This window comes from Herpailurus yagouaroundi, unplaced genomic scaffold, assembly GCF_014898765.1.
Source record: "Herpailurus yagouaroundi ecotype Mexico unplaced genomic scaffold, PumYag 191, whole genome shotgun sequence".
Classification (NCBI taxonomy): Eukaryota; Metazoa; Chordata; class Mammalia; order Carnivora; family Felidae; genus Herpailurus; species Herpailurus yagouaroundi.
This window is the reverse complement of record NW_024412422.1, coordinates 18,315,954-18,387,500: the sequence shown is the minus strand read 5'-3', so window position 1 is coordinate 18,387,500 and position 71,547 is coordinate 18,315,954.

The following is a 71,547-nucleotide window of genomic DNA, read 5'->3' as shown; positions in this document are numbered from 1 at the left end:
CAGAAGCCAGCAGCTGGCCCGTGTGCTATCGTTTGCTGATCCACAGAATCCGGAGAACTTCCATCCTAAGGCAGAAGTGCTAACACCCCCCCTCTTTGAGTCGGAGAACAGACGTTTCCTACTTCTCCTTCCGAGGTAACCCACACTAGGAAATTTAGAATCTACAAAGAAGTATCTTCCAGTGCACTCCATCATTCTCTTTTCATTCATATATTCATGTGATCAAAGCAGGGTTTGCACCTCCCAGGTTGACCAGTCAGGATGTTCTAAGGTCATGAGGGCAAGTGTGCCCAGTCTGTGGTCAGAGCTCAAAGCCCAAGGTGTTTCCTGGTTTATTGATAAGCCCGAGCGCTCAAAATGGCGCACGGCACATAGGACGGATAGATGTTGGGTACTTGAATCATTTTGCACCTCGAGCCCTTGGACAGACACTTTCAGACGGACGGACGGGCCAAGGTCCAAGCACCCCTGAGCATGGCAGACTTTGTGACTCTGACTTTCCACCCTGGCGGTCTGTGTTGGAATGTTCAAGAGGCATGGGGAGAGGTGGAGGCTTGGCCACGGAGTCAACCCTTTGCCCTTTGTGCCCGGACAGCCACGTGCAGAGCCGGGACCCCCACGGCAGCCGCAGAGGCACCCGGGCGGTGAGCCAGCTTGTCACTTCCTGATGTGCACGGACTTGGGGAGCAGGTCCTCCTTGGGGGTTCTGAGCCTCTCTCGGCTTGCAAGGAGAGCCGGCCCCCCACGGCTTCTCTTCCGGAGCCAGGTTACGGCCCACGAGGCCCTTGCGGGGCGTACGTGAAGGCCCCAGCACAGCCTACTCGGTCTGACCACAGCTCTGGTGTGCTCCTTCGAGAGGACCCAGGAAATCTGTCACTTCTCAGCCTCAGCTCTTGATGTGACGCTACCTCCGAGGAGGCGAAGGGAGAGGGGTTCCTCGGCTTCGGGCCCCTCTGGATTGACCTGGGTGCACAGCAGCCCCACCCCCACTCCGGAGCCCCGCCTCCTCCCGCTCCCCTGAGTGAGACCTTCTCCAGCCAGAGTCCCATTTCCAGGCATTCAGTCCTCAGGGGTCACGGGAACCCTCTGCTTTGCCCGGTGGAGACAGTCGGGGACCGTGGGCTCCGTGACAGCCAGGCCTGGGCTTTGTAGTACGTGTGACACGGGGCTGTGGGCTGCTCAACCTGGAGGCCCGGCCACCCCTCGCTCCCTGGGTGCCAAAGCCCACAGGACGCACGGCCGTGTCATGCCGGCTCTGGCCATCACCCGGCCTGGTGACGCTCTAGATGATGGCACAGGGACGAAGGGCGGAGGCGGGGGGGAGGGGGGACCAAGGGTTGCAACAGCATCGGGCAGGATCCTGTGACCCTTCTCTCTGTTTGGGGTCACAAGGAGGATGCACGACCGGTTCCAGGGCTCAGAAATGGAAGAAAGAGCCTCTTCCCAAGTTCACAGGAAGCTCTGAGTGACCTCAGCCCCGTATGGTTTCTTCATCATTCATCCATTCACAAATATTTACTGACAGCCGACCATGCGCGAGGCCCGTCCGCGACACTGGACGTGGAGAAGCCACCCAAACTGACAAAGCCTCTGCTTCGGGGGGCTCATGTCCTGGGCGGGAAGACACTGTAACCAGAAGACAAATCCCTACGTCATCTCGGGTAGCGAAGGGCTGTGACGAGCGTGCGGAGGGACCAGTCAGGGGACGCGTCCCCGCAGAGGTGGCTCTGAAGGGAAGGCAGCGGGCAGAACAGAGGCGTGCTCTCGCAAAGAGCCGGGGGCATCAGAACAGCAGGTCCCAAGGCCCCGGGGTGCAAAAGGCCTGGCTTGTTCGAGGAGGAGCCGTGGAGCAGGGCGTCTGGAGAGCGAGCCCAGAGCGCGGAGGAGAGGGAGGACCGGGTGGCGGGTCCGCGCACAGGAGCTCTGGCTGGGTCCCAGCGGCAAAGGGAAGCCATCGGAGAATCGCAAGCAGGACGCGAGAACACCGCGTGAGCTCGGGAGAGAGCGCCCCGCTGTTGCACCGGGGGCTGCCAGGCGGCGCGAGCGCGCGCGGGGTTCAGGTGCGCGCGCGCCCTGCCCGAGCCTGTTCCCCTTCCTCTGGGACTCGTAGCCCTCCTGCCCCCCAGCTGCTCCACCGTCTCCTCTCTCCCCGCTTCCCTCCCTCAGCCAAGAACCGAAGGACAGCCCGCCCGCTAGTCCACCCACAGGGGCCTGGCGGTGACTCCCGCCCACGCGACCCAGTGGGGCTCCCGCCCGCGTTGCTGTGGTTTCTTTCCTCGCTCCTCAAGGTGGTGGGTTTGTGAGTTGGGGCGCAGGGGCTCGTCCTCAGCGTGTCGGTCGTCTGAGCCGCCTTCTAAGGGTGGGGGGGTGCTACGGATGCCCCTGAGCAGGTGCCCTGCCTGGGCCTCCCCCGTTCCACCCGATCCCCACCAGCGGGGCCACGTGGCTTCCCTGCGGCGGGCAGAGAACATCACAGCAAACTCCAGCCGACCGTCTTCTGACTTTCGAGACCACAGGTGACAGGGACGCCCAGAGAACAGCGGGAGAAGCAATTCTTTTGTTTCTGTGTGCACACTGAAGCTTTTTTTAAATCATGATATCATACATACAAATAGCCATTTCCGGCTTAATCATTATTGTCGTTGATGGTTTCAGTTTTCGAAAACTGATTTCAGTTTTTGAAGACCTCTGCCAGGAAATATTACTCTTTAAAAAAGGCCGGGGGGAGGGCACCTGGGGGGCTCAGTGGGCTGAGAGTCCGACTTCGGCTCAGGTCATGATCTCGCGGTCTGTGAGTTCGAGCCCCGCCTCAGGCTCTGTGCTGACGGCTTGGAGCCTGGCGCCTGCTTCCGATTCTGTGTCTCCCTCTCTCTCTGCCTCTCCCCTGCTTGCTCTCTCTCTGTCTCTCTCTCTCTCTGAAAAATAAGTAAACATTAAAAAAAAATTTAAGTTTTTTTCTTGTGACGCAGACTTCTAAGATTTATTCTAACAACTTCCGAATACGCGATACCGTATTGTTAGCCATAGAAACGATGCTCTACCTTACGTCGCCATCACTTATGTATCTTCTGTCTGGGAGTTTATACTTTTGACCCCTCACCCGACTGACAAGTGATTCGTGAACCACCAGGCTCTCCTTCCCGCTGAGGCAGTGAGCTTTGTGGTAACCTGCCCCTTTTCCGTGGGGTGGCCTGGAACTACGACTCAGCAGGCCGCGGGTTAGTTTTCACTGCAGACGTGCTACGTCCCAGACCACGCACCCCTTGGCTGGGCTTGTGGCCCGGAAGGCACTGCCGTGTGCCGTCTGCATAAACAGTGCTCGCCCGGGGCCCGAACGTCCGTACCCGCGGCTCTATCATTTCGGAAAGTGTATTCGAGGACCAGTGAAGCCAGCAGGCTCCCTAATTCCTTCCCGTCTTATTGCAGGGCTGAACCAACCATAAAACAGACTGACAGATAGAGGGAAAACAAAATCCTATATTTTACAGGCTAACGACACGATTTCATTTCATGTCAACGTCGCAGGCTGATGGATTGTCCTGACATTTCTGCACTTAGACGTCCCCCCCGGTCCCAGAGACAATGATAAGTGGCCACGGCCCTGCCCATTTCGTCTCCCTAAATTACTCCCTCTCCATTTTGCTCCCCGATGGCTTCTTTAACGTGGGCTGTATTTTCAGGTCTCCGGCGGCACAATGGCACCCAGAGGCCGAGCCGCTGGAAATCCATCCTAAACGGTCTGGAGGAGCCGGGGTGCAGGCCTGACTTCCCGTCGGACGAGTTCGGGCTCCCGGCCAGGGGCCACTATGCCAGCAGCCGCCCCAAGCACTTACGTGAGGCACTGGGCTGAGCGCGGAGAGTTGGAGGGTGTGCGGCCTCGAAGGCGGGAGAACTTTCTCATCTTCTCGTCCGGATGCCATGGTTTGTGTGATGGAGGACAGATCGTCTTCTCAAATCAGTCTCCAGATTCAGTGCAATCCGCGCAGAATTTCCAACTGGAGGGCACGGACAGACTGACTGTAGAAGTCCTCAGAGCGGCACCTGCGGGCTCAGTCTGTCGAGCGTCCGACTTCGGCTCAGGTCATGCTCTCACAGCTCGTGAGTTCAAGCCCCACGTCGGGCTCTGTGCCGGGGCTCTGTGCCGACGGCTCAGAGCCTGGAGCCTGTTTAGGATTCTCGGTCTCCCTCTCTCTCTGCCCCTCACCCGCTCACACTCTGTCAAAAATAAATAAACATTAAAGAGAAAGAAAAAGTAGGGGTGACTGGGTGGCTCAGTTAAGCGTCCGACTTCGGCTCAGGTCATGATCTCGCGGGTCTGTGAGCTCAAGCCCCGCATCAGACTCTGTGCTGACACCTCGGAGCCTGGATCCTGCTTCGGATTCTGTGTCTCCCTCTCTCTCTCCGCCCCTCCCCAGCTCACACTCTGTCTCTGTTTCTCTCTCAAAAATAAACATTAAGAAACCAAAATTAAAAAACGGTCCACATAAAATTTATGTCCACAGGTACCTTTAGAACAAACGGGTGTGGAGACGGGCTTCAAAGGGGAAGGAGAACAGAGAGGTGCAAGTTGCTCCACAGCAGGATGCAAATCCCCTCTGGCCCTCCGCTGACCCTCCCTGCTCCGGAAGCAGGTCCTGACCGTGCAGGGGGGAGGCGCTGGGGGGAGGGAGGGTGCGGATCCAAACAGCAACGAGTGGGAAGACTGTCACCTGTTTCTCCTGACCTTTGTAAGGGTGGCGGCTGGACAACCTACAGCTGCGTGGGCCCCGCATCTGACTTCCGTGGGCCGAGGCTGGTCCACATCGCGGGGCCCGCACACAGGCGGAGGCCGGTGGCCAGTGGCGGCCGGACCCACACCCTGCGTGCACGGGGGGCTGGGTGTGTGGTGGGGGGCTCGTGCTGCCGCGCCTCTGAGCTTTGCTCTGGTCGGTCGTCCGTGGAAGGTTCTGGTCGTCCGCGCCCCGCAGAAAGGCGTGTTGATGGGCGGCGCCCTCCTCCAGAGCCCAGAGCCTGGAACTCTGGACTCAGTGAAGCCGGCTGGCTTCTTGGCACAGACGAGGGGACGGTCACACCGTGTCCCGCCTCGTCGCCCCCCCGCCCCCGCCCGCGGGGTTGTCACTTACTGCTTACGTTTTTATAGTCTGTGACATGTGTTGGCACGACTGGAGAGCGAGCGATTCCTCGGAAGGTCGGGAGGGGCGAGTGAAGGGATAGGCTTGACGAACTCAGGAAACCTCCCCGCGGAAGTACCCGCGAGGGACACCGGGTGGCAGCATCGCACCGCGTCCCCGCCTGCAATACCCGCGAGGGACACCGGGTGGCAGCATCGCACCGCGTCCCCGCCTCCCGGTGAGGGAGGGTTGGGGGCGGGGGAGTCACAGCCCCAGCAGGTGCCCCACTCACACGTGCGGCTCGGCCTCCTTCCCCCCTGCCCCCAGCTCCTCCACTTTGCCTGACCTGGATCCTCTCCTCTCCTCTCCCTGCTCTCCTCCTCTCTCTCCGCCCCTGCGGCTCCCAAGCCCGGCCCAACGCTGTTCATCTCAGGGTCTGAAGAGCCAGACACAAGGACACTTGATCAATCTAGAACATTCAGGGCTAGAACCCCTGCCAATGGAGACGGGTGCACCTGTCGCGGGCTTCTTAGGCTCCAATCACACCCCAGCTTTGTGCCCCCCACCCTTGGTCCAGACTGCAGAAAATGTCGGTTCCCTCAGTTTATTGACTTTCACGTGGTCCGCCCCACATCCCCTTCTAAGGGGCCCGCCCCGCCGTGAGGCACACAGTGACCTCGATGTGTCCACCTCGCTGGGCTCGGGTGCCCAGCCGTTTGGCCAAACGCTAGCCTAGACATCACGGTGTTCTGTGAATGTGGTGAATATTTACTATCGGTTGACTTGAAATAGAGGAGGTCTCCCCTCCCTGGTGTGGGTGGGCTTCACCTAATCAGTGGAGGGACTTACAAAAGCAAAACCTGAGGTTTCCCAGGGAAGAAAGGATCCTGACTCAAGCCTGTGACACAGAAGTCCTGCCTGAGTTTCCAGCCCTACAGATTCGGGACCTGTAACCACAGAAGCCAATTCCTTCGTCCCTCTCTGTCTCTGTCTACATATATATTTTTGTATCTGATACATAATATATGCATTATATCCTGTGGATCCTACGTACTACATACACGTATCCTGTTTATGACATAGACACACATGTATATATTGTATATATTGTATCCCACTGGCTGTGCCGTTTCCCTGGAGAACCCTGACTGATGCAGGCATACTGTCGTGCTCCCCCGAGGAGCCCTGAGGCTTAAGGACACTGAGATGGGAACCCTTGCCCTACAAGGGGAGTCCCGCCCTTGTAGTTCTGAGACACGATATATCGCTTTAAACCTGCCGGCACGAGATCTTTGCAGAACTTAGGGATTTTTTTTTTTCCCCTCTAATATACGTGGTGCCTGGGCTGTTCGAGGCTAATGGGAAGGCCATCTGTGCGTGCGGTGGGAGAGAGAGGCCGCCTGGGCCGGTGGTAGACGCAGCCGGGCTTACGTGGCATCTCCTGGGAGACCGTGCTGCCTGGCAGGTGCGGTGGACGGCGGGCCCCTGAGAGCAGGTGGAGAGGTAACCGTGGTGCCTGGACGCCCCCGGATCTTTCCGCAAGAAAATCATGACCCCAAAGGAGGCTGGGCTCTCGGGGAAGGGGGACGAGACACCGCGGGCGTCTGCTACGTCCCCGCATCACCCAGGGGTCTCACACTTGCATTCCTGCATCAGCTTGCCTTACGCCGGAAGGTTCAGAACCCAGCGTGCCCTGGAGTGTGGGCGTGAGAGGTGGGCAGGGGTAGAGGGAGGGGGAGGGGGCCTCTGTGCTTCCGAATTGTGTGAACGCTTCGCCAGCGTTTCTCCGGTAATGAAATTTGCACCGATTCTGAACAGGTTGGGAGAAACCTCTTCCACGTCTTGGGTCAGGGCTTTGTTGATATGTTTTAAATCCTGCAAAAACAAATCATCTCACAGAAATGAGCAGGAGAATCAAATCAGGGGTGCCGTGCACTCAAGGAACGGTCCCGAAGGGTCTTGCCCTGGCTGCGGGGGGGGGGGTTGTCTCGCCTCCCCGCTGGGTCCTCTGCATCCCTGCCGTCCTTCCTCATCGGCCCCTTCCCGTGACCCCGACCCCGGAGCAGAGGGCTGACCGACCCTGGGGTCCGGGGCTCCGGCCGCCTCTCCCTCACCGGACACGGTGATTGGCTGGGGTCTTAAGCTCTGGGGGGGAGGAGGGCGAACGCTGGGTTGCAGCCCGTTTCTGCAAAGCCCTATTTATCTCCACAGATGCAGGAAGTTAAATTTTGATGATGTGCTTAGCTGGGAAGGAGAGTGTAGGAGATGATCTCCATCCCACAAAAAGGGGGAAAATGAAGCATTATTACCTCAAGAAAGGCATCTGATTGGGCCGTCCTCAGAAATCAAGTGCTGCTATTAAGTCCCCTGGAGCCCAACGTGCGGGAGCTGGGAAGGTGGGTGGGCTGTCAGCCCGTGGCTTTCTGCCAAGGGGTGTCGCCGGCTCCCTCCTGCCCTGGGGACGGACGGCAGGGTCCGCGGCTGCGTGGGTGGGGGCTGGCTGAGCGGACCGCAGAGGGGACCTCGGAGAGGACCCGTGGCCCTTCAGAGCGGCGCCCGGGACCCCGCCTCGGCGCCGAGTGCACGGTCAGCGTGCTCACTGCTCCCCTGCGGGTGCCTCTCGGCTCTCTGCGTCCTGCCTTGTGCCATCCGTGGCCCCTCCAGCTTCGAAGGCAGAAACCCAATCCGGCCAGGAGGCAGGAGGCGGGGATGGGCACGCTTCACCGCCCCGAGTCTCCGGGCTCCCTGTCCCTCTGTTGGCTCCAGTCCAGGCCACCCTGCTTCGAGGCCGCCCCTGTGGCCAGGAGGACGGACGTGCCCAGGGGGCAGGCCTGGGTCCCATCCTCACTGCCAGACCCTTCTCGTCCCACTCAGGCCGTGAAGCTGGGCATTGCTTCGGGCAGGGAGGCCGGGATGCTGTATTCTCGTAGGTAGAACGGATCATCAGGACGACATTCGTCATCCCAGCTGGAACACGCCTGACACTGGGTCGGCGGTATTGATGGGGGCCACCCAAACGGGCACGCCCACAGTGACTGCACCTAATTCACGAGATCGCTGCCAGGGTTGAGATAATGGTCCCTACAGAGGCTTTAGCACATTGCATGGGATCAAGAAGGCGTCCCGAGAGATTCGAAGGCAGCGTCTCCTGGAGCTCTGCCTTTCCGAGCCCGGCAAGGCTGGGGTGCGGGTCCCAGGGAGGCCAGGTCACGCAGGACGGTCCCCTGGTCCAGGTCAGGTGGCTCCCTGGATTCTTACTGGCTGGGGGTGGTTTCGGTCGGAAGGCATCTCTAGACACGGTGCCCCAGGGTGGCGACTTGCTTTCCAGCTCTCTACTGTCTCCAAACACAGGCCCCTGGCCTGGCCGTGGGTGTCAGCCCGGGATTTTCGCGGAGAAGCTTCCCTCTGCTGCGCTCTTACTTCTCTCCCTGCATTTGGATGTGAGACGCTGAGCGGCCCCAGGAGGCCTCACCCGGTCTGGATGGTGCTGCCTCTGACCCGTCAGCAGCAACGAAGGAGAGGGGTTTGGTCTATGAGAGGCTGGGGCTCACCGCCCCCCCACCCCTATTGCTACCTCTGTAATCTCGTGATTTGCAAAGACAGACACGCAGCGGGCGGAGGTTACTGTTTGCGGGAACTGCGCCCCCCCCCCCCCCGCCCCGGCACCGAGGGGGCAAGGGCGCCCGGAAGAGAGCTGGGTCTCAGAGAAACTGGAATCTGGGACTTGTACCCCGTAGGGCAGATTTCGCTTTTGGTTGCTTTTCCTTGTCTCCGCTCTGTGAGCTGTGTGTCAGCTTTATTAGTCACTCTCTGCACTCCCGAGTTCTCCACGCGAGTACCAACTGCTTCTGTGACTAAGAGCCTGACACTTGAGCTGACACAGATCAACTGGAGTTTCTTCCCCCTGCGCGGAGACACCTGTGGGAGTGGTTTGTTAGCATAGCCAGGCCCAGGGGCCCAGGCGTGTTCGTGTGAGAACACGTCGGCTCCCGTGGAAGTCAAGCTCCAGGGCAGGGAGGCGGCAGGAAGCTTCCAGAAGGGGGCTTACTTTCCCAAAGGGGTCCCCGTTCTTAGACCAAGGGGATTGCTAGGTACACGGAAATATACCCGCACGGCCCCTTCTGTAGGTGGAGGTTCGCAGGAGACTCATTACTCGCTGTTCGCTTTTCCTGTCTCCAGGCAGGGGGACTTGACTTCCCTCTGTGGATCCCACCTCTTCCGGTCTCTCTCTCAGTTCAGGTGCGTCGGGGAGAGGGGTCCCCATCCCCTGGTCCAGGGGTGGTCATGTGACAATCAGAGCATCACATCCCCTAAGGGTAGCGATCAGCGAGGGATAAGCAGCTTACCTGCTTTGGCTCAACTACAGCCAAAGGCGCCCGATGAGATTATTTTGTTTTGATTTGGGGTTTTTCCTGGTACTGTTGAAAAATAAATGTATTCACACTCCTTAGCACACCACACACAGCCCCTCCCCTGCCCCGACTTGCCCCAGATGGTTTTGGCTTTGGGCAGCTGCCCGCCATCTTGCCGCCACATGGAGTCTCAGGGTGGATCCCGTGTGGGGACAGGAGGACCGTAAGATGTGCAAAGACGGAGTCCTGGCGGCCTCGCGGGAGCCCCTGGATCAGGTGGTTCCTGATGCCCACATTTCCACTGAGCTTTCAATCAATTAACCTCTAAAGAAGTTTGAGCTGCTTTTAGTCATTGTAACTACAATAATTATAACAATGGCTCAGTTTTTTAAAAAGAGATTTATAATTCAGCTTGCATGCTGAGCACCTGCTGTGGGCCTGGCTCTGAGCATGTGGCATCCTCTCGAACCCACACATTAATTGTGCGTTGTTCTATTTTACCTTTCAGGACATGAGGGAACGGGGCTCAGACAAGCCGGGTCCCTACATGTCCTCAGTCTCCAATATCTTCCCCATCCAAACAGCTCTCCCATGAATATCTCCTACTTCCGGTCCTTATATATACGTCCTAATTTTTCTTCATTCTGAGATATCTTTCAGGAAATGTCTCCTTTTTGTTACAGGCTGGACCGGGCATTGGAGAGGGCAGGTGGTGAGGATCTGACTTCCTCCCATCATGGGGCTGAATATGTCCCTTTGTGCCTCGAGCGTGGTTTCAGCTATTTACTTACTTTTTATTTTTTGTTAACGTTTATTTATTTTTGAGAGAGAGGAGGAGACACAGAATCGGAAGCAGGCTCCAGGCTCCGAGCCGTCAGCACAGAGCCCGACGCGGGGCTCGAACTCACAGACCGTGAGATTGTGACCTGAGCCGAAGTCCGACGCTCTACCGACCGAGCCACCGGGCGCCCCAGGTTTCAGCTATTTATTGAAGCAGCATTCAAGGGCGTGTGTGGGCCATGCCCATCGGTCCACCTCAAGGTCCCATCCGAGAGATGCTCCCTTGACGAGCCCGCAGTTGTTACAGACACGATTCTGCTCTCGTAGCGTGTCTGGATGCAGCCGGGAGAGAAGCAGGAGAGTCCAGGCAGAGCCTAGCGGGAGAGGCTGGCACGGAAGCCTGGAGACGTGCCGTTCCGACTCTCGGCCCCAACAGTGGCCATCCCAGAGGGCTGGGGACAGGGCTGAGACCAAATGAGCACACGCGGGGCCCCTACCCCACCCACACCTCACTCCTCTCCTTGCTCACATGTCGTCTCATTTTCGGATCAGATTTTCCAGAGCGAACGTCCTAGAACCCAGCCACCAGGCAAGTCCTCTTACTATGCGGTCCTAAGGCCGCCTGAGGGCCCCCTGCCCCACTCAGCGTCCCCGGTGGCTCTCATTTGGGCCATCTCTTCATCCCCTGGAGTTTAACTTAACAATAGTTTTGTTTTTGTTTTTGTTTTTTTTTTAAGTTGGAAAGAACAGGCCAACCTCTTTAACAAAAGGAACAAAGTTTCAGGTCACTAGAAAAAAAAAAAAAAAAGCCCACCATTTCTTCTGACTCAGCACAGCCGCGTTCATCGTTTTATGGCAGTTAATTCAAGCACAGTGGTACGAACCTTGACACAACAGGGAGGTACGCTGTGTTTTACAGACAACGGCACTCTTGCGTTCCAATATTTTAGATGCAGAGGGGCAAATGCCTGTTGATAACTGTGGAGCCGGTCCAGGGGAAAGACGGATGCCGGTTCATCTAGGGTCCTTTGGAAGAAGACGTTGTGTTGGGGCTGGGTTTCCAGCCAGGACGCCAGTTCTGCAAGACTGGGTGCGGCTTCGGTGAATCGAGCCGAGCACAAAACGGGGTGAGGTCCGGAGAACCGTCACTGGAGGGTCCGATGTGGGAATCTCGCTGAGATCCCGCAGGGCTGGGACACAGAACGCTGGGACCTCAGTCTTCTGGGAAGCGGGTGGCAGAGCGTGGCCGGCTAGGGATCCTCCCTGTACGTTTCTCTACTGGTCGATTAATAGGAAAAACCACAGAATTAACGTAAGAGCCGAGAGAAGGTTTAGAATGACGAGCTTCAGCCGTTCTCAGCTCAATCATGCTTAGAGTCACTGAGGAACAGCTTTGAAATCTGAAACACGAGGTCTCTGTCCCTGCCGATTCCAATCCGGTACTTTTAGGGTGACATCCTGGAATCTGGATGATCGAAAAATCTCTCTGGGTCATTTGGATGCATATTCTCAAACAGGAATCTTTGATTAGGACAATTTTTTTTTTCATTTTGCAAGTTAAGCAGAGACCAAGTGACTTGACCCATATTTCTCTGTGTGTTTGCTGTGGAGTCATCAAACGCCCATGCACGACTTCACGATCTCCACATCCCTATCTGGGCAAGGCCATATGATCAATATCTAAAGAGACATGGGCAGAAGTGATGTAACCCATTCCAAGAATGGCCCTTATAAACATTTTGGGCTGCCTGGGTGGCTCAGTCACTTAAGCATCTGACTTCAGCTCTGGTCATAATCTCACGGTTTGTGAGTTCAAGCCCCACATCGGGCTCTGTGCTGACAGCTCGGAGCCTGAAGCCTGCTTCAGATTCTGTGTCTCCCTCTCTCTCTGCTCCTCCTCTCAAGCTCTCTCTCTCTCTCTCTCAAAAATAAATAAAACATGAAAAAAATTTTTAAAAACATTCAGGAAGTGGTTCGAACCCTTCGTGTCACTGGGTTGCAAACGCGGAAGTTCTGTGTCCCATAGGGAAGCAACTTGGCTTCTGGAGTCGTCACATGGGCACAGCTGCCCCAGGGAACACGTCTGTGCTGTGAGCAAAATTAACCGTGATCATGTCAAATAAGCGATGTTTTTGGCTTGTCTATTGTGATGGCTAGTGTCAGTTCCGTTGAGATTAGGACTAAAATGAGGTCCGTATTAAAGACATCAGCATATAGGGGGTCAATTTCTGAGTATCTGCGGGAGATTAGAGAAAGTCATTCACTCGTTTGTTCAATGTGCACATGGAGAAGGGGGCAAAATACACCACCCTAGAATATGTCTCTTTTGCATACTGATTATTTTAAGGTGGTTTTTACTTTTTTTTTTTTTTTTTTTTAAGAAACAGCAGACGCAGGGAAAGCTCTGAACAGTGAAGTTACCCTTCTATGGGAGACATTCACATTCATGAAGGAAACCTGCGTTCGTAAAGGCATCTCCGTGTTGGTACCATGAAGTGGGGGAGGACTCTCAGTCTCTAGAAACTGTTACCAGTGGAGAAGTCCACACAGCAAGCTCGCTCTGTTTACTGAGTCTTTTCCTGGTCACCACCCATAACCCACTGCCCACCCCAACATCTTTGCCCCTCGATGACGGTGGCGTGGAAGGTGATGGCTTCAGCCATTTCGGGGAGCTGTTCAGTTTTCCTGGTCTCTCCCATGTGTATAGGAGGTATTCACGTTATAAAACTTTTGTTTGCCTTTCTCCTGTTAATCTGTCTTGTATCGATTTAGTTATTAGACCTACTGAAAAACCCAGAACAGGGGGAACGCTTTTCTGCCTCGACAGCTGCGTGAATTATGAACTAGTAGGAGCGAGGTTCGTACAAGGTGAGAAAAACATGGTCTGGCCAAATGCATGGACGGTTTGCTTAGAACAAACAAGAGACCATTGCTGGTTACAAAGAATGATAAAGAGTATGCCCCGTGATTGCGTATCTTCCTACAAAGAGCTCCCTAGTTAGCATGTACACTCGGGGGGTGGGGTGGGCATGGGGTTACATTTGGGGTTAGCTTTATCAGTGAGTCCAACCTGGGCTGTTGTAATTAGGGAACCCAAAATACAGGAACTACGTGGAAATAAAAGTGCGGGCAGCATCATGGTGTTGGAGACCCGGGCGCCTCTGTCCTCTGCTGTCTCACGTGATGAAGGATGGCTCATCTTTGTTGGAGTCCCAGCACTTGTCATCAAGAATTGGCCTTGACTGTGACTCCAGCTCTGTGGTAGCTCCCTGGTTAGCGGTTGCCACTGGGTGTGTTTCACGGCATCCAACATCCAACACTTGCAACCAAGAGACGAGTTAACTCAGCTGGTGTGCATTGTTAATTACCAACAGTTTGGCTAAAGCCGTGAAGTCTAGACTTTCGCTCTAGCATCTGGATTGCGCGGTGGCCCCGGGATGAGATTGTTTTCCATTTGCAGAGCCAGCAGTCACATGGATCAGTCAAAGGTTTTAAGGCATAAACATCCCCCCAGGAAGAATAATTTATTTTTTTCCAACGTAGATCAGCCTTATGAGAAGACCTATGGACCCACAGGAAAGCCATGACGATTCCCATCGTACGTGCATGGACGTGAGCACCTGCTTGTAGTCCCGAAGAGCTTATATGTCCAACGATGAATCACCAGTGTGGACTAGCTTATTGAGGTTTTAGGTCTTTTTTTTTTCCCTCATCGATTTGTAGAAGATATTTATATAGGAGAAATTTAGCCTTATTTGTGTATTTATTAAATATCGAATATTCCCCATTTTGTCATTTGCCTTTTGGTGCTGTTTATATAAATAGTTAAATTCATCTGTCAACCCTAGAAAGGGCATTTCTACTTGAGAATATGCAGTTTTCATTTATTTGCCATATGGACACCCAGTTATTCTAACACCATTATTGAATAATATATATTTTACAATATTGTTGCTGATTTGACTTACAGGAAAAAATATTTTTGCCTCTTTGAGGCAGAGGACAGAAACCTTGAATCTTGAATGGTAGTCAGTTAAAACTGTGTATTTTAAGTATTTGGGGAGACGGAGTTGGAAACTTCTAAAATCTTAAGTACTATTTGTGTTTATAGGCTAAACCCATTCTAAGGACAAACGGGAAGATTAGGAGAGGTCAAAGTCAAACATTTTCGAGCATGGGGTAGCAAACCCATATACCCATAGGAGCATACCAGGCAATATAAGTAGACTGTCATCTAAGCCGACAGTCCCTAGGCAATGAAGGATGGTGAGCACTGTGGTGAGCTCCAAAGAGCGTGTCTTCCAAAGGAGGCAGTGATTCCTCAGTTGGAACCAATTGTTGCCAATGGAAGAGCCCAAGGTAGCCCAATCTTCCAATTTTCAAAAGAAGCTAAGGCTTTTAGGAGGAAGTCCCCCAGCTTGAAAATGGTGAAGGTGTTTTTAAAACCACAGGGTGACCAGGTTGGGGTGGAACAAATAAAATATGTTTGTGAGCTGGAACTTGTCTTTGGGTACCTGTTTGTGGGTGATTAGGACCTCAAAATCAACTGCTTATGGGGGAGGTGGTACTTAGGGGGAAAATAGGACTTGAGTGTTTTCTCTCTTCTCTGTCGATGATCATGGCGACAGTGACGATGATGGCGGTGATGATGGTGATGATGGAGATGTTGATGAGCATCAGCAACTCACCTTCTGGCAGGGCTGCACTGACCGTTGCCAAGTGCTCCAGACACCTCCCCTCCCCCTCCACACACACCCCTAGGTCACACAGGTCAATGAAGATCCCACAGAGCCATCTACTCCATTGCAAATTTTCAAACACTTTCATCTCCTCCACCTCCAAGATTAGGAAATGGAGACACAGTGGAGTTCTCCAATGGTTCTGGAGCCCACTTCTCCAGAATCCCTTTTTGTGATACCACACTACCCTCTCCTCCTCCTGGGACCCATTCTCCAAAACCATTTTCTGAGTGTCTGTGTGGGTATACTGGAAATCCTCAACCCGAATCCCAGGAGCAGACTCCCGCCTGTAAGGAGGTCTTTTCCAGGCTCATTGGCAGGTGGAACCTAAAGTGTGTCTGACCTGACCTGAAAAGGAGCCAAGGGCTCACCAAGATGGTGAGGATTCAAACTCCAAACTGGACCCATCCCACATGCAAGAAGAGCCTTCCTGGAAGCCACACGTGGGTTTTCTCTATTGCTTTTTGAAAAAGTAGAAAACATACATTTCTATGGGCACTTGCACATCTTTCAGCAAGCACTTTTCATTTCATTGTTTCTGATCAGAAGCAAAATGTAAAGGTCCAACACAGACTCTGACAATCTAAATGCCAGCAGTGACAAATGGCTCTTTGGTTCTCTGGTGTTCCCAGTGCATCTGTCAAATGCCACTACGCTTTTATAATGGCTGGGAATATTCATCTTTGGGGGGATAGTGCAATCATTCCAGCCTCTGAATTATGAAAAGTGACAATTTTTCTCCCGTGAAGTGTCATCTTGTGGTGTGACACACACAGGCACATGGTTGACCAGTTCTATAAAATAAGAAGAAATCACCCAAAAAGGTTGCATTGGTATCTTCCAGGCTGCCTTCCTCTGAGGACTTTCTGTTCCTCCCAGTGAAGTTAACTAAAGAGGCCAGTCTGGGTGCGATACCAGCTAAGAGGATGGGGGGAAGCTTGTACCCCACTTGGGGACCACACTTGGAAAGCCTGAGATTCCCACCCACGAACCAGGATGAAGACCCAAGTCTTTCGAGTTACTGACTTTTTTTTTTTTTTTTTTTTAAATTTTTTTTTCAACGTTTATTTATTTTTGGGACAGAGAGAGACAGAGCATGAACGGGGAAGGGGCAGAGAGAGAGGGAGACACAGAATCGGAAACAGGCTCCAGGCTCTGAGCCATCAGCCCAGAGCCCGACGCGGGGCTCGAACTCACAGACCGCGAGATCGTGACCTGGCTGAAGTCAGACGCTTAACCGACTGCGCCACCCAGGCGCCCCGAGTTACTGACTTTTCTACTCTGTGATTCTGATGACCTCGTCTGGCTTTGCATTACTGATGAAAATTAATAATTTACTTTTTTTTTTCCCCTGAAGACTCGGAGAGCATGAATCAAATTGGAATTCAAAATGGAAATTTGTGTACCATAATTAATATTTAAAAAGACAATAATAGGGACGCCTGGGAGGCTCAGTCAGTTGAGTGTCCGACTTCAGCTCATGTCATGATCTCACAGTTCGTGAGTTCAAGCCCCACATTGGGCTCACTGCCATCAGCACAGAGCCCGCTTTGGATCCCCTGTCCCCTTCTCTCTGTCCCTCTCCTGTTTGTGCTCTCTCTCAAAAATAAATTTAAAAAACATTTTTAAAAAGACGATAATATAATTCTTTTTTTGCCTCAATATTCTCTCTCCTCCTTTGCAGAAGATCTTCCATACCAACACCACCAATGGCAGGCATACCCAGGTAGCTTTCTTGAGAACGTGAAATCTGAGTAGAATGAAGCACGCCACATCCAGGGGAAAATCCAGTGAGCCCTGTCCGTCCTGCTGTGTTCTCTCGGCTGTTAGAAGCTGCTACTTTACTCTGAATCCTAGAGCAAGCGACACTGGAATAGACTGTGGCTGACTCATAAGGAACATATAACACGAAGGAGGAATAGGTATTTGTTCATTGGGTTTAGTGTTAGTCGTTAGTGCAGCACAACTTAGCTTACGCTGACTAATACCAGATAGATACAGACAGCCGATACAGATAAAGCTCTCGCTTTCCAGCCATACTTTCCAACAACAACAAAAATAACCAGACATGCTGTAGAGTGACTCAAATTTGAGAAACTCACATACCTTCACCTCTGATGGTTTTCTTTCTCTTCAGCTCGTGGGACCCGTAGGTAGTCTGGGGCGGGGGGCGGGGAGTACAAGAGGGGAGATGAACTCTCCAGTGTGAGCTGCAATCCTTTTGTCCAGCAAGCAACCCGACTTCAGTCTGAAACTCAAAACAGATCATGTAAATATGTCTATTTACCCTTCTCAAAATTAGTGTGTATGTTTTCTAGGATCAAATATTATTTTTGTGTTATCAGACAAAAATAAATGCTAGCAGGTAGCTAAGGAAACATATTTGTTTGAATGTCCATCCTGGATTCTTGGTCTTAGCATTAATAAACAGCTCAAGTTCGGATCATTTCAGTCTTTTCGCTGGAAGCTATGAGGTCTCTGTTTGTAATTCAGTCTGGCGGATGGAAATTGACATAGTTTACATTGTCACAACTCTTGAGCCTCCCAGACGCACACGTCTTCATCCCGATCCCCAGCTGCCCAGGCTTCAGAGGGAGCTCCCTCAACTCCTCCTCCTCCAGAAAATGCAAGTCTACCTGCAGATTTTTCTCTCACATCTTCACTTTCCACCCAAAAACCACCCTGACCAGATGAGGAAGAACCACCACTATCGCTGTATCTAGAATATCACTTTTGTCATTTAAAAAAAAAAAAACACTCCAAAATTTAAACTTTTAAAGAAAAAAGAACCTTAAGAAGTGTCTCTATTATTCATTCTGTTGTAAAAACCTCACCTCACCTAGGGTGATGGATGACTTATTCTCACCCTCTGAAAAGGTGAAAGTCCCAGGAAAAACAAGAAAAAAGAATCAAAATATGATCCTGCAACACAAACATCTACCAGCTACGTCGCCTACCCTTAATACAACACAGCCCAGCTGGGTGATAGCTAGAAATACATTTTTTGGCCTCCCTAAAATATCTTGAAGTTAGTGGTGTCCTAGAACAGGAATCAGTAATCTGTGAACAGACCAGATCTGGTCCCCTCTCGATTTTTGTAAATAAAGGTTTATTGGAAGCCGGCCATGTGCATTGGTTTATCCAATGCCTATGGCTGCTCTTATGTTACGGTGGCCAAACTGAGTAGTTGTGGCAGAGACCGTATGGCTTACAGAGCCTCAACATTTCCTTTCTGACCTTTACAGAGAAAGTTGGCTGACTTCTGCATCACAAGCAACTTTGCTTGCTGGGTTTTCTACTTGAGACAGAGGACAGCCACTAAGTGTCACAGACCAGGACATCCCGCACAGCTGTGCCCCAGAATTCAGCCAGCCACCATTAGGTCGCGGTTTGCTCCTTGTCATCTCAAATATCAAAACTTCTCCATCATCTGTGCGACAAATAGGCTGGAGGGGTGAGGCGAGGGTCAGCCATTTATTGGCTTATTAGGCTCTTCCGGGAGAAAGCTTTCGGTACTTTCTGTTCTCTCGGGAGCTTTATGATTTCTGTAGAGCCTTTTATCATCATTCAGATGACCTTCACTGTGGCACCTAAGAGGCCCCTCCTAATACTCTTTTCTCGAAAGGATGGTTAAAGCAAAGATATTGTGGTTGCAAGACGACTACTGCATCAGCAAGTTTGTCTTTAGTAGAAAAATGGGAAAGGGGGTGGGGTAGGCGGGAGGAGGTGAGCCCAGTGTGGTTAGGACATTGTAACTGTTGGCTAAAACTGTCCTCTGACCCATCATGGCTGCCCATATCCTCCCCTTCACCGGTATTGTTGCCCACACCCTCCCCTTCACCCAACATTGTCCCCATACCTTCCCTTTCACCCAACATTGTCCCCCATACACTCCCCCTCACCCAACATTGTCCTCATACCCTCCCCTTCACCCAGCATGACCACTCAGACCTTCTCCTTCACCAACATGGCACCATGAAAAAAGTGCTAACTTCACAGAGACCTTGCCACTCCCACATCTAAACAAGCAGGACCACGCCTATGTTTTGATCAGATCAGCCAACACCCCATGAATCAGGTTGGCTGCCAGTTCTTACAGTGGGCAAATCCAACAAATACCACTCGTGACATTGGTCAGTAAGTTTAGGTCTGAACTTCTTGGGCCACTGAACAGAGACATCCCACCCTGGTCATACACATAACAGTTCATAGTCTTTCTCTCCCTGTCCCCAGCCCTTCACATGATGGTGCTGGGGACCAAGCCATCCTTGTCTCTGGATTCCCGGTTATTGTAGCAAACACCCCCTTATTTCTCCAAGCAGAGACAAACAATGCAACAACAGCCAAGAAGTTAGCATTCAACATGGTACAACCATGGTCTAATCCTATATCCCTAAAGTTTATCTGGGCAAACCTACTTGGAACCTGACTTGTATTTGGAAGAGAGAGTAGCATTTGACATGAAGTCTGACCTCACGGCTCACACAGACTCCAGGAAGCCTAGAGGTAACTTGGTGGCCCACTCCAAGGTGGGACTCTTTCTGTGAACTAGTGTCTGGATTCATTCCATTTTCCTCCTTTTGATTTTTTTTCTAATTCCCTTACCCCTTCACACTCATGTTTGTACAAGATAAAGCATAAGACAACGTCTCATATTCTGATCTTTTTTCCTTCTTCATGGTATTTTCTTCCTTTTTTGTTCTCGGTCTTTGCTTCCATCTGGTTGGGGATCTATCCATCCGACATCGATTCAGAGAAGAGGCTGCCACAGAAAAAATAACTTGAGCCTTAGAGCCTGGGCTCTGAGAGAAATTGGTGTATAAAATAAACACAATGAATTACATCCAGAGGTCCTTTTAGAATATTAGGATAGAAAATGTACCCCGGGGATAGAGTAGAGGGTCAGAGAAGGGAGAAAGAGATGGGGTGGGGGGGGGAGGTGGAGCTAGGAGACCCTCAGCCAAGAGGACCTTGTAGGCAGAGCTTGAAACAGCATCCTCGGACGACCTGCCCCAACCAGGTAGCACAACCAATGCCTGTCCTCAAGAACACTCAATTTCAGGCAAAAGCAAGTCCCAAGACACAGATAGGTCCTCAGAGAAGGAGGGTGGGGTCCTGGACATTTAGTGAGAAGGTGTGATGGATGGACCCATGGCGGGGCGGGGTGGGGGGGGACGTGCTGACCTGGTGGCAAGTGTGATGCCTCTCAGAGAGGTAGGTATCGTGGTGAGGAGAGAGCCAAATGTCACACCAGTATGTCCCTTTAGCCCAGGCATCTTTCATTTCCATGGTGTCCAAAACTACCCCCAGGGGCAGAGGTGAGAGACTAATCAGCCAGGTTTAATTCAGCAGAAGTCTCACACTAACAGCTTCTGGAACGAATAAGATATAGAGACATATTTTAGTTGGCCTGCACTGTATTGTCACATTTTGAATTCATTTTCCACATTGGAAAAATTGTAAGGCCTCACATAACCATCCTGATTTCTGACTTCCAAACAAAATGGGCCCGTTGGACAGGACTTGGCTGGTGTCCCTGAAGGGCAGTCGTGTCCTGCAGACAGAGCATAAGGCTTCATGCATTGTTATCTTTCTCCTCTAGGTCCGCCCCCCACCCCCGCGACCCCCATACGGTATTTTCCGTGTCCCTGTAGACATCGGGTTTGAAGTTGTGAAACTGTTCGAGGAGAGACCAAGTCCTGCCCTGTTTCCATCACTGTTATTGAACAACTGGCTACTTTGCCATAATACGGCGAATTCCTTGTCATGTTGCCTCCAAATAACCTGATCAGCAGGTTGGACCAGGACTGAGGGATTTCACGGGTCCTCAGGCCCCCCTTCCGTTCCACAGCGTTCCATTCTTCTACTTCTCTTCTCATGGTTCTGAAAGGTCAACTGAAGGTTCTCCTCTCCATGTTTTCTTCTCCTCTGCGTTTAATTTTCACCCAGAATAATCTCTGTCTAGATGCAACCGCTGTTGACATTTTGCCATATTTACCTTTCTCCTTTCTCTCTCCCACTTTGTTGACCTTGAAGCACGTGAAGGTCAACTGCAGACACGGGACACAGGATGCTTCAAATCTTCACCAGGAAGGAGGCATGCCCTGAGATTATGCTGGATATCTCCAGACCGACCCCCAGCGCTTCCCTCCTGGCAAGACTTGAGATCTCGGCGTCCAGCTACTATTCCCAAGTAGCAAATCACTGCAAAGCTTATCAGCCCCAAACAAACCTGTTTAATTACACTCATGGGTCCTGTGGGCCAGGAATTTGGACAGGGCGCCATGGGGATCACTTTTCTCTGCTCCCTGCTGTCTGGCTGTCACCCGGGAGGACGCTAAGGCTGGCTGCTGGGGTTACGGGAAGGCTGTTCACTCTCACGCCGGGTGCTTTGCAGACCGACGTGCCTGCCCGGGGCTTCCCCACAACATGGCGGCCTGGAGTCCGTGGATTTCTCACGTGGTGGCTCGGGCCCAAAAGCGTTCCCAAGAATTGCTGTCGGATACACCCAGTGCACAAAATCACAGTGTCACTTCCAAGCCCAGCTGAATAGTCAGAGAAAGAAATGGCCTCCTCCTTGTGTTGGAGTGACAAGGACACCTCATAGAAGACCATGTGGGAGGGAGATGTGACAAGGCCATCTCTGGGAAGCCCAGTCTTCCACATCTTGTACTTGGGACCTAACAGCGCTGTGGCGCTCAGCTGATCAGATTGCACATTTCGTATTTTCCTGTCTGTCCTTTCCTTCTCAGGGAGGACCATTTTTCCGTCCTCCCCCAGAAATAAAGTCCTTCTCCCGCGAGCTCCCTCTGTTTCTTCTTCCCTTCTCTGTCACACACGCCTTTGTAAAGCTCTTTCGAGTTCCCAGCAGGTAAATGGACGCTGATCCTTTTCACCTCTATCTACTTCCATTAACTGCCGATGGAGGAGTCCACGGCGTCCCAGTGTGACCCTGTCCCCTAAGCGAGCGTGAATCCCCCATCACCGCCACGGCGTAAAGGAGACACGCGGCACACTGCCTTACACGGCGCTCCCTGGGTGGTTCTCCCGGGGAACTACCCACCCCTGGTCGACTCCATTTGGTGTCAGCTGCCGGAGAGTTTTCCTGTAGGCAGATTTCCTAGTAGGATTCAAGACTTTGGAAGTAAACACACGAACAAACTACAACCACTCTATGGGCAGGCGAATCTCCCATTGGTGATTAATAAAGAATTTCCATGCACTGCTTTTCTAAAGAGTTAGTGTTCTGGAATAGACGGGAGCGGCATAATTAAAGGCACAGCATCACAGCCACTGATAACCTCGAGAGGAGGCGGCTGTTCTGTGTCATCCATAATTGAGCGTGCTCTTAATGTCTGCGTGCCATTTGCCTGACAGCAATCCAGCTCACTGACTCCATGGGGTCCCCCGGCCCCGCCATTAACTGGCACATGCTGTGGGTTTTGCAAAAACACCCACAAAATTCCGCTGTGATCACGTACATGGAGTGGGGGCTATGTGTGGGGAGTCCTTGGTGTTTCTTCATCTAAACGAATAAAATTTCAAAGTGACCCTTTTGGAGCTAGCCAAGAAAACCGTTAAGTGATGGCTTCGTTGCCATGATTTTTGAAAAGGGCTCTGCGATCGGTAACCAGGGAACACTTGGGGAGGTGGGGCCCTGGCAGTCGAAGCAGAAATAATTGTTTCAGGAGTTCTTGCAAAACAAAGAGAGATTTGGCAAAATGCAGTGTGGAAAATGTGTGCCTTCTGTGTCCCGAATATGGCAAAGCGCGGGCCTCGTCGGAGAGCCTGGTGCTCCTGACCGAAAAACGAGATCAGCCTGAACTACAAGAGGACTCGCCCAAGAGGAGAGTACACTTGCACATCACTCATTCATTAAGTCACTCACTCACTCGAGACTCACTCGAGTACACTTGCACATCACTCATTCATTAAGTCACTCATTCATTCACTCGTTCGTTCATTCACCCATTCATCTTCAGTCTCCTGTGGGGGAGGAGACCCCCAGCCAAAGCGCCACCTCCCGGAAGTGGAGGCTGCAGTCACCAGACCCCAAGCTTCCTGCTATGTCGCACGTGGCCGGCATTCCCATCAGAATGTCGCAGGTGAGGCTTGGACGGCCACACACACACACGTGTACACGCCCACACGCTCGTGTGCACGTACACACAAACTTGCACGCGCACATACATGTGCACACATGCACAGACACGTGCACGCACGCATGCACACACGCACAAACGCACACGCGTGCACACATACACACACACACACATGTGCACACTCACATACACACACACACACGCAAAGGAAATGAGTGGAAGCTGAGCTTCTGTCTCTGAGTTTGCCTTTCTCTTCAGAGTGTGGTTTCTGTAAGACCACGAAGGAAACAAACGAAAAAAGGAACAACAAGTGATGTTTTTGTCTGTTCTCCCATTGTCCTGCCAAGACCCGGTGGAGCCTCGCTGGCATCCCCAGACCCACAGTGCAAGTCCTGGGACCTCCCTAAGGACCCTAGTCTTCATTCTGCCTTCTGGGGGCCCCTCGAGCAATGACCCCAGCTTCCTGGTCTAACAGCAATTCTGACCCCACCTCCGATTTTGGGATCCCCACACCACCGAGCTGAGCTCCGACACCAGCTGGGATCCTCCGGTGCCATGCGATCCTGACCCGGTCCACCCAGAGGTGGTGTCAGATCCCCCCCCTCCATGAGGGGCTCCTTCCCACAGGACTGTCCCCCCCCCCCACTTCTGCCACTGCAGGTGCCCGTCGATGGTCCGGGCTGTCCCCTGGGCTTCTGACCCACCGGCTGTAGATCAGAGCTTCCCCTCTCCCCCGCCCCCTCCTTTGCTTTAATTAATTTGCTAGAGCAGCTCACAGAATGCAGAGAAACCCTTACTGACTTAGGGTAAAGGATGTAACTGAGGCCAGCCAGATGGAGGGGACGCACGGGGTGTGGGGCAGGGGGCACGGACGGTCATAGCCTCTCTGGGCACCACTTGCCCCAAATCTCCACTGATCTGGCCTCCAGATCCCCTCCCCACTTCAGGTCCGATGGCAAGCCCAGCCCTCTAATCACCGGGGCTCTGAGCGCCAGCCCACCCCCAGGAGCTTTCCAAAAGTCTCTCGTTAACATAACAAAAGTCACCTTTATCACTCTCGTCCAGGAAATTCCAAGGTTTGCAGGGGCTCTGTGCCAGAAATGGGGACAAAGGCCAAACAGATTTTTTCCCCCCAAACCACAAGGTCACCGAGGGTCTGAACGCGCAAGTGAGCCACCCCAGCCTCAGGTGGATACTGAATTTAGAGCCAACTGTTCACCTTCCTTGGAGGATCCGAGCTGCGGCCAACCCCTCGGAAGCTCATTCCGCTGTGGCTGTGACAGAGACCCCGGTGGGGGGGCCCTTCCTTCCCTTCCTTCCCGGAGCCCTTGAGTTCCACGCAGGAGTGCTGACCTCTCCCGCAACAGGTTCCTGTCGCTTCCCATCTGCAATCAAACCCTCATTCGGTTTTTTCAGGCCCGATGAGTGACAGAAAGACGTTTTCTTTTCGAAGCGCCCCCAGCCTTTGTTCAACCGACGCCCCTGCGCCTCAGATCCCGCCAGTGGGGGGCTGGAAGCCTGGAGCAGTCAGAGGAGTGTCACCAACCCCCCACCCCCCACCTCACACCCACCAACCCCCACCCCCCACCCCGCACACACCCATAAAGACAAGTTTCTGCAAATTCTAGGGTATTCAGACAGGGGGAAAAAAGTGATGTCTGTGTTTTGTTCTGTTCTTCCAGGGACACGATTCTCCCTCCTCTGGCTCCCGTATTCCCTTTGCTAAATTGTCCACACTGGATGTGGTTCCCGGGGCTGGACGAGGCAGCACAGAGCCATTTTGCATGACAAGAGCAGAGCTGGTCCCCCAGCAAATGACCACAGGGAGAAAAAAGTCTCCCGTTGCCAAGCAGAATTGTCCAGAGGGTTGGACTGTTGGCAGGGATGGGGCAGGGTTGCTCGTGGCCCGCCGGGCTCCCAGGTCCCCACCCAGAGCCACCATGCTCCCCAGTGGCCGGGAGGCCTTGTGCACCCCCTGCGTGCCCAGCCGTGACCTCCATTTCCGCCCACCCGAGAAGGTGAAGGGGCTCCCTCACCCTCAGCCGATGGCTCTACCCCATCTCAGTGGCCCAACTCGGTGAGGCCAAGGGACACAAGGAGGCCCGGCCCGTGGGGCACAGGGGGCCAGACGCGCAGCCCCTTTCATAAGCCGGTGAGGACACGCTGGTCTTCTCCCGGCCTCACGAAACAAGTGTAAACCCAGCGGCAAAGCTGTGCGTTTTGCTAATCGAGGGATTAACTCAAGAGGTGAAGAGAGGCCCACGTGAGCCCCGTGGCCCTGGAGCACCGTGGAGCCTGGCAAACGAACTTCGCCTTTCCGTGGGACAGGAGCCAGCGCGTAATGATTCTCTGCGCCAGGCCCTGAGACAGATGCCAGTCGGTTCGTCGAAAAGGCCACGGCAGCGGGGATTTCTGTTCTGTGGGCTTCCACGTGGGGGCCAAGCAGGAGAGGGGTTCAAGAGGTATCCAAGCGGCAAGAAAGGAATGATTCCAGCACGAGCGATCCCCGTCGGACCGGTTATTCACTCAGGAAGTTCATTTAAGAAATGTTCCCTGAGCCCCAGCCAGGCTCTATTGGGGGCTCTGGGGACTCTGCTGGGCAGGACCGCCTGGCCTGCCGATGTAGGTGTCCCCACCTGTCCCCTGGAGAAGGGGGATGGGCTCCTTTGTCTGCCTGCCTCTGTCTCTCCCCATCTGCCTGTGTCCCCAGCCACCGCCTGGCCTCCAACCTTCCACCGGGGATACCTCAGGAAGAGCTTAGGTATTTCACCCGCAAACCGGATTCACCGACAGCAAACCGGATTCGTAACAAATGCCACCGAGAGCTCTCCCCACCCCGGCAAAGAGACTTGGTTCAAGTCAAGCCCCCGTCCTTCCAACCGGCAAAGCCGCGAAACGTGCCTGCCGCCCGCCTGCGCCCGACCCGCTTCCTCGGCTGTGGGGACAGCCTGGTTGTGTCGGTCACCTCTATCCCAGACCTTTGCTCACAGCACTGCCACCAGCTGAGCGTCTGTGTCCCCCTCCCCAAAGTGCACACCCCGACATCCTGCCCCCCGTGTGTGGTGCCAGCAGGTGCAGCCTTCGGGAGGCGATCGGGCCTGAGACGGGGCCTCACGGACGGGATTAGCGTCCTTACAAAGGAGACCCCGGAGAGGGCCCTCGCCCCTCACACCAGGAGCAGACACAGGAAGCAGACGCCGTCTGCGAACCAGGACGCGGGTCCCGCCAGACGCCCAGAAGCTGCTGGCTGCTTCGTCTTGGCCTTGCAGCCCCCGGGACGGTGAGAAACCAGTATTTGTTGCGTAAGCCCCTCATTCGAGGATGCTTGTGTCATCACAGCCCTATCACCGCCGTTTGTTTCTTGAAGAATGAGCTCTTCGTTATGGCTTGTGGCCGTGTGGGGGGCAGCGCTGGTCTGAGACCCCAGCTCCCTCCAGGACCGTGAGCGCCTGTCCTGGCCCCCACACCCTCCCCCAGGACGCAGGGTCTCAGCAGAGGGAGGAACGATGGAGGGCAGCGGACGGCTCAGTGCAGGGGCCACATCCCGACAAGACTGGTCCCCAGCGCGGACCCTTGGGGCGTCCTTCTCTGCTGGCTGAAGCTTTTCGCCATCCAGCTCCTTGATAGTTTTATAACAGGGTCATAGGGCACAGCTCTGTTCTCGCTGAGGTGAACCCAGATCAGGTTCTTTAGTTTCCACCTGAAGGCCAGGGTCGCTCGGGTCTTGGGAACAAGTAGCCCCATGTGTCTCCGGGAGCGTCTGTGGCCCCGCGGACGAGGGAGTGAGTGTTGGGGTGACAGTACCGGCCATGCCGGTGGCCTGGATTCCTAGCACGCCCTGGGATGTGACCGTGCTGACGGTCCAGCGCATTCTCCGGTTTCTGTCTTGAATGTGGCTTTCGTCTGGGTCGTTGGGGTCTCTCCTCTGCGTTTCGGGTTAACTTAGTCTCCAGTCTGCAGATGTTTCTTTTTGCCCCCCTTCTTTCCAAAATCGGGCAATTCACAGCCATCGTTTCTTGCAAATCTCTCCTTCCCGCTCGACCCCTCGACTCCTCTCCCCTGGGACCCAGGGACCCAGACGTGACGTCTCTTGTCACAGTCTCAGCGTGGCTCCTCCTGCCTTTTGGCCCACATTTCTCTGTGTCTAGGCTGGGCAGACACAGGCTGCCGTTCCCTTTCACAGCGAGCGGGGTCCCTTCTGCTCTTGAGAACGATTCCCCGACCTTATTTCGGCTCTGTCATTGTTCAGGGACAACATTCCCGTTTGTTTCTTCTCTGTGTCTTCTGCTTCCTGGCCGAGACTTTCTGGTCGCCATTTGTTTAAATTGTGTTTGTAACTGAAGCATTTTTACAAAGACCGTTTTAAAATCCTGGTCAGCTAGGGGCGCCTGGGTGGCTCAGTCGGTTAATGGACTTCGGCTCAGGTCGTGATCTCACGGTTTATGGGTTCGAGCCCCGCGTCGGGCTCTGTGCTGACAGCTCGGGGCCTGGAGCCTGTTTCAGATTCTGTGTCTCCCTCTCTCTGACCCTCCCCCGTTCATGCTGTCTCTCTCTGTCCCTCAATAATAAATAAATAAATGTTTAAAGATTTTTTTAAAAAATAAGAAATAAAATACAATAAAATCCTGGTCAGCTAATGTGTCACATCGCTGTTGGCATCTGTCGATGTTTTCTCTCGCTCAGGTTGGGGTTTTCTCTGGTTGTGTCCATGCTGACGGACTTTGTCTTGGAATCCTGTCACTTGAGGCGTTTCGCACGAGACTCTGGCTCCTCTGAAATCAGGGAGAGGGGCTGCTCACTCCTGCTGAGACTCTGGAGCCTCCGCTGACACCCAACGCCTCAGAGGGGACGTCTGCTGGGTTCCCGCTCCCCATCTGGCCTCCGCTGATGTCCAGGCTCCCGGACTCCACTCCAGCAGGGGCCCGGGGGACACCTCACTGCCACCAGCGAGGCTGGACGTCAAGGCTGCCCACTCAGCCTTTGTTGGGGGGGCCAGTTTTTCCATCGGAGAGTCTGTCCCTTTCCTGTTCCCGTAGCTAAAGAGAGCACCCTTTCTGGTCGCCGACTTCTTCAGTACCCAATCTGCAAGCTGACCATTCTGCTGAACCCCGGGTCTTTTTTTTTTAACGTTGATTTATTTATTTTGAGAGAGAGAGAGAGAGAGAGCACATGCAGGGGAGGGGGAGAGAGAGAGAATCCCAAGCAGGCTCTGAGCCGTCAGCACAGAGCCCGACGCGGGGCTCACACTTGAGTTCCCTGTGAGGTCTGCCTTCTTCTCTTGACCCTTCGGAGTCTCCTGGTGTCTGTTCGTATGTGATGTCTGTGGCGGTCAGCGGTGCTCAGAGGGAGGAATAGGACACTGCACGTCCACCCATCCTCCCAGAAGTGGAAGTTTGGAATTCGCACGCTCAGGATGCCCCAGGTGGGTGTGAGCAGTGCTCAGGCGTCTCCCGGGCCCCAAGCCCGCGTACAGATGACGACGCTACGCATTCTTCCCTCCTGCCTCATGACCCATTTCGTGCAATTCAGAAAACTCCGGTGCGTGCTCTACCCTTGCCTTAGGGGACTTTAAACTCTTAGATGACTTTCCCAAACCTTCACTATAAATCTCTCATTCCAAATGACCTGCCTTGGGAGGCCACTCTAATTCCTGCTTTTTAAAAAAAAAATTTTGGGGGCGCCTGGGTGGCGCAGTCGGTTGAGCGTCCGACTTCAGCCGGGTCACGATCTCGCGGTCCGTGAGTTCGAGCCCCGCATCGGGCTCTGGGCTGATGGCTCGGAGCCTGGAGCCTGTTTCCAATTCTGTGTCTCCCTCTCTCTCTGCCCCTCCCCCGTTCATGCTCTGTCTCTCTCTGTCCCAAAAATAAATAAACGTTGAAAAAAATAAAAATTAAAAAAAAAATTTTTTTTACCCTCCCGGTGTGGCGTTTGGAATTAGAACCCCACCAAATGGCCCGGCATGGGGGCCCTCTGCCTCGCCCAGATCGCAGGCGAGCTGCCACCCGTCACCCCGGCAGTGGCTGCAGGGGCTTGAAAGGCTGCAAACTTTAGAAACAGCTGCTGTGGTGTTTCTGGCGTCTGTAAACGTGGCAGAAGGCCTCCGGCTACGGGCCTTGTTGGGAGCCTTTCCATCTCACAAGGTCTATTTTAAAAGCCAAAGGTGTTCCTTCGCTGCTCGCTTCTGTTTGCTTCTTTAAGCAACGTTGAAACTGACAGCATCTGGGCAGGAAGGAGACATAAGCCGCGTCCCCAGAGCTGGACTAAACCCAGGGAACACTGCAGGATAAAGTACTACCCATTCTTTTGTTTTGTTTTTAATATGTATTTATTTTTGAGAGAGAAAGAGAGTGTGAGCAGGGAAGGGGCAGAGAGAGGAGGAGACACAGAATCCGAAGCGGGCTCCAGGCTCCGATCTGTCAGCACAGAGCCCAACGCGGGGCTCGAACTCACAAACCGCGAGATCACGACCTGAGCCGAAGTCGGACGCTTAACTGACGGAACCACCAGGTGCCCCCTGTACTTGTCACTCGTGTCTGGGTTTTCTTGTGAAGCTTGCATGGATCGGGGCCCCGGGAGGAAACAGAGCCCATGAGACAGCCACCGAGTGGACCCAGGTGGACAGGATCCAGAGAAACCCGCGAGGGTGTGGGACGGTGCAGGGCTCTGGGACAGCTGACGCTGGGGACCGTTACTGTCTGGGGACCCGGCGGGCACGGCAGGAAGTGCCGCGGAACCTGGAGAGGGTGGCTCTGGACGGGGCCACCTGCCGGGGCGGTGGCCTTCGGTGGAGGACCCAGGTGACCCCTGGTGACCCCTGGTGGCCGTGGGCATAGACACCCAGTCTGACCACCGCTGGCCACACCTCACAGGGAGCCAGAGGCCGCGGAAGGCTTCCAGTCGGAGAGGGAACCCACATCCATTGTTGCGGAAGGCACACGATGTGAGGCAGAAAACCAAAATCGCTAAAACACTTATTTTTATGGATTTTCTGGAAACGAGAAAATGACTAAAATCACAGAAAGATGGATTTTAAATCTCGAATGTGGCAATTATCCAGTAGAGCCACAAGAAACCACCAAACACCTCATTTGCAGAAAGTCCCCCTGGTTCCTCTGACTCCTGTCTTTGCCCGCTGAGTCCCTAAGCCCCACCTTCGCTCGCCCAGAATCGTCGCTCGGAAGCGTGAGCGTCCCCCAGGAAGACCGCGTTCACATTCGCCCGAATCCCCAGCGGCCGTTCTTCGGGATGGGGCCGGGCTGGCCCCTCTCCTCACCTGCACTGCACCTGCTGTGCCCCGGGACGGCTTCATCCCTGGCTAGCTTCCCCGCACCCCCCGCTCCATTCTTGCTGTCCTCGCTCTTGTCCCCGGACCGTTCATCCTCCGCGGCAGCCCGGCCGAGGCAGTCACAACGTAGCTCAGACCAGGGCATCCTCCTGGCGGCGTCTCGCCTCGTGCAGAACACAAGCCAAGGCCTCAGGATGGCGCACGGGACCTGCGCGTGGCCCGTGGCCCCTGCTGACCTCGGCTGTGACTCTCTTGCTCGCTCCGCTCAGGGCAGAGCCTTCCCGTTTGCTCAGAGCTGCTCAGCCGAGGGCCCCCTCTCTCCCGACCAAAGGGACGTGTTCCAACATCTGGAGATGTGTGGGCACAGGGAGAAAGAAAGAGATGTTACCGGGCCTGATGGACGGGAGGCAGGGATGCCACCGTCGCAGCACGCCTAGGACAGCCCCCCACAGTGCCACCGGTCTGAGCAGGCTTGCGTCCATCCCAAGACCCCCCTGCCTGAGACCTTGGTACAGCGTCTCCTACACCAGCCTGGCGTCTTCCCTTGCGCGTCGTCTCTCAGTGAGACTTCCCTGGCCGTCTTCTCTGCACTGTCCCCCCTCCGCCGTAGTTTCTGCAAAGCACCCATCACCTCCTCACGCACCAGGACACCTTGTCATCGGCACCATTTCCGTCGCACAAGAAGATGGGCTCCCTGGACGGTGATTTCCGTGCACCGTCATCTCCCTGGTGTAGACACTCAGTAAATATCTCCTGGGTGGACACAATACATTTCTAAACAGGGTCCTTTGGCACCTCTGTGTCCACTTTTTATTTCTAGAATAAAACCTGAGTTTCACTTTTGTCTGAAAAGACCGGTTAAGTGTTGCCCAGGGCCAAACAAAGAGACAACGTACTTCATCCACGAGTTTGGCCTGGATCCATGGGGCAAACAGGACGACAGGCGCTCTCTTCATTTTTCTTAGATTTTTTTTCAAACGTATATTTATTTTTGAGAGACAGAGAGACAGAGCGTGAGCAGGGGAGGGGCAGAGAGAGAGGGAGACACAGAATCCGAAGCAGGCTCCAGGCTCCGAGCTGTCAGCACAGAGCCCGATGCGGGGCTCGAACTCCCGGACCGCGAGATCACGACCTGAGCCGAAGTCGGACGCTCAACCGACTGAGCTACCCAGGCATCCCACGTATAAAAAACACACATCAGCAATGCTGCTTTATTTCACTACTGGGGTGCTCTCTTTTCTTCCAATTTCTAGAGACATGCACACAGGAATATATCCCAAAGATATTGGGATTCCATTTATATCTAGCTCATCCGTTATTGGCATAATCTATATTTCACAAAGTAATTTATTGTTCCTCTGAAGGAAGTTCAATATTTGAAATCAGTTATCACACAGTGAATAAAATAAAAGTTTGAAGCCAATTTAACCTTTCCATTACCCGCAGCCCAGCCAAGGCAATTAAGAAGCGTCTTCCGGATGGAAGCTGAACTTGCAATAATTGAATGGATCTCATTCCGAGCTTCCCTTACCGAGACATTGCCTTAATGTTCAATTTCCTAGCGTATGGATGTGGATCCCAGCCTGAGTTCCTGCAAGTTGGAGCAGTGTGGGCTCGTTTCCAAGGGAAGCTGGGAACGTGAGCATCTCTTTCAGACAAGAAGATGACAGGAAGGGGATCCACATCTTCGATGGTGGGTAGAAATCACGGGGAAAACTGATGGGTGCTGGCTTGTTATCAGGAACGTTCTCAGCCCTGCTGCCCCTGCCACCATGCTCTCTGTGTGGGACGTGGCACTCACTGGCTCAGCCTATTCTGGGTCTCAAGGACTGCTGGGATCAGGATGTTTAAATAAGTAGATAAGGGGCACCTGGGTGGCTCAGTTGGTTAAGCGTCCGACTTCAGCTCAGGTCATGATCTCGCGGTCCGTGAGTTCGAGCCCCGTGTCGGGCCCTGTGCTGACAGCTCGGAGCCCGGAGCCTGTTTCGGATTCGGTGTCTCCCTCTCTCTGACCCTCCCCCATTCATGGTCTGTCTCTCTCTGTCTCAAAAATAAATAAACGTTAAAAAAAATTTTTTTTTAAAATAAATAAGTAGATGAAATCATTCCATTTGTTCGTTCACTCATTCATTCGCCACATACTCACTGACCCGGCCACAGCCTCACCAAACGTATGGCCAGGGCAGAGAGGCAGAGGCTTAACCACCAATCCCAAAATAAATGTGTATTCGCAAGGCTGTTTTTCAAAAACATCGTGAGCTGTGAGATCTCTCGGATTACAGCCAACATTTTAATTTTTTTTTTAGTTTATTTATTTATTTTAGGGTGAGAGAGAGCTCAAGTGGGGAAAGGGCAGAGAGAGAGAGAGAGAGAGAGAGAGAGAATCCCAATGGGCTCCACACTGTCAGCACAGAGCCCGACCCGGGGCTGGAACTCACGAACTGCAAGGTCATGACCTGAGATGAAGTCAGACTTAGCCAACTGAGCCACCCAGGCACCCACAACCAACATTTTAGAAATAAACGAAATAGAGTAGAACAGAATAAGATACAAACCACCAGCATATCGTTGACAGTACAGGTAAACAGACACAAACTTGTACAGGTCAGCACAGGCTAAGTTACGCTGTGAATCAACAGTCTCTGAATCTCAGCAGCTTAAAACGACGTTCACGTCAGGGTCACGGTGCACACGTGTCCACAGCTCAGCCACGAGTGTGCTATCCTGACTTTTATTTTTATTATTTCTGGCTTTATTGAAATAAAATTGACGTAATATCGTACAAATTTAAGGTGTACATCATATCGATTTGATACTTACATATTGCAAAATGATTACCACCATAGCATTAGCTAACAGCTGCATCATATCACATGATTACGGTTTCCTTTGTGTGATGAGAACATTTAAGATCTCCTCTCTTGGCAACTTTCAAGTATATGACAGAGTATTAACAGAGAGCAGCCACCATCTAGAAAGCTGTGGGTCACCGAGCCCGCGGACGGACAGGGCTGGGAGGTCTCCCGCTGGCCCCTGTGCTTGGTCATGACTGAGCACACCTGGATCACCTGAACGCGGGGAGGCCAGGAGGGCCCCTGCTGCCACATGCCTGACGGGCAAGCCGACAGAATCAAGACGGGGTGGCCGTTCTAAACTACGTTTCTTTCGTGGTGTTTACAAACGTGGTTACCGTTACTCCGGACTAATTTAATTTTAGTGCTTAATTCCAGCGAAGCAATGCGAAGCCCTCTTTGGCCAAGATCCCTGCCCTTCCTGTCTTGCCACGTGGGCGGATCCTGCCCACGGGACCCACCCTTCTGCGTCAAACTATTCTGCACAGACGGCCCTCAGCAATTCTGTGGACGCCGCTCAAAACGTCTCCGTTACGGCCTTGCTAAGACGAAATGTGCCGGGTGATGTGCGAGTGGCTGGCCCTCGATGGGAGCCCAGCTCTGAGTCGCTTCTTCCTTGTCGGCGGTGTTGTGTGAGGTCACGTGTGTGCTTGCCCTCTTAATGTGTATTTATTTTCTAGAGAGAGACAGAGCGTGAGCGGGGGAGGGGTGGAGAGAGAGGGAGACACAGAATCCGAAGCAGGTTCCAGACTCCTAGTTGTCAGCGCAGAGCCTGAGGCGGGGCTTGAACCCATGAACCACGAGATCATGACCTGAGCCAAAGTCGGACGCTCAACCGACTGAGCCCCCCGGGAGTCCCGGTGTGCCTGTCCTCGAGTGTCCTTCTTCTGTTCCCTGAAGAAGCCACCTTATTCTCCCTACATACCTGGGTCTGTTTGAGATTGACCTTGTGATCCATTGTCCTATCGTAACCCACCCCCCCAACTCGGCCGTTCTCAGTGTTGCTGGGAGAGGATCCGTTATCTAAGCCCCTGACCAGGGCATGCGTAACCCACAACGTAGGATTCCACAACGAATTTCGAGTTGTCCGAAGACGCACAGGATGACAGGCATTTCATCTGGTAACAGGGTCTGGAAAGCTGGAGAAAAAAGTGGAAGATTCTCTGCGCTTGTAACCTGATTTCTGAGTCGAGACACAGACACGTAGCTCCGCTCACCGAATGTCTCCCCGAAATGCCAACCTGCCCACTCAGCCATTTAATCAAGTGGAGGGCTTACAAGGGAGAGATATTTTCACTGTGCGATATGATTATTTTGTGTAGAATCAGAAGGCATGACTCCAATGTCCTCATTCTCCCCTCAGCATCTGGAGACAGAGGAAGCTACGTGGAAAGTACCGAAGTAGAAGCCTGACAGAGGCCTGCCTTTCAGTGACTGCACGAAAACCTAGGAGGAGAGTGGAGGCTTTCCGTCAGCAGCCTGGTGCCCGGGCCTCCCGTGCGAGTCCACAGCTGGAGAGCCGACATGAGGCCAACAGGTGAAGGAAGCCACACGCACCTGGCAGGCTTTCCTGGAGGACGGTGATAGGGCCTTTGGTTTAAAGTCAGTGGGCAGCGGGGGCGGGGGGCGCCTGGGTGGCTCAGTCGGTTGAGCGTCCGACTTCGGCTCAGGTCATGATCTCTCGGTTTGTGGGTTTGAGCCCCGTGTTGCGCTCTGTGCTGACAGCTCAGAGCCTGAAGCCTGCTTCGGATTCTGTCTCCCTCTCTCTCTGCGCCTCCCCTGCTCACGCTCTCTCTCTGTCTCTGTGTCAAAAATAAATAAACATTAAAAAAAAAAAAATTAAAGCCAGTGGGTCGGGGGCGCCTGGGCGGCTCAGTCGGTTGAGCTCTGACTCTTGATTTCAGCTCGGGTCATGATTTCATGAACCGTGAGATCAAGCCCCCCAACCCCCAACCCCTGTCGGACTCTGTGCTGAGAGCCTGGAGGCTGCTTAGGATTCTCTGTCTCCCTCTGTCTCTCTCTCTCTCTCTCTGCCCCTCCCCTGCTCGCTCTGTCTCCCAAAATAAAGAAGTAAACTTAAAAAAAAAACAAAGTCAGTGGGGACGTCTTTGGCACTGGTTACAATTCTGCTCTTCAACACTAGATAAAACAAGGGGGGTGCTTTTCTGCTCTGCACCTGCTTGGAGTGAAGTTTCATCACTTTGTGCCGGAGATCAACGATCCGAAAATAACAAATGTCTTTGAACCATTTTCTCGTTTACATGTTTTCTTGTGTCTTCGTGTCTGCCCCGCTGTCTTCTCAGCTGCCGGCTCTCCTCACCCCCCGAGCCCGTTTCTGGCCTTTCCTCCCATGGCAGACAGGCGCTCAAGCGGTCCCGTCATCACCCCTCCTGAGAGTCACCCCCGGTGTGGCCCCCTCCCCGAGTGCGGCTGGGGTCTGTGCGTGTTTATGGCTTACGGTCCTGTAGCGGCCACCTCGCTGGGATCCGTTGTAGGCTCGATGAAGGCAAGTGGCCACGTTAGGGCACAGGGCAGGGGGCAGGTGGCAGCCTAAGAAAGTTCTGCCAGCGGCCAGCAAGCGTGTGGAAACTGACTCTTCCCCAGCCAAGCCCTCAGATGAGACATCATCCCGATGACACATGGACGACCCGCCCTCGGGGACTCGGCACAGCCCTGCCACATCCTCGCTCAGAAACGGAGACAGTAAAAGCATGCTGTTTTCTTACAAAGCGATTGATAGACCTACTTTGCCCCTTTTAAAAGAGGAGACCCCGCAGGGCCTGCATATGTTGGGGGACCGTGTATCACGCGTGGCATTTCTCTGCCACCGCGAGCCTGCCGTCTCCCTCGGTGCTCCCCTCACCCATCGGAGTGCCGTGTTCCCGTCCTGAAGTGTCAAAACAATGATCAGATACTGATACAGGCTCATTTTGTCAGGGATTAATATGTAGCCTCCTTCCTGCCGACACTGCATTTCTCATGAATAATTTGTTTCAAACGAAACCGCCGGATAATTTGTAGGCCACCTTCACTTTAAAGAGTGTTTCAAGCAGCTGCTGTCGTCTGTGAAATAAGTTTGGTTTTTATAAATGAACTGTATTATAAATCAATGAACCCGACTCTTAAGTACACCGGGATAATTTATGGATGTTATGTAAGGTAGCACAGTCTTCCCTCAAGCTTATGATTAAATATGATTCTACCTGTAAGTGGAAAGCCCATCCTTCAGACGATACCGTGCACGCGCTATCTGGTGTCATTTGGGGGCCGTCCCTTTTCCATCCTTGAAGGCGGCAGTAACGATCACAAATTGATGTTTTTCCTGCACAGATATCGTCCATTGGCCACCTTCTACCTGGGGGGATTGAGGGGGTGTCACAGGAGGCATCCCTCAGCTTCTCCCCTTGAATAGACGTCCGAGTTGCAGGAAGCACGACAAAATGCGTCCCCTGCAGAGAAGAGATCATTTCAGATCAGAGCAGAAGCTTTGAACCAGGCATTTCCCTTCGGCCCCTCTGGGTTCCTCTCCACTGCTCTGTGCCTCAGGGACCGGATTTTGTGAATGGCACCGACAGTTTCATTATCCTGTGGGGAGATCTGGCCAATGGGGCACACTGGCAGGAGACGGGGCGGGGGAGAGGGTCGGTGTGCCTCCCACTCACCCTTTCCCTGCTGGGTCCCCACGCTGGGCTGCAGCCTCTGGGCACGGCTGGCCCCGGCTGCCACACGCCGGCCCCGGCAGCTGCCTGGACACGTGCACGTCGTGTGGGATGATGTTTCTGTGTCACACGCATCGTTTTCTTCTCCCTCTCCCTCAAGCAGAGGATGCTCTACATTCAGTGTCTCTGGACACGATGGAGAAAGGAGAAGAAATCACCTGGGAATGCTTGGCTTTTCTCCAAATCGAATACCCCAGGGTGCAGGGGGCATTCGGAAAAGAGACTCTCTAATTCAGAAGCAGGAGGGGTCCTGCAGGGGCTTCTCCACGGGCCAGCGGGCAGTCTGGGCGTCCTGGTGCTGGTGCCGAGGCGTCCTCAACCGGAAGGGCAGTGCAGGGTCCGCCTCGGAAGAAGAGGCTGGGGAGGACCCCTGCAAAGACAGTCATGCACCAAGGACGGAGCCAGAGGGAGACGCTCACTGGTCAGCAGTCATCTGGGCCCTGTGTCTCCCTGGGCACCTCCCCCAAGGAACCTCATCAGCGCGAGGGATCCCCCGGGATCAGGGTAGTCGGCTGGTACTGAGCGCTTGCTGTGTGCCAGAGGTCACGTGCCTTGCAGGTGCTAAGCAGCTCACCCCTCCCAGACGTCCGAGGACTTTACAGGCGGGGAGACTGAGGTACAGAAGGGTCAAGGAACTTCGCCAAGGTCACGTACCTCCTAAATGGCAGAACCAGGGCTCAAGCCCAACACGTCCAGCTGCCTCCGCCGTTGTGTGTAAAGACCAAACTGGATAAACCTAGTAGAACCTCCAGAAAGCTGCCAGCTTCCAGCGGTGTCTACCGTCAGGGCTGAGCTGGTGATGCCCGGGGACGCTCCCTCCAATCCTCGCCGAGAGCTGCCCACGTCATTCCTGTCCTGGGCTTCCTGTGTCCGCAGAGAGGGAGGTTAAGAGGTAAGATTTGCTGGGGCGGCCGGGTGGCTCAGTCGGTTAACCGTCCGACTTCAGCTCGGGTCACGATCTCGCGGTCCGCGAGTTCGAGCCCTGCCTCGGGCTCTGGGCTGACGGCTCGGAGCCTGGCGCCTGCTTCCGATTCTGTGTCTCCCTCTCTCTCTGCCCCTCCCCCGTTCATGCTCTGTCTCTCTCTGTCTCAAAAATAAATAAACGTTAAAAAAATTTTTTTAAAGAGGTAAGATTTGCTAATGTTTTGGAAAGCTGTAAAATCCAAGTCTGGAAGGGGTGCTGAGAAGTCATTCCGTCCAGCCCCCCGCCTTTAGATAAGCATTGACGATCCTCTCCTCCCCCTCAGATGGCCAGAGAGCCAGCGTGAGCCCCGCCCCCAGGACCTCATCCCAAAATGTAGTTCCTCCGAATCTTTCTCAATGAGTCTGTCGCCACTAGCCGAGCTTGAGGGCCCTTTCGGTAACGTAAACTCCCACGCCAGCCCGTCTCCATCATGACAACCCGCGTTTTTCTTCCGAGATTCTTCTGAAATTATCTGGGGTGTGCCTTATCTGGATGACTGCCACTTCTTCCGTCTAGGGTGGAAGCTACTTGAGAGCAGGTGCCATATCCGTCCCGATCCCTGCTCCACTCCCGACGCCCACGGCAGCACCAGGCAGATGGCGGGAGACAAGTAAAAGTGTGTCCAATGACTGAGTCGTCCTCGTGGCTGAGAGTCACCCGATGAATCACGGACACGCAGGCTCTCCAAGTTGGGAAGGAGTTTAAACTTCTCCCAGTCCAATTTTCTGCCCAACCCATGAATCCAAAGCTCCATCTATTACAGAATCATGTCCAAGAATGTTTTTCTGACTTTAATTTAAGGCTCTTTTTTTTTAAAGAAATACTGTTCTTTTGTTGGCAAAGAGGCAGCTGCTATCCCATTACACACATAAAGCGGAGCTTTTTAATGACATCTCGTTTGGAATCTAAGTGTTTATCATTTGGTAACAACTCACAAAGACTGTCAATTTCACAAATAACTGTTGGTAAGAGTCAATGGCTGAATCCCTGCACACAGCCGGTCATTTGATTTTAAAAGTCAGCTTTTGACGGGGCGCCTGGGTGGCACAGTCGGTTAAGCGTCCGACTTCAGCCAGGTCACGATCTCGCGGTCCGGGAGTTCGAGCCCCGCGTCAGGCTCTGGGCTGATGGCTCAGAGCCTGGAGCCTGTTTCCGATTCTGTGTCTCCCTCTCTCTCTGCCCCTCCCCCGTTCATGCTCTGTCTCTCTCTGTCCCAAAAATAAACGTTGAAAAAAAATTTTTTTTTTAAGTCAGCTTTTGTTAATGAGATGCTGTGCTTTGCTCAAACTGTCTTCACGCCTGGGGCGCCTGGGTGGCGCAGTCGGTTAAGCGTCCGACTTCAGCTCGGGTCACGATCTCACCGTCCGTGAGTTCGAGCCCCGCGTCGGGCTCTGGGCTGATGGCTCGGAGCCTGGCGCCTGCTTCCGATTCTGTGTCTCCCTCTCTCTCTGCCCCTCCCCCGTTCATGCTCTGTCTCTCTCTGTCTCAAAAATAAATAAACGTTAAAAAAAACAAAAACAACAAAAAAAAAACTGTCTTCACGCCTTGCAAGCGCCATCAACTGCCTGCGAAACGCAGGCCCGGCGCTCGTGGATCACGTTCGGCGCTCGTGGATCACGTTTCGGGTTCTCAAGCTGCCACTTGAGAGAATGGTAACAAAACGGTAAAGGATTGTCGGTGTCCGGGTTGATGAGTGTGTTGGAGGTGGGTGTCGTCTCGCTGTGCGGGCAGGACCATCCGATGGGATTTTAAAAGCAGACACAAATTCCACGCCTCCGATACCCCACTGGGGAAACGCTCCCCTCCACACACAAGGACGTCTATTTCAGCACAGTTAATGGGGGAAAGTTAGAAAGAACTTGTCCAAATGTCCGTGAGTAGGGAAGTGTGGTTTCAGAGGTGGACCGACAAGCAACGATGTGCGAATAGCTCACTGATGTTCTGTCGGATAAAAAAGCTGCCTGAGATCATCTACGGTTCTGTCGACTTTTTTCCTCAAGTTCTGTGCTCCAACACATGCGTGTGAATTCGGAGAAAGAAGTCCACGGAGATACGACGCAAACAGGGACCGGTGGTTATTTCTGGGGAAGAGAGAAGGAGGGTCTGCGCTCGAGGGAGAAGTTGCTGAGAACTTCAGCGTCACCCCTGAATTTCAGCATCTTACAAGGAGAGTATATACGTATATTTTCCTGGCGCAATTAAAATGTAATTCACACGCTACTGTTATAAATCAGAAAACCAGTTGTAAGCGTGAGGTCGGGGGAGATAATGGCGATGTCAGCCTAAGACGTGATATTCCTATTCTGGCTTTCCACGTAAGATGAAGGCTTCTTCCCCAACACAAGAGACGGCTGGGGGCTTTCTGGAAAGCGTTCAGCCACGGCCAGCTGCTATCGCTTCTCGCTCAGTGCTCTGGACTGCCCACACTCAGCATCCCTGTGGGAACAGCCCGAGACAAACAGGAACCTGAGAAGTATGGGGGGGAGGGGTGTGGAAGGAGAGAAAGAGGAGAAGACTCTGCCTGGCTTGTCCCGTGCCTAGGCGGGGGAAGGGGGTACCTCGGTTGCCGCCAACATTGCCCCAGTTCTGGGAACAACCAGTTCCACGGGACCTGCCACGTTCCCCAGGGGATGGCCGTGCCTCCACATCGCCTTCCCTCCGTGTCCCCGAGGTCGGTTAGTCCACGCTGGCCAGGAAGCCCCCTTGCAGATACCGTCCCAGGATGTTTGGAGCTGGGATCTGGCGAGGGAGCCGGGTCCCCGATCCCAGTGGGACCTTTATCCACCCAAACTGGTTGCTGCTGGCAGCCACGTTTCCCACTAGATGGAGAATCCAGGTCCCTGGGGCAGAGGGAATGAAGTGATGTGCAGAGTAGAGAGATGAGAGACGGAAAGAGAGTCCAAGTGGTTTTTAACCTCCTTCTTCTCCGGACGTTCACACCCTTCCCGCTGTTAAATGTCCCCCACGCCCCACCCGCCTTGAGTTGCCCTGAGCCAGTGCGCCCCACCCCCTGCAGAGAGGAGTCCTTACTAATTCAAGGACAGACGCCCCAGGCAGGCCTACGCTAGGACAGCAGACCCGGACAGGGCATCAATCACAAGGGACTCCCTTCCCGAAACCCACTCCTGTCTCTGGAACCTCTCTGAGCCGAGGCAAAGCGGTCCCCGGGGCCTCCGATAATCCCTGCGTTTTTGGCAAGAAAGGATGTCAGAGAAGCCAGCTAACAACTTCCCATTTGAGGCTGCCACGCCCTCACCGAGAGCTAGCGTTGCTTCGTACTTATGGAATAGATATTGGGTTAGGTCTGTCTGCTATCCTAGTGACAGAATGTTCTAGAAGGGCCCTCGCCCTCGCAGGATACCGGGACCTGCACTTGCTTCAGGACTCACGGCTCTGCTTCCTGGAAGGAATCCCTCTGCCAAGTTGGGTTTCTCTGCTTTGATAAAAATCGGGTCATCCAGGAGGACTTGGCCGTGGGTACGTGATTTCTCACGGCCAGGCTCCAAAGACATACGTGAGCATACTTGTGACTTTCCAGAATGTTCTGGAGGCCCCACACTCCTGTTTGCTGCTTCCCAGGGTAATTTCTCAGCAGAACAGTCTGGTACACGTGGACACGGAGGGAGGGTGGGAGGGGGCATTATCCTCAGGCAGGTTTCCCCAAGCCACAAAAGATGCCCCATGTCACCCCTGTTCTACGACACCGAAGTATTTCTAGTGATCTGGTACTCTTTTCACCTGAGATGACAGAACTGTCCCCTAAACAGGACTGAGCAGATGCTCGTACCCTTGACTTCCTAGCCCCCGCTTTCCACGGTGCAGGGTTTTAATGAACTGTGCAGACTCTGTCTCCGATGTTGGCCCAGCAGCTCACTGCCCTGGGAGAGTCTCTTCACCTCCCTGGGCCTCACTTTCCTCATGTGTAACGTGGAGATGAGACTGCCCTGAGTTAGAAACACATTAACCGCTAATAATTCATGTCAGTGGGGAGTTTTTTTTTCTCACAGACAGCTAGTCCTAAGGCATCCGTTCACAGCCGTGTCTCAGGACTGTACGGTTAGGATTGCCCTACTCTTTCCCTCGTAGTCACAGGACGGCTGCTGCAGCTCTTGCCATCGCATCAGTCTTCAAGGCAGGAACAATTGGGGATGGCGACAGCCATGTGGTTCTTCTTCCCTCTCTCCCAGATTTCTATTGGCCGGTACTGTGTGCAGGCCTCCCTTTGCTGCAGGGAAGGGTATTTGGTTTTCCAGCCTTGTTTGGTTGTTGTTGTTGTTGTTGTTGTTGTTGTTTCAAAGTTTTATTTATTTGTTTTGAGAGAGAGAGAGAGAGCGCGAGCAGGAGGGAGCACGGAGAGGGAGAGACAGAGAGAACCCCAAGCAGGCTCCACGCTGCCAGCACAGAGCCCGACATGGGGCGCGATTCCACGAAGCTGTGAGATCATGACCTGACCTTAACCGACTGGGCCACCCAGGCGCCCCGCCAGCCTTATTTGAAAGCAGCAGACAGACAGGGAGGCTGGAAATTGATTTGGGGTTAACTACACGGCATCACGCGGATTAAATACTTGATAAATGTGAAGTGCCCAGCCGCACAATGATTGCGGATGACCATCCTGCGCATTGGTCCAGCAGAGACATCAGTCCACACCGGATTTCATAGAGTCTCTGCGGTTTTGATGGGGCCCGTGTCCCCATATTGTGCCAGTTGCTCGCTTGATGAAATCTTGACCCTCTTCTCAATGTCTCAAGTAGCCTGTGTCCAGACGTCACGACTTTTGGTGGCAGGGCAGGCACTCTCTTTTTGTCCCTTTGCAAAGGGCTAATGCAGTTTACCATTTATTTTTCCGTTATGAAGTCACAGGAAATACAGCGATTGCTTCGTGGATGTCGTAAAGCCTTCATCACCAGCCTCATGGGAATATATTTTTGCCACAATTGAGAAGCTTTAAGTTTTTAATTTTTAAAAAATTTAAAAAATGATTTATTTATTTTGAGAGAGAACCAGAGAGAGCATACGAAGCAGAGAGGGAGAGAGAGGATCCCAAGCGGGTTCCACGCTGTCAGCGCGGAGCCCGACGCGGGGCCCAAACTCCCCAACCGTGAGATCATGACCTGTGCCGAGATCAAGAGCCAGGAACTTAACCAACTGAGCCACCCAGGTGCCCTGGAAAGTGTTTTTAGATAAACAAATCTGGAAAACTCAGACAAACTCAGAGGAAAATACATACAAGTCGTTGGCAATCCTGTAACCATTGAAATAAGAAAACGAACCCCCATGAACGTGGCTGTACGTGGAATGGGTTGCTTCGGGCGGTGTCTCCGTGTTAATTAAGGTACAGAACGCTGGCTGGTGTCGCGGATAAACTACGGCACGTCCGTGTCTGAGCACAGGGAGTCCGTCTGTCCTCCATGCCACAGGCCAGCGGGACCGGCGGATCCCGTCCCTTCCTCCTCTTGGCCCACTACTGTCCCCGGGATGGCCTCGTCCAGCTGGGATCTGTCCCCGGCTGATCTCACTGATCTCACTGTGTGCCTGTTATTCCGGAAAGGACCACGAAGCCAGCGCCGGCCGGGGCCGCCACGGGGGGCATCCTCGTGCCCGCCCCGGCTCCCACGGGGGCACCGCGTCTGTACCGGGGCCGGGCACACGTGTTTCTCACGGCAAACCGCCAACACCACGTTTGGCACCATCGCTGCCGTGTGGCTTCCGAATAGAGAGGTCCCGTGAGTCACCCCAGGTCCTCTTAATGGATCCCTTTTCTGCTGAAGTCAGCCAGACTTGGTTTCTGTCGGTTATGCCTCCAGAGCCTGAAGGACGCGCTCCGGGTGGATGTCGGTGTTCTCGCGGCACGGGAGACAAAGGGCAACTATGGGAAACACGGGGACGTCCGTTAGCGTGATTCTGGTAACAACTCCACAGCGTGTGCCAGAACGCGGTTGTGTACAACTGGAACACACACAGCTGGCACGTGTCCCTCATGCCTCAGCAAAGCTGGAAAGGACACAGTTGCCCACTGAACACACTGACCAAGCTGCCTGGCACATAGTTGCCTCGAATGAATGATAAACTCGTAAGTGCCTCCCTAGTCCTCGAGATTGAGCCGGACATTCATGCATCAGACACAGAGCTCTGACGACCCAAGTGCCAGCAGGGACCGTGAGGCCCAGGGGGACATGATGCCCAGGACACCATGTCCCTCCGTTTGCGAGGGGCGAGCTGGCAGCTGGGCTCCGTTGGAACAGGACTCAGGGCAGAACACAAAAGCCGCGTTTTCCATCGGCGGCTGGGAGTGCCTGGAGGGGGCTGTCTGTCCCCACTCCCACAGCTATTTCCGCGGGCTGTTCTCTGGGGTTGCCTATCAACAGGGGCGCTGCCCAGAGCCGGGCTTGAACGTCGTTGTTCCAAGTTGGTAACTAACGAGCATGTGCCACGGAGCGTCAAGAATGCCGTTGGCACGTACTTGCACAGACACGTGCCGTTTGGCTGGGTTGAATCTGCTCCCATCTGGCCTAAATATAGAGACATCGATTTTTTTCCTCCAGATGGTGCCTCGGCTTTCAGCTGATTGCTCTCTTTTATACTAATACACGCGGAAGCCGTCCTGATGAATGACAGAACCCTGGAATGGGAGCATCTGGAGAAACTCAAGCTGTCCCGTTAGCGGGCACGTAGGCCCCCCCACCCAAGAGTTCAACCAATCTTCGCGGGTAACAGGTGCTCCGGCCGCTGAACGGCGACAGGGCCAGGCTTCACGCGCAGGGTGCTGAGACGGTGACTCGGGGCCGTGGGCCTCCCTTCATCCTCTGCACAAGGGAAGCAGTGAGCCTCAGGGACACAAAGGGAGTCACTGGATGGGCTGGGTGAGGAAGGCTACTTAGCTTTGGGGAGCCCTGAGGCTTTCCCGGCACTGCTTGGGGACACTGGTCCTCTGCCCTCCAGGAAAGAGGATGGGCGGGCAGGGCAGCAGCCCTCAGCCAAGGGAGCCAAGCAAGGTGGCCCGGGGAGCGGGAGCAGGGCAGGGCACAGCGGGTCCTGACGGGGAACTGAACTCATCGTCGTACGGCCAAGGCAGAAGACACCGACGTGCGCCCACCTCAAGGGGGATGGGTAACAGAACGAAGAGGGGCCTCGCTGAGCCGTGTGTCACTTGGTTCCTGATCAGACTGTGGCCCACGCTCCTGACTGTGCGGGAGGAGGCTGAGCGACGCGGCCCTGGAGAGTCCCGGCTCAGAGAGCCCGCCCTGCACCCCCATCCCAACGCTTCCTAGTTGTGGGACCCCCCTGGGCTCCAATTTCCCTGCCTTCTCATGGGAAGAGCCTGGGGGGGCTCTCAGTCCGCGAAGCATCCCACTTCGGCGCAGGTCGGACCATCTCATGGTTCGTGAGATTGAACCCTGTGTCAGGCTCGGCGCTGACAGTGAGGAGCCTGCTTGGGATTCTCTCTCTCCTCTCTCTCTCTCTCTCTGCCCCTCCCCTGCTCATGCTCTGTGTCTTTCTGCCTCAGAAATAAATAAACATTAAAAAAAGTATTAGCAACTGGAAAACACAACCAACTGAAGGTAAAACTGAACATTTACTGAGGAGTACCCTTCCCCTAACATTGTAGAAATTCTGACCACGTCCATCTGTCTTTTACTTACTGATGCGCAAGCACCCTTTAGCCACTCAAGACGTGATCTTCCGGCTTCTGCAAACATGGAGCCTACGTTTCGGTTGCCTCTTTGGCGTGCGTGCGCGTGTAAGTGCGTCGCAAGGCCTGGGCATTCCAGGGGAGTCGGGTTTCATCCAATCTCTCCGATCGATACTTGTTTCTTTCGCGACTCCTCCCTTTGGGGCGTTGTTCACAAAGCTCACGCCTATCAAATATTTATATATTAGATTTTAACTGCATTGAGCCGCAAACTCTTAGTCCGTTCATTCCTACTCCTGAGATGTGAGCGGCAGCCGGAGGAAGAATCCCAGCAGTGTCCTGGCAGAGGTCGCGCTCCGTTAAAAGTTTAACAGCTTTTGGGGCGCCTGGGTGGCGCAGTCGGTTAAGCGTCTGACTTCAGCCAGGTCACGATCTCGCGGTCCGTGGGTTCGAGCCCCGCGTCAGGCTCTGGGCTGATGGCTCAGAGCCTGGAGCCTGTTTCCGATTCTGTGTCTCCCTCTCTCTCTGCCCCTCCCCGGTTCATGCTCTGTCTCTCTCTGTCCCAAAAATAAATAAATAAATAAATAAACGTTGAAAAAAAAAAAAGTTTAACGGCTTTTTTATTCGTACGAGTCGTGACGGCGGGTCCCAGGGAATGGTTTCTAAATGGATGAGTCAGAAATAAATAGTGTGGTCGAACCGTGACTGTCCGCTGCTGAACGGTGGTGTGGGGGCCTATTTAACAGCCCCAGTGAGACCCCCCCCCCCCCCCCCGCCAGGGCTGGAAAGGAAATGCCTCCGGGACAGTTCTGCTGAGACCGCTGCAGCAAAGTCACTTGGCCAACATTTTGCTCCAAAGCTCTGCCTTAATCCTCTCTGAGAGCTACTCCCTGAACCTCACCTAACGTGCAGGATCGTGTGGGATTCAATTAATATCTACAATCTCTCCTGTCAGGTTTTGGATTTGGCTACGGTCCTTGCTCTGGGTCAGAAACACCACGGGTGAAAGTAAGAGACGGTCCTGTTATCAAGGCTCAGTAATGGCCCCCGTGGCATCCAAGCCCCCATCCCCGAACTGGTGATTGTTACCCACGTGGCAAAAGGGATTTTTGCACGGACGATCAAATTAGGTTATCCCGGACCATCTGGAGGCCCGAGATGCAATCAGGAACGATCTCCTCGCTAGAAAGGGGCAGGCGGATCGCAGACGACCGTAGAAGACGAGGTCACAGAAGCCAGAGGCACCTGATGGGCTCTCCCCTGGGACCCCCAGAAGGGACCGGCTCTGCTGGGTTGGCACCTGCTGATGCCCAGTGAAACGTATTTCAAACTTCTGGCAGCCATGACGGCGGGGATGCATTTGTGATGTTTTCAGCCCCCACGTCTGTTGTAACCCGTCACAACCGCCACAGTAAGGTAATGCGCCCGCTTGGTACATTTTGTAGGATTCATGTCAGACCCTTCACCAAAAATCCACTCTAAAATTGACCAATTTTGAACACGCTGAGACTGAAACATTAAGAGCCCCTTTCCGGATCTACTCTAGGTAAACCTGTTAAATAGGAACAATGTCCTGTCTTTCTTTTGGGAAAGACAAGATGGTTTTTTGGTTTTTGTTTTTTGTTTTTTTGTTTTTTGTTTTTTTTTGTACCTCTCTCTCAAACTTCCTTTCTCGGGCCAGAAGAGAACCCTGTCTGATACCTTCTGTCTTACTCAAGTGTTAAGGAAATAATGTGTTAAGTAACCTGTCACAGTGTTCGCATTTCAATAAGAGTCTGAGGAGGAGACAACTCCTTACACAAAGGAGAACTTTTGGGGTGGAGTTGTAAGCATCGGCTGGGGGATATTCGGGACTCGGAGGTCTGCCCAGATGTCCTCAGACAATGCAGTGGTGGTGGCAATTGCCTGGGAAGCCTAAGAAAAAACCCCTCCTCGGTGAGTTCCCCCCCCGCCCCCCGGGGGGGGGGGCGGTTACAGGGTGGCATCTGATAGGAGAGTTGCAGAAGGAGAAAAAGCCAGGCATGTGGGGGGAGAGCTCCAGGGAGGGCACAGAATTCAGGGTATCCATCACGGATGGTCATAAAGATGATGTCCAGTCATGCAGGGTCGCATTGACCGCTCTAAGGAATCTGGATTTCATGCCACACAACCCGGAGGCATTCTGAGTACAGGAAGTGTATCCAGTCTCTCCTGAGAACAGACCCACATACCCGCATACCAGGATGCCCAGACACGTGCCTGAACTTCATTTCTGGGCGCGTCGGTGGCTGAGACAGATAAATCACGGGGCGTGGATCGCTCCTGGGAAGATCTGAACAGCTCACCAGCCTCGTCAGCGGGATCGGTCTAAGAAAACCAGGCGTGTTTGGGTCACGCCAGCAGATGGACATCTGGGAGCAAACAAAGCGCCCTTTCCTGGCCGATCTGGGCCCCCGTGCAAACGTGAGCAAACGCTGCTCAGAGGGCCGTTTCTTCCCACCTGGTGTGATTTCCTGTGTTTGAGACTCCGGCTCATTGTTTTAATCACAGTCTCCAAATATCAAAAATGATTTAGTCTATGAGAGACCTTAATTAACCACTCCGTATAGTCACTAGGAAGGAGACTAGAACCCATTCATATTACCCACTTAACCCACCAACCTAGTACGTGCTCAATAAATATTTGTGGGATCTGTTTGCAGAAGTAAAGGGGTCTCCGTTCATTATCAAGCGGTATGTTTTCCGTCCTTGGACTTGGCAAAATTAAAGTCGCCACCTGCCTTTGATTTCAGCGTGATTATCGAAAGCCAGAGCTGCGCGAGATTTTCAAGATAACTTTGTATGAGAGCCAGTGATATTTGAGGGAGTGCTTTTCCTCATCACTCAGAACTTCTACAGTAATCCAATGTTTCTTTCCTTTCCTTCTTGAAAACAACAACAACAACAACAACAACAACATTTCAGACACTGGTCATAATTATCCAACACCAGAGTCCACGATGAAGAGTAAAATATTCACTCATATCAGGGTCTGGCACACGTCCTGATGCTTGGTTGGAGGCTCACACGCTTGCCTGTGTGTCGACTCGAGGTTCAAGCGGATTTCGTCCGCCATTCCGACCACTCCCAGGTGTTGGCAGGGATTCTGGTCGGCTCGGGCTCCGAGGACAGGAGGAGAGCGATTTGGCGGGTGACGGTCTGTCGTGGGGGGAAGGACCAGGAAATAGCATCACAGGGCTCACAGATCTGACGCCCGTGGACGCCCTGGGGCCGCTGCGCGTGGTCAGCTCAGTGGGCTTGCTTCCCCCGCAGGTATGTAAACGAGGGCGGCCAGAAGCCTTTCTCCTTCTCGGCTCAAAATGCACCCCCGATAAAGTCAAAGCACGGAGAGCCCCCACGTGCACGGGCGAGCTCCTACACCCACGACACCTTTCGGGGCAAGAAGCTCTTTACCTAATTAACTTTTCTACAATCTCACTCCTCTAAGCCGACACCAGAGATTTCCTGTAAGACGAACGCAGCAGTTCGAGAATCCACACGGAACAGGTCCAAAGGGCTGGCTTCTCTTTGTTTAAGGCAGAGAAGGAGGGAGATGATAGGGAAGCAGAAACAGAAACTCTTGCATAAATCCTGGGGGTTCCGCTCTCTCCTGTGGAATCTCCATCCCTGTTACCTCAATTCGTTCCCGAGTGTTTAAATCACCATCGTGGGATGTGGTCGTCACGTACGAAGAAAGGAAGCAGCTTAGGGCAACGCAGGACAGGACGGGAGGGGCGGTAACAGGTGGCATGTGCCACAGGATACGGGTATCAGGGTGAGCAGGGTTTTCCGAAATTTCCTGGCAGCCGAGACCTGTGTGCGTGCGCGCGCCTCCGTGTTTTGGGCTGTGGCAAATCTACTTCCGACTGCCGTCAAGAAAGCGTCATGGCCTGTACTGCAGGAGAGGACACGTCCCCGTCCTCGCTGCCCCGGCCCGGCCCCAACAGCCCCGCCACCAGCAGCTCTGCTGGGGAGGGAGGGCGACACGGCCTCGGGCGGGACGCACGTGCACATCACGCCAACACCCTTCGAGCTTTGACCCCAGGCCCTCCCTTCAGAATTCGAGTTCAAAGAAGGCTCCGTCCACCCACCCTCGGAGGCAGGAAGGACCAAAGAGGGACACACAGCATATTTTAGACAGCCACCCACGTGGGGAGCGCGTGAGGCGCAATCAGGCCCGAAGAGGCACACCCTGCAGTTCTCGATTCTGCTGAGCCAGACGGAAGGCGGCTTCTGGGAGGGCGCGGACCTTCCAGAAGCGCCCAGCTGTGCTCGTGTTTCTGCCTGTGTGCCTTTGCGAGAGGAACTCCTTTTCCTCACCTGGAGGGTGTCTTCTTTTTCTCCCCCCCTCCCTCCCTCCCTCCTTCTTTTTTCTTTCCTTTCTTTCTTTCCTTCTTTCTTTTGTCCATTCATTGGTTCTTTTGTCCCTCCTCCCTCCCTTTCTTTCTTTCTTCTCTCTCTTTTTCCTTCCTCCCTCCCTCCCTCCTTCTTCCTTCCTTCCTTTCTCTTTTCTTTCTTTCTTTCTTTCTTTCTTTCTTTCTTTCTTTCGTCTTTCCCCTTCCTTCCTTCTTTCTTGAGGACGCCTATCTTCAAGACACCCTTTCTGCTCCTGACTTTTGTGGACAATTTCGCACATGTGTGACTGAAAACATCCATTTCAAGCAGGATTCCCACCTGTAGACTTTGTGGACTTCAAAGAAAGGCAAACCGCTCCTCGCACGCTTACTTCACTCAACTCTAATTTAACACCAACTCTCGAGCATAATGGGATGTTACAGCCAATATTTATTTTTTTCCTTTCATTAGATAAATAGTATTAAATTGGGATCCTTGAGAAAATTGTACCAACGGTATCATATTTGAATGTATTTGGAGCTCAAGACTCACTCAGGCAAATTTTTATCATATGCAAATCACCATCATTATGCAAATAAGAGCATCCTCATTGCCAAGCAAGTGTGAAATGGATGTTTGTTTTATGGTGATGAATTATCTCTCCCAGTTGCAGTCTGCGGAGAGCGGCTGGGAAATCTGCGTGGGGCTCCTGTCTGCATTTCAGACGTTTCTGTTGGTTCCGACATAAACCTATTGCCAACGTGGGCGATGTGGGGTCTGTCTTTTGTTTCCAGATCTGGAATTTGAGCTTCTTTGTTGAGAGTTACTGGGGTCTCTACTGTAACTTGGGGTTTATACGTAACAGCCTTGAAAAGGCATAGTTCTCTGCAGCTAAACCGGGGAGTTTCCAGCTTCGAAATCTTCCATGCCCCTCCCGAGAGCCCCCCAAGGAAGAAAGCACCTCAGAGGAGGGGCCAGTTAGCTGTACTGTGGTCCGGGGGGGGACAAACTGGATAATATTAATCATTAATAATTAACCACTAATGACTAATGCGTCTGGAGTGGACACTGAGCTCCGAGCATTGAACTACGGCTTTTCGTTTAACCCCCGTGCAATCCTTAGAGCAAGACACTAGCATCATCCTCATTTCGTACCTGAGGAAACTGAGCTCTGAGAAGTCAAATAACCTGCTTAAGGTCACACAGCCCACGAGTGGTAGAATCAGGCCTCAGACACAGGTGCTGCTTCCCCGAAGCTCAGGCTTACAGACACCCTGTGTCTCTAAAGGGAGACTCGAACCTGAAACTTGGAGGCACATGGGCCAAATAAAGTCGGGACCCAGGCCATGAGAAGGCAGGTCAAGGGACACGCTGGTGGATGTCCACACAGAACGCTGGGGCCCCATCTCGCCTGAGAGAGCATGCGGTGGCCAGTGGGCTGCAGTGACTGGGAGGACGGATGATGGCGGACCAGCCAGGGAGGAGCTCTGCCTCAGCCTGAGTGACCAGTGTCTCTGAGGGAGATGGAGGGGGGGCACTCAGGTCCCAGGAAGATGGTGGGACTGGTGAGTGGTCCATTAAGACTCCCATCGCCTGATATTCTCTTAGCCCTGATATGCCTATGCCCTGTCTTCTCATTCCATTTGCTTCAATGCCCCCCCGCCCCGCCAACCTACACGTGTGGATCCCCATGAATTCATTCCAGGCTTACGAGGGATAAGGCTGCGGGTGACAATCCCAACCGTTCTAGAACATTCCTTCTCAGAGTCTGGAGTTTTTCCCCTTCAAGTATGTTACTGCAGGAGTGGCACACACCTGCAGGGATAGGAGGCAGGTGTACACGTGTGTGTGCATGCCCACACACACGTTCCAGCTCCCGACGCTCCAGTCTTCCCCACGGAAATGCACAGGGTAAGGGGCAGGTCGACCAGCCCTCTCCTGAGGAGCCCCACACAGAAGGCTCCTGATTTTGTGGTTTTCTTGTCGTCGGTCCCAGGGGATGGGAGAGGGAGAGGAGAAAGGGGCCTCACGAGGAGGCGTCTGAGTACAGACGGCTGGGCTGGGAACGTGGATGTGTGCGTGACCACGGCTGGCCCGGGGGCGCCCGGGTCCCTGCCGCACCTCCTTGCAGAAAACCACACTGCTCAGCCTGCACCAGGTCTGGCTGTGAGGTCAGGGTCGCCAATGGGCCTTGTCATTTGAGGCCCGTGATCCCGCCTGAAAGATCACATACAGGATTTCTGTCTGCAGCCGGGCTCCTCACATCGTGTGGGTGAAGGTCCACAGGGACACTTGAGATGCTACTCTTCAGGGGTGAGAACCAGACGCACTTCCTGGCTTCCTCTAGGGGGCTCCTTCCCGCCCTCGGAGTCTCTGCTGTGAGAGGCACAGAGGTGTGCCACTGGGTACTCGTGTGTGCAAATGCTGTCCCGCAGCCACTCAGAAGAGCGTGTCCGCACGCTTCCCTCCCGAGTCAGGGAAGGTGAATTTGAAAGGACAGAGGTGCACAGACCACAGTCTGTCCCCGGCATGGATCCACCCCAACCATCTCCCACCTCCGTCACCACGCGGGAGATGCAGGTCCCTGGGGGACGACCTGATGCCTTTCGCCTGGTCACGTGGCTGCTGAGGCCAAGGCCACGCACAGTGGCTTGGAGGTCCTTCTAGGGAAAACAGGTGCTGTTCCCAGAGGCTTGGGAGGGTGCTGGTTGGACACGCACAACCGCTGTGTGTCAGGGCCTTCTGGTCCCCAGCACTGCCGAAGGTGACATATTTCTGAGTCTTGATCTCCTATGCCCCACGTAATCTTCCTTGGGGAGAGGGTGGTTAAAATGTGTTCACATTTATGGGGTGTCTGGACAGCTCAGTCCACAGAGCGTGCAACTCTTGATCTGGGGTTGTGAGTTCGGGCCCCACGTTGGGGGTAGAGATTACTTGCAAATAAAACCTTAAAAGATATATATGTTCACATTTTATTTTTTTAAGTTTATTTATTTATTTTGAGAGAGAAAAAGTGTGTGAACAGGGGTGGGGGAGAGAGAGAGATAGAGAGAGAGAGAGAGAGAGAGAGAGAGGGAGAGAGAGGGAGAATCCCAAGTAGGCTCCACATTGTCAGCATAGAGCCAGACACATGGCTCAATCTCAGACCATGAGATCATGGCCTGAGCCAAAACCAAGAGTTGGACACTCAACGGACTGAGCCCCCTAGGTGCCCCTGTATGTTCACATTTTAAAGGCAAAAACAGTAATATACAGCTATAAGATTTTTAAATCCTCATGAAGCCCCATTTTCATTTCTACAAAGAGCTACTTCTCTTAACAGGAATAGCAGTAAGTCCTTGTTAGGGGCTGAATTGTGTACTCCCCTCCCTCTGTAGATTGAAATCCTAACCCCAGGACCTTAGTATGTAACTCTGTTTTGAGATAAGTTCTTTTAAAAGGTGATTAAGGTAAAAGGAGATCACTAGGGTGGGCCCTGACCCAATCTGACTGGTGTCCTTCTAAGAAGAGGGAGTGTGGACACACACAGAGGGGTGACCACAGGAGGACACAGGAGGAGAGATTGACTGCTGCCAAGGAGAAAGGCCCAGGGAGGAACAGCTCTGCTGATATTTGATTTCAGACTTTCAGCCTCTGGAATTGTGAGAGAATAAAACTTCTGGTTTTTAAGCACCTCCCCCCCAGTCTCTTTTACTTTGTTATAACAGTCTGAGCACACTAGTGGGGCCCCCTACGTTCCTCATCTTTTAGGAAAAGTATGGTGTATCCTACCACAGAAATTTGGGGGAATATCTCAAAGGTTATTATTTTTGCTTATTTTTCAAAAGTTCTCTTTTCTTCCTCCGGCAAGCAGGCAGACTTTGGACCTTTCCGTAAGATTAATTGTCCGGAAAACCGTGTGGATTAATTGCTTACATCATTAAAAGGTCAGTAGGAAACGCGTGAGGCTTTTCCGAAATGGGGTTTGCTGTGTGGGTTTGCTGGGCTGCTGGGGGGTCTCCCTGAGCTCAGGGCTGCACAAGGGCAAGCAGCCGTCCCTCCAGACGGAAGCTCAGTGACAGCCGCAACCACCCCCGCAGGAAGGGGGGAGGGGTTGATGTATATGTAAGACCTTCCCCCAAATCTGTGACTTGGTTTTTAGAGGTCAAGAACTCCACAGGAGCAATGGGGAAAGCATCCACTTCCAGGATCTTTGCTTGTTTGTTTTGAGATCTAGGAGGTCATTTGGGTTCGGCTTCCCGGTATCCGGACCCTTCAAAGGCAGCAACTGCGCCCAGATTTCGCTTGAGCTCCTGTGGTCCAGGAGCCAGTGCTGGGCAGGACCAAGGACAGCACCCTCAGCATCCTCCCAGCCACTCTGATTGGCTCCGCCGTGGGCACATGACCGAAGCAGGTCCAATCGGAAGGAGGCTGAAGGCTTTGCAAGGGCCAACAGAGTAGAAGACTGATCATCCCAGGCCCGGATCTGAGGGGGGACACGAGCACAGCTGAGAGGGAGCGAGAGAAATCAGATTCCCGAACATCATCCGACCTCACGGCGAGCCATGTGTAAAACCGGATCTGAGCCTTTCCAGTTATGCTGTCTAATAAATTATTACCTTCCTCATGCCAGCTTGGGTTGGGTGGTGACAGTTTCATTTCTAGGCAAATACATCAAATGGCAAAAAGTTCCTGTTGGATGGGTAGCTTGAATTATTTGCTTCATACGAAGGAAGAAAAGTGACCCATTTATTTCCTAAATGACCTTTGTGCTAAGGGTCAGGAGAGAGCTCTTTCCACCGGCCATTTGCAGTCTTGCTCCTTGAGTTCACCAAGAGACCCAAGCGTGGAAGTCCGTGTCCTTCGGGGAGTCATGTGTTTGTTGATCCAACACCAAGACTCGGCCATGAGGCAACAACACACAAAACTGAGTTTGCTTTCACTGTAACTAATAAGTGACAAGGAGCTTTAGCCTCTCAAGACGCAGGGAGAAGATGGTCGCTTCAGAAGACCAAAAATGACCCCTTTCCTCCCTCTGTGAGACACTCTTGTACCTCCCCCTTGCATTAATTGTCACAATAATAATTACATCATTGACAGCACTGTAAGTATAATGAATTTTTACAACTTTGCTCCTCTGCTAGAAAATTGACTGCACAGAGACACAGTCATGGAATATTGGTTGATGCTTTCTCTCTTGGGCAGGGTACAACCTCAGGAACAATTTGGTGCAGGAATGGGGCAAGTAGGCTCGGAGATGCTAAGTCACTTGCTCAAGACAGCACACTCAGCGAATGGTAGAGCTGGCACGAAATCTCCCCTTGGGAACCTCTGGAGCGTGAGGAGGTGCAGGAGAGAAGGAGACAGAACTTCACATGAGGTGATGTGCGACACCGCCCCCCCCCCCCCAGCAGTGGTGAACATTCAGGTAGAAAAGCAAAGCAGTGGCCAGTTCTCCATAAAGCTGATGGATTGTCCCCAAGGTCAGAATTTAAGAGACACCAGCATGGGCGGGGGATTTGCTGGTGTGAGCTTCAGCAGGGGAAAGCTTTCTGTCTGAGGTCAGGAGAATAAGGATCCAGAGGAGACAACCATTAACCAGGAGATGGCCTGAAGAGGGTCACCGACGGGAGTGGGGTTAGGTGGGCGGGAGATCGGTGCCCTTCTGGAAGGAATGCAGGCCTCAGGGCAGGAGGAAGAAGCCTTGAGGAGGGATTAGGACGTGCAGGGGACAGTTCCTGCGGGAAGAGACAGGCGAGTCCATACAGTAGGCAGAGTCTGGTCAGGAAAACTGTCCACACCAGGACACAACTACATAAGTACAGGAGGACATAACTTAAAACACTAGTTAAAATTGTTGGAGAAGGGGTGCCTGGGGGCTCAATCGGTTGAGCGTCCGACTTCAGCTCAGGTCATGATCTCGCCGTTCATGATTTCGAGCCCCACATCGGGCTCTGCGCTGACAGCTCAGAATCTGGACCTGCTTCGGATTCTGTGTCTCCCTCTCTCTCTGCCCCTCCCCTGCTCATTCTCTCTCTCTCTCTCTCTCTCTCAAAAATAAATAACATATTAAAATTTTTGGAGGAACAGAAGCACCAGACAGGGTGGCATGAACTCCAGAGGAGCTGTTAGCATCCTAAGGCTGGGGACATGGATGGAGGTGACAGTCCTGAGGCCATCTGCTGAGAACCAGTGCCACGGGGACACCTTTCCTGCCACCCACATCCCCTGTTGGCCAACGTCGTCAGAAACCAGGTGGCCAGGGATCCTGGGAAAAATAAACTCCAAAGGTCAATCTTTAGTGGTATAAGGGAGCAGAGGGGGAGGAGCTGAGACCTGATGGAACGCAGGGAGGTGACAGGGGCGGGCAGGGGGGGCGCGGGGAGAGGCTTGAAATCAGTTCTCTGCTTGAAAACAAGAGGCGTGGATGGAATGGAGGCAATTAAAGATAAATTACTTCTGAAAATTTCATTAGTGCCCAAATGTTTTGTTCTTAGATAATAATTAAATAAAAAGAAGAAAATGCGGTGTTATGGTCATACATTATTAAAATACAAACAATGCCCCCAGGAATCTGAATTTCTTTCTTTTCCTACTTAGCTGAAGGCCCCCCAGCTTTCGGGATGCAAATGTGTTTATCCAACACATTAGGCAAAGCGGTTCAAATTATTTATTAATGATGCTTATTTAATTTGATATCTTGGGTGGCTTCTGTGCATGTCTGATGTCATTTGGGAAACAGACCTTTGTTTACCATTTTTATTCCTATAAAACAGATTTGAGAGTGAATTATTCATGGAATTGTTTAATTCTGTGGGAGTGATGATTCCGAAGCTGTGTCATTTCCTCCTCCTTTATTAAGACTGCCAGAAGTCAATTAGCCAGCCCTAAATGAAATACAACAGATATCTCATTATCAGTCAGATTCATCTTTATTTTTTTCTAGATGCTTTTTCATTAATGGTAATAGCTTTTGTTAAGATAAATGATCTTATAGGTGCTTTGAAATCCATATATGGCTTTTTTTTTAAATCAATGAAAGATGACCATATAATTGTTTCGTACCAAAAAAACAAACAAAAACAAAAAACAAAAAACAAAAAAACAAAAACTTTCCTGGACTGTGAGCTGCTTGAGAGCAGGGACCACATTGTAACCCTCTCTTTAGGAATATTGGTTAACATTTACATGGTATAAACTATGTGTAAGATGCTGTGCAGGTTACAAATATGACCTGATTAAATTCTCCCAATAGCATTGTGATTTAGGGGTTAAGAAAGAGGTCCAAGTTCACAGTGGGCTTGGGCCATTTTAATGCTGTTATTTTAACCATGGATGATCTGCCCCTGAATCTGCCATAGTGATTAACAAACCGTAAGCACCTGATAAAATTTCATTTTGTGAATGAATGAAAAAATACAGTAGTAGAGAGCTGTTTCACAGTGACTCCTGAAAAAAGGTACAATGTCACCTGGCCATGACACAATCCGTTTTGTTGTTAATGTCCATGGACAATTTGGTGCTTTGTTAGTTAGGGCTCTTAGCTGCAAATAACAGCAGCTCGAGCCAAACTTACTTAAGCAGAAAAGGGAGTTTGGTTCGTATCACCACGGAGGGGATGCAAAGGGTTGGCTTCAGGCATGGCTGGATTCAGGCGCTCACATGATGGCCGGATCTCCTTTCATCACAAAGCTGTGTGTTCTGCTGAGCTGTTTCTATTGTCAGGCAGCATGTCCCCAGGACCAGGGCTGAGGACCTCCATCCACCCTGCTCGGCTTGCCTGTGGGGGACGCGTCCAGTCCGCAAAGGCTACGGATGAAGATCCCTGATCCTGAAGAAGGGAGAACAGATCCAGAGCCGGCAAAACACATAAATGTTCACTCGTTGAACTTTGAGCAAGGTGTTTAAGACACTTGTCACTTCTGATTATATCTTATGCTCTCAATGCTTGAGTCACTCTTCCAGAAGATTGCAGCATTCTCCACGGTCTTTGTGTCAAGCTCCAGGTAGGAGGCCTGGCGTGTGGGGGAAGAATTGTCTTACTCCTCTTTGGTTGAATGTGCTCGACATGACTTGAAGCCATGTTCGGGGACAGAAGGAGCTATAACCTCAGAGCACAGACCTTTTTTTCTTCCCCACCTGCTTCCCAGGAGTGAGAGATTAATACCAGCCCATTTCCCAGCCGGTTGATTAGAGAGAAACACCATTACCGCAGGCGTCCAGGTTGACAGAGAACCATAATATGTACAGGTGAACATTCCAAGACCCTGAGGATTATTTAAGGGAGATTCTTTAGTCTTGGATGCTCTGGCTTTCCCCGGGACCGGTTTCTTTCTTCCCTAGCGCACCGTCTGTCTGGGTCTGGGAGAAGTTGTCTCCTTCTTCACATTATCTGGTTTCTTCCACAACCAGCCCGAAGAAGCTACTTTTTCCGTCGGATTCACCCCTGATGACCAAGAAATCCGAATCTGTTTTCTTGCAGTGGGCTCTCCTTTGCTGTTCCGTCCGTGTGGCGGGTGGAGAACACGCATCCCCAGCTCCCTGAGACCGACATCCTGCCTCGTGATTCAGTTCCCAACTCGGGGAAGGCTCTCTGACCGGTCTGGCGTGCGACGGTCACCTCGCCGTGGTCCAACCAACAGTGGCCACGAGAAAGCGTCCTGCTGCACCCACAGACCTGCCAGGAGCCCACGGCGGAGAGCAGCGGAAGCAGTCTTTTTGGACCTTTGGTGCAGGGGAGGGGGCGGAGGGTAAAGAGGAAGGAGGAAGGGAGAAGGGGCTTCAGGGGACCCTTGCCCCCAGCTGGCGGAGGAGCAGGGGCAGCTGCTGTGCCCTGAGCCTCCTGAGACGGGGCAGTGAGTGAGAACGTGGCCGCACGTACCACGAGGCTCCCTGGGCCAGCCAGCAGGTGCTTGCTGCCCCTCCTAAACCACCATTTCCACAAAGCCGTTCTCCACGCGGATTGAGAGCTCCCAAGGTGGGAGGTCTCTCTCCTCTGAAGCAAAGATCACCTCAATTTGCCAGGGAACAAGGAATAAATAAATGCACTTGGAAACATAGATGCATAATAAATACAAGTAAAAGCGTCAGTAGGACACAGCTTCCCTTCCGAGTTACCTCCTTATTTTAGCGAAAGCTTTTTTATCACTCCATTTACCAGCCGTGTGTCCGATCAATATGAAATCTTACTAATGTGACAAGATCTCACATTGCCTCCTGATGACACTTGTAAATTTGTGTGGGGGGGGGGCGGTGGGTGAGGTTTACTTCTTGTTAGACTATGAGTAAATATGGCTCTGGACATCCTGCAGTGGGGAATCTAGAAGGAAAAGCTTTATTTCTGCCAATGCCCAAGAAATGGCTCCAAGTCTCAGGGACACACAAAGAGATTCCACTGCGACGGGCCCCGGTGGTTCAGCAGCAGAGCGCGAGATTTGGAACAAAGCACTTACTTTTAAGGAGCAACCTCATACCTCGAAGGGTGGTGGACACAGAAGAGCGAATCGCTTGGTGTTCGGTCAACTGCCAACTGTTAAACTCAGCCTACGTCCACAGCTACGATTCGCTGTGATTAAGACAAGGCCGATGCACACTGGGAACAGAACGTCAACGATCTCACAAGCGCTGCTTTTCGTTCCGGAGAAGTTCACACATACCGTTCACACTTCCGTTTCGGGGGGTGGGGGGGAGCCGGGTGGCTTCACCCCCGGCATGGGGACGGTTGGCTGTTGACACAGGAGAAGAGAATCACGTCTTCACCCCACACCGTAGACAACAATGAAATCCAGATCGATTCGAGTTTAATTAAGAAAATGAAACCACGAAAACCGACATGGTTAACGATCGGTTTTGACTAGAACAACACACACGTTTCTACACACCCCCCCAGACCATAAATACCGTTAAAGAGCTGATAAACCACCCGGCCGGTTGAGGGGGGGCAGTGCTTGCTAGCTAAGACAGAGCGTTCACATCTTACTAAGGGCTCTTACCAGCCACCCTGGAAGGCTCACACGAACAAGCAAGTGACAACAAGGACTAAAAAACATGTGAAAACGCTGTGTGCTTCCTGGTGGCGACAGCAAGAAATAAAAGCAGAAACGATGAAACCATGAGATTCGACTTCTCAACTCTCAAACTGGCAGATAATCTTAAAAATAGTAACTCCCTGGGGCGCCCGGGGGGCTCACTTAAGTGTTAAACTTCAGCTCAGGTCATGATCTCACGGTTTGTGAGTTCGAGCCCCGCGTCGGGCTCTGTGCTGACAGCTCGGAGCCTGGAGCCTGTTTTGGATTCTGTGTCTCCCTCTCTCTGTCCCTCCCCTGCTCGCACTCTGTCTCTCTCTCAAAAATAAATAAACATTACCAAAAAAAGTAACACCCTTATCTGGTGGTAAACAGTGTTTCTCCACCTGCACACTGTTGACATTTCTGGAGGATTCTTTGTGGGGGATGGGTGTCTGGCATCCCAGGCTTGTCCCCTCCAGATACCAGTGGCCGGCCCTCTGCCTCCAAAAGTGACAGCGAGAAATGTCTGCAGACATTTCCAAACGTCGCCAGGGGCCAAAATTGCCCACTTGGTTGGGACATGAGAAAATTTGTAGCCCGGTATGTTTCTGGTAGATGAGTTAGAAACGTTTATCCAAAGACTTAGGATGTACATCCTCTTTGATGTAGCAATAAACTCATAGTATTTATCCTAAGGAAAATATCCGTGCCCTAAAATTTTATCTACTATAATATTCAAAGCCTATTTATAATTGCAGACAATTATAAGTGACCTACTCTCCAGCAGCAGGGATTGGGTGGTTGTTAAAGAAGGTCATGTCATTTCTGGAATCTCTGTGACTATGAAAGCCATGATAAGTGTGCACAAAATGCCCAGCCGTGAAACAGTATTGACGTGTGGGGGAGGGGCATGGCGCACATGTACATAGAAATACACGGTTAGGTCAATTCTCAAACGATTTTGCTGGATGGCCGATGATGGCGGTAACAAGCCCCAGACTTACTAGCCTAAAGCAATGCTGATTCTCTCGTTGTTTCTGTGGCTCAGGAATTTGGATGCAGCTTAGCTGGGTGGTTCTGGCTCAGGGTCTCTCAGGAGGTGGCCAGGAAGTTGTTGGGGGAGGGCTGCACCATCTGAAGGCTCGTCTGGGGCAGAGGATGAGCCACTCCTTAAGTGGCTGTCTTGCATCCTTGTTGGAAGGAGCCCTCACTTCCCAGCCCCCTGATCCTCTCCATGGGGCTATTTGAGGATTCTCTCCAAGCAGGTGTTCCAAGAAGGCGAGAACCAGAGGGCGGTAAGACACCCGTTGAGATCCAGTCATGGAAGTCACACACCAGGACTTGTGTCCCATTCCAGTCATTCGAGGCTGTGGCCTTGTGCATCTGCCATTTGCAGGGAGGAGTCAGGTAAGGACGGGACACATGGCATCTGAGTCTTCAAGGGACAGCTTACCAGGGACAGTGAGAAGATGCTCTCTTTCTAAGAAAATGGAATAGTACATGCAAAAGCGTGCAGTGGAAAAGAGCCCAGTCACCCCACACAGCTTTTGTCGGAGCATTTGCAACCCTGAGTATATGGAATGGAGGTGGGAAGGAGGTGTGTGGTGGGGAAGAAGGCTCACAAGAGGGGTTAGGCATTGTCCAGAAGGTCTCAGAGAGCCACACAAGAGTCTCAGCGGGAAAAGAACACGATCAGATTCCTTTGCAGTAACATCACCCTGGAGGCCGTGGGGCCAACGGAGGCAGCAGGGAAGATAATGCAGAGACCCTGTTTATACCCACCCTACATGAGAAACCCCACGGACCCCAGCAGGGGCAGGGTGCCCAGGGGAGAAGAGAACGTGCCTACATGTTCAGCGTGAAAGATAACAGGGTTGGATGATTTATTGTATGTGGGGGTGAGGGAGGGCTAGAACTGGGGGAGACCTTCAAGTCCGTGAGCAGTGGGGACTAAATACGACATGGCACAGAGAAAGGGGAGAGAGAGTGGATGCGTTTCGTGACATTACAGAAAAGTGACACCTTGAATTGTCCAAAGAAAACGTCCAACAGGCAGTTGGGAATTCAGTGTGGGTCTCAGGAGCGACTTCTTGGGCGTGACGTGTGGCCATCTCTTCACGGTCGCTGGTTGGAGCTACGGTGTGGACAAGGTGCTGAGGAGAGTCTGCGGAATTGAAGAAAGACTCTATTCCTAGACGGTGCCTAAGAGATGGCAAGAGAAGAAGAAAACCACAGATTAATACTGACAACAAGTGGTAAAGAGAGGGGAAACCAAAAAACTATGGTCACAGAACAGTTGGATCGCAGGCTCAGGAGGAAGTACGTGGGTGGTGTTAATTGTTACAGAGAAGTAAGGCCAATGAGACATTCAACACAGCCTTGAGACTTGCAATCAGCAGGTCACTTGTGACATGTTGGAAATGGTTTCCCCAGATTGATGGGGAAAAGATACATCGTAGTCGGCTGAAGAATGGAGAAGCTATTTAGGATTGGCAGACAAAAGAAGTTTTCAACAGAAACCCCAGATTCTAACAATTAAGGAAAAATGACCATTTGTACTCTGTGACCAACTAGTGAGGGAGCTTTCTACTCGTCAGAAGATTTCACATTTAGACACACGAAGAAATGAATGGCAAAGTGAACAGTCGAGCTTTGATACTTGTAGTTGGGACCATAGATTTCCGAGCCGATGGAACATGGATGCTCTTTGAGGGGAATCGAATATTGATGCAAATGGATGCCTCGTACGGGTGGGATAAATCCAACAGAAGGGAGCTAACATTCATTGAATAGTTCTTATGAGCCAGAAAGTTTACATACCTGGTTTTCTTCGCCCACCCTTACAACTCCAGGCTCCATGGGTCCCTGAGAACAAACGTGACCGTGGACCCTGATGCTCACATTAACTGGCTTTGAGCTTTCCTCTTGTGAGTCAAAACTCTCTGCCCGGGAGTCGTCTCCCAGGGATGTTTGGAGACAACTTTTCGGTGCTGGTCGTCATGTAATGGAAATGCATCTCTAAGCCGCTCAGGCAAAACGGTAATTCATTGGTTCACATTATAAGGCAAGCGGAGGCACAGATGTGGGTGTCGAGAGCAGCTGGAAGCAGGCTCTCAGGTTTGCCCAGGGTTCTCTCTTTTGCTCTCTAAATGTTGCCTTCAATCTTTAAGCCCCGCTTTCTACCAGGCGGGGGACCCAGTTACTAGACGCTCTGGACCTTTTCAGCATTTCTGCAAGGAGGAATGAGGGCTTGCATTTTCCGGTTACAGTTTGCAAATTCTCCAGGGAAGGGCTCTTCGGCCCCCTGAGTTATACGTATTGGTGGGTCCAGTATAGACCACAAGCCCAATCCTGTGTCCGAGGGTTTGCAGCAAGGTGCGGGGAAGGCGCACCTCTGACTGTCCCCTGCCATCAGCCTCCCACCTCTACCAACAGACGCTTCCGCAGAAAACCTTCCCGGCCAGTTCTGCCCCCCTCCCCCTGCAAATCAACCTGTGCAAACAGATGCTTGTATCTCAAACGTCCCACGAAATAAAAACACATCTCAGGTTAGGCTCTGAAGCCTCATTTTCATCCCCCCTTCCTGCTTCCAGGTCAAGAAACAGAGGCTTAGATGGGCTGTCACCTTGTCAGTGGTCAAATCTATTGTAAGGGACAGAGATTTCCGCCATCTGGGGGATTCAGACGCCGTTGCCCTCTACCTAGTAAGCTTTGCAAGACGGGCTTGAAGCATCTGAGTTTGCTGGCAGAAGACAGGAGGAAATAACTGAACTTGATTTATTCTCCTGTGTATTTGAAGTTGGAATCAATAATCATGAGCCCGGGGCGCCCAGGGGGCTCCGTCAGTTGAGCGTCCGACTTCAGCTCAGGTCACGATCTCACGGTCCGTGAGTTCGAGCTCCACGTCGGGCTCTGTGTTTACAGCCCAGACCCTGGAGCCCGCTCTGGATGCCGTGTCTCCCTCTCTCTCTGCCCCTCCCCCGTTCATGCTCTGTCTCTGTCTCAAAAATAAATTTTAAAAAACGTTAAAAAAAAAAAAACAAAACTAACACAGGACAGGAATCATTTGTGGATCCTGAATCCCAACAGCCCAGCCCAGGGCCTGACAGAGTGTAGGTGCCTAACTAGTGTTGATTGGCTGAGTTGAAATGAACGAAGGCCTACTTTGCTCATACCCGCACACTTAATGGCTTAAAATACCCTTTTTCAAACGTTTGGTCACAGTAGGGGCCTCATTTGGGAAGGCTTGATGCAGAAGTCTTTCTGACTTCTGCATTATTGATCATTTAGCATCACTTAGGCTTGATTCAGCGTTATCTGAAGGCTCCTGTACCCCGCATGTCTGGGGGTGCCGCTGCGGGCTTGAGACAAGGGCTGTTCTCTGGAAAGCCAGCACATGGGCTCTCCGTGTGGCTCTGCCCCTCCCCTGGGGTAGTCAGACTCCTTCCGTGCGCCTCGAGCCTCCAGGGTCTCTTGTGAGGCACAAGTCCGTTCAGAGTCTCAGGTAAGGGGACCGAGACCCGCCTCTGGGTGGGCGAGTGTTGGGATGGCACTGAAAACAGCGCCCGGTTGGGGGACGTGATTGCAACCATCTCTGGGAAGCACGGGTGCCCCAGTTAGCATGTGGCCGGACGTTGATGTGGTTGGTGGAGGGGAGAGGTTGGCATTACTGGGCGAAGTAGGTTCTTGGAATTAGCACCGGATTATTTGTTATTTATTCACATCAGTTCTCGTAGTCTCGGTTTCTCTGCCTGAAGGCAGAGAGGCGCGGACAGGGGTTCTCTGGAGGCGGAGGGGCAAAGGGGGACCCTCACTGACCTTGGAAGGCGATGGCACGCACCCGATCGCGTGATCGCGGGCACGGGCTGGGGCTGCGCTCTGGACACGTGCCGTCTCTGTGCCACACCATGCCGCACACGTTATATAAACACCCAGCAACACCATTTTAAAACGGTAAGTCTGACACTCAACTTGATCTCGGAGGTGCAACAGCTCACGCACACGACCTGAACTGTGGCACCGTTGGTTTACAGCAGTCAGCATTTTCCCCGACGTGTGTGCACCAGAACGAAAAATCAACAAACGGAGCTTACACCTGCAGACACTTCATCACGGAAAATTTGCGATTATATAAGGTGTCTTCCAGGGTCTATTTCTTTCTTTATTTTTTTTGGTTTTGTTTTTTTCTCCCCCCCCCACCCCCACCCTAAGGCTTGGAATTTTTTTAATGCAGAAAAGAAAAACCTTACCACAAAAAAAAAGAGAGTTATTTTCAACTCCAGGATGAGTAAAGCCGATGTGTAAGAATTGTTTTTTCTGACTTCTGCATTATTGATGTTCTTAGAGGTCTAATGTGAGCCTAAGACCAACAAGACTTTTGCTTATGAGTCTGATCCCCATGGAGATCATTTAGCATCATGCTAAGAAAATCTGTATCTGGCCCTGACCCTGCAGAAACCCCATAAATTATGTGGACAGTCAAACAGGGAAACCAGACGAGGAAAAGCACATTTTGAAGCATTGCTGCTCCTGTGGAAAAGAGTATCTGGCCATCGCTCTCTCTTTACCGCTAACGCTGTGCTAGGATGCGCATCATGTAGGTGCTTTATGTGGGTATCCTCAGTTAATTCCGGAACAGCCCAACTACTTGGGTGATAGTGTACTCTACAATTTTTAAGGTAAGGAAACGGCGGCCCAGAGAGGTTAAGTAACTTGGCCAAGGTCACACAGCCATCAGTCCAAACCCAAGCAGGAGCTTCTCCATAACCATCCTACAGAACAGCACTGGGTGGCCAGGGGAACTGGGAAATCACCAGTCGTGGTGAGTTCCTCACTAACCAACCCCAGTCGGGGAAAGAAAAATGTTATAGAATGCCTACATTACCCTGCATTGCTCTGGGCAGTGAAAATATGGCAGTGAAGAAAGTATTGCTCTCAGGGAGTTCACATTCCGAGGTGGGGGGGTGGAGAGAAAATTAAACCACCGTAGTATTTAGCATTTTGTATACAGTATTTTATTTTAGTATTTAGTATATAGTGTTTTGGGTTGATAATTGACCTGACACCCAGCACAGGGTGAGGACAGGAGGCTGGTATGTCCAGGGAAGGAATCTGCTGTACAGTGATATTTAGCAGACACCAGGGTGAACCACATAGGTGTCAGAAGGAACAGTGTTCCGGGCAGAGGAATCAGTCTGTGCAAAGGCCCTGTGTCAGGAGCAATGCCTATGCACTGGAGGAGGGTGGCACAGCTGGCTGAAATAGGGGACAAGTAGGGACAAGAAGGGCAGCTCACAGCCCCCTTGCAGGGCACTGTGGGCACTTGAAATCCTCACTGGGTAAGGTGGCAGCCATGGAAGGTTCTGAGCTAGGGTGACAAGAACCAATTCATGTCTCTCCAAAGCGGGCTGAAGCAGGAGCCCGGCTGGAGGAGTGAAACAGGGGACACCCCCACCTGGACTGGCTCCACACAGTGGAGTTCACGTGGAGGCCAGGGTGCTTCCTGGAGCATGAGAAGGGGCCAGGATGAACAACTAAGGCAGCCGGACTCTGTCTCAAGTCTGTTCCCCTGGGATTGCCTCGCCCAGGGCTCCAGATCATGTCGTGGGCCACACGGCCAGCAACGCAGCAACGTCTAAGTTTCCCACGAGACATTCCAGACATCCAAAGGTGGCTCTCCCCTCCCGCTTCAGGTGCAAAGGTCCTGGGGCAGGACTGCGGTTGGTCTGGCTTAGGTGCTACTCTAGACCAACGGAAGGAGCACTCGCAGGAGGGCTGCACAGTCTTACAGGGGAAACACAGCAGGGCCAGCTGGGGCAACAAGGCACAGGGTCGGAGAACCTTCCAGCTACTCCTAAGCATCCCCTCAAAGTGCGTGCATGTGTGGCGAACCCTGGTTTTGCTAGCGTGGTCATTTTAGCCCAACTGTAATTTTTGAAGGCCAGTTTCGGGAGAGAAATTGAAACACCTGACAGACACATACGTTCTCAGTGCATATTTCTCGTGACAGATTTTCTACGAGTAACTTCCAAAGTGGTCTCGGTGCAGAAACACCGGAATAAAAGCAGAGGACAAGACAAAGAAGCCCCAGCGACTTGAGTTTTAGTTTATCTGAAGCACGAAGCTGGGCCACAGCTGCACGGAGCCCCTCCCCCACGGCCCCTTTCAGGTGACACCTGGCACGGTGAGTCGTCATGACTTCCTCACGCTCAGAATCTCGAGGCTATTTAATCCGTGCGGCAGCATCTTTCAAAGGCCGCAGTAGTTAAGTCTATAGCTTCCCTCTTTCTGGCTCTTGTTTTCTCAAACCTGAGAGACTGAGCCAGGGGGATGGCCGGATATCCGGCCGGAAGGCCCTCTAACTGGGGACCGCCAGGGTCAATGCCACTGGTACGACTTTATATTTCTTACAAACTCACTTGTCTTTAATTTTGCTTTAAATCTTTGTTTTTCAGAGAGAAAGAGAGACAGAGTGCGAGCAGGGGAGGGACACAGAGAGAGGGAGGCACAGAATCCGAAGCAGGCTCCAGGCTCCGAGCCGTCAGCACAGAGCCCGACGCGGGGCTCGAACTCACAGACCGCGAGATCGTGACCTGAGCTGAAGTCGGATGCCCAACCGACAGAGCCACCCAGGCACCCCGAACTCACTTGTCTTTAAATGACACGTAACACTGCATCCTTTCTGAGCGGGACCCAGGGGCTCCCTGCTTCAGGTGTCTCTTTCTTGTGCAGCACCCTGGGGACACCCCCCCTCCCCCCGGCCCCCATAGCCAAGGAACCAGGGTTTCACCTTTACTGGAGAGACCACAGGATCCTGCGGAGTAGGGGACAGAGGACCTGAGAAAGCGGAGGGTTTCCGGCACTGTCCCATCTGGAAACATTCGCTTGGATAATCAATATGGGTGCGTGAGCTCGTTTAAAAATACAATCTAATTCAAATGTGACAACTTGGCAGTCGGTCGGTTACAGCAGGAGACGTCCCTCGTTTATTCTTCTGTGGGAAAACAGGTGTCTTGGGTTGCCACTAGGGGTCACTGCAGGCCCACGGATGCGGCCTTGACGCCCGGGACCACAGTTCAGCATCACTGTCCTCTCTGGCTGTACAACAGGGAATGTTCCAGAGAGTCCGGTCTCCAGGTCCTGCTTTTCAGCCTTTTTGATCCATTCATGTCATAATGAAAATGGTCCAGTGCCATGAATTTTACTGTTGTCGAGGAACAATTTCAATTGGTCTTTCAAACTTACCTCCAGCCACACCCGCCATGCGTTCCCTTACGGACTCAGCTGCCTACTGGCCATGAGTCGCTCTTGCAGACACGGATACCTGTCCCGCGAGGAGTTAAAAATCCGTGTACAGATAATTGATTGCACGCAGTCACAGTGGGTTACTCAATGTTGATCGAGTTAAGCGCCAAGCAGAGACCTTTTGGTGAAACAAAACAGTGGCATTTAAGAATTGTTACGGAGTTTTTATTTTATTTTTTTTAATTTTTTTTTTCAACGTTTTATTTATTTTTGGGACAGAGAGAGACAGAGCATGAACGGGGGAGGGGCAGAGAGAGAGGGAGACACAGAATCGGAAACAGGCTCCAGGCTCTGAGCCATCAGCCCAGAGCCCGACGCGGGGCTCTAACTCACGGACCGCGAGATCGTGACCTGGCTGAAGTTGGACGTTTAACCGACTGCGCCACCCAGGCGCCCCTGTTATGGAGTTTTTAAAAAGACTTTTGTGATTGTGCAGGTGGGGGCACCTGGACCGGTGCCTCTCCCGCCCTGGACCGGTGCATCCGTGGGGAGATATGGGGACACCAGCAGGTCTCCACTCTTCCATCATTAAAATCCCAGGCACATACATCTACGGCATGGGGGACGGTTCACTTTCTGGAAGAAATTGGGGCATACACATGATTTACGAGGTGGATGTGGAGGAATTTTATTAGGAGGGAAAATCGAGTTCTAAGCCAGAAACATTCCCAGCCCCATTATTTCCATTTGTTTGTTGCCCAAAGCACCTTAAATCTCTTCCGAATTAGGCCATTGAAAATGTCCTCCCATTTCAGCTTTGAAGCTGTTATACGCTCACATGGGACCTCAGGTCTCTTTGACGTCGGCAAAATCCACAAACTGCCAGCAAAGCCTCTCCCTCCGTGGCCGCGCTGGCTCCCCCTGGGCAGGATCAGGTCCCTGCGTGTCACCGTGTGGACAGGTGACCGTTTTCTCGGTAATAATACTGGGATACCACTTACGTATGGCTCAGAGGCGCTTGCCATGAGTTTAGTCCTTCCCCGACAGAGGCGTCTGTAAGGTCACAGCCCAGCCGTCCACAGCCGTGAGAGACACTGGTTTTCAAAGGCCTCGGGAAACCAAACCCTGTGGGTGCTCAGTTAGGAAAGCAGATACGGCCTTTTTCCATGTGTCCGTCTTATCGGATGGGGGGGGGGGCCCTAAACTCCAGTTTTCTCTCCTTCCTGGAGAGGTTCCGTCGTCCTGCCTCTGTCTCCGGCCCGTACCCTTGACCTCACCTCCTCCCCCTCCTCCCCTGGCTCCCTCCGCTTCAGCCACAGCCTTCTCTCGGAGCCTCCAGCTTTGACGTACCTCGTGGCCTTTGCACTCGCTGTTCCCTCCAGCAGCGTGGTTACGACCCAGATCTGCACACGGGGTCCTTCGCGTCAGCAGGCCTTGCTTCCCAGGCCACCTCGTCAGGGAAGCCTTGGCCGACCTCTCTCAAGGTAAACACGATCCTGCCTGAGTTTCTCCCAGGGTCTTTCTAAAAGTATCACGTTCCTTGTTTCCTGGTTCCCCGTCTGTCTGTCCCTGTGAGAACGTAAGCTCCGTGGTGGCTCCTTGTTGACTTGCTGGATACACCGTGCCTGGCCGATGACACGTGTAATAAATATGCACGGCATGGAGTAAGGGGTCCCTGGACGTCCCTCTCCCCTGGGTAGCCGGCCCGTGAGGACCACACCTCCCCTTAGGAAGCCTGTGCGCCTCGTGGGTGGAGGCCGTGGGATCTAACGTGGCAAACAGCTAGTGGCACCGTCAGGGGCTCCAGCGAGGGACAAGTGCACGGCACGTCGAGGAGGTCCTTCCGCAGGGGGCTTCTCTCCGACCCCCGCAGAATCCTCAGCCCTGACGGAGGAACCCGGCCTGGCCCGGCCAGGAGTACGAAGGCAGGATTTATTCGAGGGGGTACAGCATCCAACTCCAAAGAAGTCAAAGAAGACCGTTTAGGGTCTGCACGGATCCCCGACTCAGGAAATTAAGGCAAACGGGGCACGGTACTCCTGGCCTTCAGGAAAGAGGCTGTTCCTTAAGGTCACCTGGCGATGGCGGAGGCCGGCATGCTGGGTTCTTAACAGTTGCTTATGGAGCCCAAGGAGACGAGTAAGGGAGGGCCGAGTGGGGAGAGTAAAGGACAGTGTCATATTAGTAAGGCAACCAGGAAGGATCCGGAAGTGCAGTGACTTAACACAGTGACAACCGTGGCTGCTGCTGGGTGTCTCGTGCGGCTTGGCAGGTGTTCTGGCCCCCACGGGCCTGCGGGGCTGGCGGACAGGGACTCGCGACCCCGTAGCAGCTGCACCTGCTCAAACGCATGGTCTCCGCGAGCCTCCTGGTGGGGAGGTACGGAGCGAAGCACCACGGGGGGCTTCTCGCTGCCTCATCTCGGAAGAGACCCTCACCACTTCTGCTCATATTCCATTCGTCACCTTCCCAGGGACCGAGAGGCACAGTCATCCCTGCGTCCGGAAGGACAGAGTGACAGGGACTGGCCAACAGCGGTCACGCCAATCTCAAGGCCACCTCCTGGAGTAATCTTGCTGGAGACATGCTCTCCCCCGCCCCCCCGGCTCCCCGAGAAGCACGTGGATGTTCCTGACGGCGAATTCCAAATCACAATTCTGTCCCCACTCTTAAAACGAGATAAGCCGTTTCCGGCCTATTTCCTGGCTGTTGCACACGTTTGGGAAGATTGAGGGGGAAAAAAAGAGATCCAAAACGGCTTGCCTGCACCTGAAGGAGGGATTGATCTGGTGGCTCACGTCCAGGGTCTCCCACACGCACTCCTCCCTGCGTTCCCAGGTCGCGTTGCAGAGAAAGATGACGTATACGCCTGCATCAGTGGTGATGTGTTCCTCCCCTTCAGGTCAGCCCACTCCTCAAAAACTTACCTCGGTTGATTTGAAAAAGGAAACCTGCCACTAAGTAAAGGTGAAGTGGGAACGTAAAGGTATTAATACTCGAAACAAAAAGAAAGCCGCGTTAAAGATATTAATAATGGAAACAAAAAGAAAGCCGCGTTAATGCACTCTGGCTAGCTAGCTAGCGTCACTCTGGGCAGAAAGAGGTTTCCTCTGTTTTAAAAGAAGCAAGGGCGTTTGCAAATGTGAAACAATTGTTGCAGGCTTGAGCCTCTCTGCTGGATGCATCCGGGAGGACTGGGGGACAACTGTCAGTTAAACACGGCCCCATCTTGTAGGACCTAACAGCACCTTCTTTACCACCAGTGGTCCAGTTCCCTTCCACATGGGGATTCCAGCAGACTCCTTTCCACCTTTACCAGCTGGTACCTCTTTAAAAATTTTTTTTAAGTTTATTTATTTTCAGAGAGAGAGCATGAGTAGGAGAGGAGTGGGGGGGGAGAGGGAGAGGGAGAGGGGGGAGAGGGAGG